Source organism: Artemia sp. Qi Xiang Cuo, chromosome 4, assembly GCF_049724085.1.
Source record: "Artemia sp. Qi Xiang Cuo chromosome 4, ASM4972408v1, whole genome shotgun sequence".
NCBI classification, from domain to species: Eukaryota; Metazoa; Arthropoda; class Branchiopoda; order Anostraca; family Artemiidae; genus Artemia; species Artemia sp. Qi Xiang Cuo.
Genome location: NC_142797.1, coordinates 87770700 through 87842788, shown reverse-complemented (window position 1 = coordinate 87842788; position 72089 = coordinate 87770700). Strand labels below are relative to the sequence as shown.

The following is a 72089-nucleotide window of genomic DNA, read 5'->3' as shown; positions in this document are numbered from 1 at the left end:
GTGTAGAAAGAAGCCTAGTGCCGAGAGCACAAATGCAATTCGCTCCCTACAGTATAAAAATTATACTGTAAGAGTGGAAAAAAATGCAATGTCCTGTATATCCGACAAAGTCAATGTGCTCGAGAATGGTGTAAGTGTGCTACCTCATGGCCACTACCGTATTTCAGACCGGGTTGTATGCATAGACTATCGCAATCAACTTGGTCTGGATAAATTAGCCTATCCCTAACCTAACCACTAACCAAACCACCAGCATTTCATAAATTAACTAACCTAACCCAACCTAACCACCTTAACCACTGACCCAACCTAAGCTGCAGCAGTGACGACGACTAGTGTACTGTTTCGCCCCCTGCGGCTCCAGGGGGTGGGGGGTCCCGCCCGCGGCTCCCGGGAGGTAGGGGGCCCCGCCCGCGGACGGCCTTCGGCCCCCGTGACCCTTGGGGGGGCCCCTTTTAAATTCATAATGTTCAACTGTGCTATTTTTTTTAAGTGTTTTTTTTCATGTGTTGTACAAAAAGTGTGTGTGTGCTAATGTACATAAAGTAATGCTGGACAAAAAGTTTTTTTAAAGACAATAAGTGTTGTTGTTGTTCTTGCTGTTCATGTTCAAAAGTGTTTTTTTATGTTGTACATAAAGTACAACATTTTTATGTTGTTGTTCATGTTGAACAAATAGAGTTTTCATGTTGAATAAATGACCATGAAATATTGTTTTTGTCAGGTTCAAGGTTGAACAAGTGTTATTCTTATGTTGCTGTTGTTCATGTTGAACAAATAGAGTTTTCATGTTGAATAAATGACCATGAAAATATGTTTTTGTTGTTGCTCTTGTACTGGATAGATCAATGGGAAAATTATTACTACTTATTCACTGGACACGTATGATTTACAGTTAGTTGTAGTCCGACTGTTATCTACAACAGCAGCAGCAGCATTTATCAATTTAAGACACCCTTCAGATCGTATCTGTGTGGTCCCTCAATGTCAGGGAAAACAACACTTTTAGCTAAAATAATTCAAAATTGTCAGAAAATGTTTTTGGAAAAACCTAAGAAAACTTATTATTGCTATAGTATTTGGCAGTAGTCCTACGATCAAATAAAAGCTATTGCCACAACCATACCAATACAATTCATACGGGAACTTGATGTTTTCAATAGTATTGAACCGAAATCATGGCTGATTATTGATGATTTGGCTGAATCCATTGAACAGTTCGCACAGGAAATGCTACAACTATTTACCGTTCGCTCTCACCATGAACACATTTCCATAACCCTTGTTCTACACAATCTGTTTCATCAGAGCAAATGTATGCGAACCCTTGCATTGAATTGCACTATCTATATTATCTATCGATTTGTTCGTGATTCTAGCCCGCTAATAACTCTCAATAAACAGATATACCCCGGTACCCCTAAATTGCTGTTGTCAGCGTACACTCAGGTGACTAATAAGCCCTACGGTTACAATTTTGCTGGATCTTAATCAGAGCACGCCCGAGGATCTACGTGAAGTCACCGAAATTTTCGACAATGAAATTACAGTATATCACCCAGTGAACAGTAGAAAAGTCTATAAGTTGACATAATAACACTGAAGAAACTACACGAACAACGGCATTTATTTTCAGTTTTAAGCACTTCAAAACCTCCACTCAGGAAAGCTATACTCAAACATGGTGTTGACAATGATTTCATTAATCTAATATCTGACTTTTGTTTAAATTTAACCGAGGGCAACGTTCAACTGCCAGAAGGTGTTAGACAACAGACAAAGCAACATCGTTCCACTGTACGTGCCTTGGCTTGTAAAAACAAGGGAAAAAATATTAATAGGAAACGCCTCCCTAAAGCGGGTGGTAGCTTTTTCACACTTTTACTACCAATAATTGCAGGACTTGTAAACAGTTTTCTCTAGAGAATGGCTAAGCCCTATAAATTGATAACATTTGAACTTGTCCTCTGGCCCATCGAACATTTTGAAGACAATATAAAGAAATTCTTTAATGATGAGAATATTTCAAATGACAAAAACTGCATTTGCTTCAAAATTTATTGCGACGTGTGGATGAACGCAGGCCTTATCGTGAGAGACCCACCGCCGTCACCATCAAAGATCCCACCCACCAGGAAATATTTCCTTATGATTCTGCAGCAGCAGTGCAATCAAAGGAGAAGGACTTGAATTCAATTGTATTGAAAATTGAAAACCTATTGCCACTGACCTATCGAGAACAGAGTAAAAGAGTTTTATCATATCTCATGTTGGAAACTGGTGATGAACATCAAGTTCAAGTCGACAGCGAATTATAATTCAGGGAAAAATTTATAATCTAGTTGATTTAATTAATGATAGGGTGACGAATCGTGAAGGACTTTTATCATTTGACAATAATCTATATACCTTTCTAAATGCATCAAACTTCCCCAAAAGTCTTATTGGCAATAAGCAAATTCTAAAGAAACTAAGAGAATATAGTCCTCCAACAACACCAACAGCATTTAAAAAAGAAGAAGATTCAATATTTGAAAATGCTAGCAGCAGCAGCAGCAATGATTTTATAACACCTGTGGCTACTAGTCAAGAGCGAAGACGAATTGATTCACCCTCCAGTGTGCAAAAGGGAAGTGGACATTACACTACATGTCTGCATTCAAAATGGTTGAAGTTTTGAAACGTGTCTATGAAAATATTGGTGAAGCGGGATGTTTAAGTTCTCCCAAAACGCTTTCTTAAGTTGCCTCTGACAGCGAATTAAAAAAAGCAAAGGATTATCTAGAGAATGAACCGAGTTACACACTGCACCGGAATCACAGGCTTCGTGGCAAACAATATCGACAAACTAAAGCCTTATTCCCTCTGCATATAATGCAAACGGATCTTTTAACTTTAGACACAATTCAACGACTTCAAAATACACCCTAAAAATATCTTCTTGTGGCAGTCAGTGTCTTTTGTCGCTATGCCTATGCCATTCCATAAAGGTCAAGGAGAGTAGTTGAAGTTGCTCAGGTCTTTGAGAGTATTCTTGAACAGAATTGCTATAGAAAAATTGAATCGGATCGTGGTAGTGAATTTGTTAATCCCCATGTGCAAAAGATTTTATTGAAATATAATAAAACACTTTATCATATGCACAGCCCAATTCAGGCTACATTGGGCGAAGAATTGAAGCGAACAACGTAAAAATTAATTAAAAGATACTGCGCCTTGAAAAAAACGCCTGATTATTGTCAGAAGGGAGCAAAAATCATGTGAATTCATCGTCAACGACCTCATCGATCTCTTTCCAAAAAGAGCTTCCAAGATTTTAACTGCAGTGTCCATGTAGTAGAAGCTTTTATATTGCTATATTCCAATGGTGACAAAGAAAAAAAAATGTTAAGAAGAAACTCAATGTTGGTGATACTGTTCGAATTAATAGAACCACCAATATATTTGAAAAGGTGAATTATCTTTGGAGCACCGAACTTTTTAAAGTGTCCAAAATCCTGGACACTGAACCCACAACATATTGACTGCGAGACCATAAAGATGAGGAAATTCTCCGTGGTTTTTATGAATACGAGCTGCAAAAAGTTAGAAAAACTTGCAAAAAGTATAGAATAAAAAATATACGAAATATTCGTACTCGCAATGGCAAGAAATAGTTGCTTGTTCTCTGGCTAGGATACAACTCAGATTTTGATTCTTGAGTCAGTGCTGAAGATATTAACAATGCTTAATGACTTCTATGTTACTTTCATGTCAAGTGATTCCGATCCTCTCTACAATGAATTGAATAGAACAAGTGATTTTTGGACAAAACTCTCTCCCGCCATCAAATTCGACAATGAAAAGTATGAAGTAGCTCTTGTCAACTGCATTCTCAAATATACCTACGACATCCTGAGAAAGGATCGCAAATATGAAATAAAAATAGACCCTATGATTGGCCACCGGCACCTTCAGGGGATCAAGAACAAATTCAAAAAATCAATTAGTTGAATTATACAAATATTTAAATAAATTACTAGAACATCAACTTTTTTATCGAGTTAGTTAGTAACATCCCAAGTAGAATATCATACATATAGAAGGTTTCATTTCTTTTCTGATCTACGATGGTTGAGTTTTATTTATAAAGTATTTAAAACCTAGAAAACGAAAAGGTTATTATCAACGATAATCTAAGGTATGTTCTTGGTTTTAAGCTCAATATAATCAATGGTATAAGTGCCGGAAACACTAATTTCATTTTTGCTGACTACCCGCCTGCCTTCTCCACGGACACTTGTATATTTCTCTACGCTTCATTTGTGGAAACTTCTTGGGTTGGTAATTCAAATGTTCCCCTCCTACGAGTTCTTGAATGAAAAACCAATCAAGAACATATTCACCACTAAAATATAAGTCATAGTCAGTATATTTCCGTAAACACTTCCTATTTGGAACTGTCAGTAAACAATACGAACTGAAATGGGGGATCCCACAGCAATTTTAAAAGGTTTGGCTGTGATTACATGGTATTTTCATCCCGTCCTTCAACAACAACAACAAGATGTCTAATAGAAAAGTGATATTTATATGCCCTGATATTGACTGCTGTGTTAATACTCTTGGCCCAAGACCATAAGGCAATGGAATTGACTATTACAAAAGTCGCTCGTCATTGTCTGGCAATGGTCTTGGCAGTTGGTTTGCTAAGCTGTTTCGCTCTTCACTAACACTGGCTAGAAAATATCTTGTACAGGCTGCGACAGATTTTGCATCCTCTACACTATACGATTGGGGCTCTGGCAATGATTTTAAAAAAAGTGGTACGGAAAATCTTAGGTCCAGTGCGGGAACCCCTGGCGAGAGATTAAAACAAAATGGTGAAGGTTTAAAAAGGTCGAGAAGCAATAAATCATTCATCAGTCTCCACTCAGGTCAGAAACAAAAGACATCACCCCTATCGAAAACAGAAGAAAAAAGTCGAAGCATAGTGTAAGTAGAAGAAGAATCCTCGGGAAGAGAATTGTTCGACCAAAACCCGATTTGTTCTTTAAATATGTCCTATCTACCGCATAAGGATTTTCAACCTTCAATCACTACCTCATTGAATCTATTTAATGCAGAAACTGTTGATATGAGTGTCAAGCATGAATGCTATGAACAATTTTATCCGCAACAACTCCTCTCCGATATTATCCACTTTTAAATTTATTCCAATGAAGACTACTTTATGGACTTGTCTTCGATATTTAGCTATATGCAAACGAAAGTCTAGAAATCCGATAACACAATACCAATTTGGGGCGATGGAATATCCTATGAAAATTGTATATTACATAATTTATTTCGTCAAATTAGTGTCTACATCAATGGCACGCTGGTCAGCACAAGCAATAATCTCTCAAATTATACAAGCTATATGCAATTCATGCTTTTGACACCCAAGTCATACAAGGAATTGAGAGGCACCTCCAATGGATATGAATATATCACTAATACTGATAGTACAGATGCACTTAAAAATGCTACAACTAGTGAATTACATCTAGTTGGAAAAATATATATTATGAAATATTTAATATACCCCAATGGCTGCCGCCCAATGTTAAAGTGGATATAAAACTGACGCTTGCACCATCCAATTTCATATTGAGAAAAGAACTTGCTGCCAATCCTGATGTAAGTCTCTCCCTCACCTCGGCAATACTTCATGTACGCAAACAACAGGTCATGAGCTCTCTTGCTTTGGCAGTGGAAAAACTGAGAGCCAATTTAAATAATATTAAACTACTTGTTCCTCATAAAATCACCAATCAACGTCATATTGCCATGGGGTCACGCATCTTCACCGACTCATCTTTTATCAATAGCGAAATTCCGTCAAAACTCGCTTTAGCATTTGTAAAAAGCGCTAGTGCAATAGGTTCGTGGACTGGATTCCCAAATAAATTCGAGATGTTTGGACTTTTATCTCTTGTGTGCAAAGTAAACGGCATCCCACTCTACAATCTATCTTTTGATAAATCCTATAGAACATTATATGAGTTGACCATGCAAACCCTAGATCATGATTCTCAACTATTTGAAAATGGTATAACCGAAGATATGTTTGCTTAAACCCATGGTATCATTGTACTGGATTTGTCTGGCACACAGGATATGAGTTTAGTACGTACGGGGAGAGTGCGTTTAGAGTGTACATTTGCCGATCCATTGGCTGAGAGTATTGCACTATTCTCACTAAATCAATATGAAACCTATTGGGAAATCATTCCCGAAGGCAGGGTTCTACTAGACATGGCGCCATGAACACCAGTCAAATAATCAATGTATTTAATATGGATCCATAAATATCACAGTACAAATTTTATTGTCTACCTTCGGACTTTCATGGAAAAATTAATACTGCGTACAAAACAATGTTTACTGTTATTAGAAGTCCATCGACTGTGTTGACTGTTCATTGGCTGTGAATATTTCAAACAGTGAAGACGATTGAATTTTTTGATCCTCTTGGTCTAACCCATACATTTTAAACACCCCATATCAGCAACTATATTGAGAGCGGTGGGAAAACTATTATTCAAAATCGGAAGAGGGCGCAGGATCTAACGACTAAAAGCTGCGGCTTCCATGCACTACTATATTTTGTGTTCCGATGTCGCGGCTATACTTACAAGCAGTTTCTCCACATTTATGGTGACAATCCACGTCTGAACGACTTTCTAGTGAAAAATATCCTCTCAGACCTATACAATATTGATTTCAGTGCCGTAAGAGTGAAGTGCTTAAAAAATGATTGTGAATTTGTTTATTAATAAAATGCATATATATTCAACAATGTCTTTAAATCTTCACTTTAGATTTCTTCATCGGTGCATAGGCAACTGTAGTGAACCGCTAATGCTGATAAATCATTTGGATTCACTCTATATTGATGTTGATTGACTGCAAAGTCAGGGTCACATTTTCTACAGTAAAATGTAACTTCACTCTAGTCATATATCTTTGTATAGTCAATGATACAATTTTCACTCATATTATGAAGTTCACGAGTTTCAATCTGTCTATTTGAAGCAATATCACATAAGTGTTTTCAAATGGTGAATCACATTCGGTAACTGCCAAATAAAAATCACTTGGTTTATAGTCATAATAGGCAGTGTTGTCACAACGATGACGTAGAAACCAAATTGTCTTGTTACCCCAACAGTTGAGACGTAGACCAGATTCCTCTTTCCCAGAATAATTTAAATCCACGACGATACCAATCTTGTAGAAATAAACTAAAATCACGTTTGGGATTCATTCTAATCATAGCAGGGTAAGTATTCTCCCACTGATCACATTTATCATAGTGACAATTGGAGCACCGATGTCCTCTAGGGTGAGAGTCACAAATCTCTTCAAGACATGAATTACATCCTTTAATTTGTACTGCATAACCTCTATGTAATTTACAAGGATTACATAATTTACACTTTTCACTATAGTCATCAATAATTGTACAATTTTCACATTGAGTCCAACTGCCAAGAGTGTACATTCACAGTGGACATGTATAGAACATTTTTTGGTTTCCGATGTCAATTCTCTCACAGCTAAAACGAAACTGATCCTCGTTCGATAAATTCAGTGAGGGGAATGGGGAGAGGAGTAACTCTGTGACGTTACCTCTTTCGAAGGAGGAGCCATCTACATCGAATCTATGGTAATGTTTTCAAAAGTATATCCACGATATTATTCTGCTTTGTTCCAATTAATATATCAATAATTTGACTATAAGCATTTGAGTCACATCTTAAAAGTTTCATACAATAGTCCAATGGGGGAGAATCAGTTTTCATTATATTGTCAAGTGCTCCCCGAGAGAATATCCTTTGTTGAAGAGATAACTCGAGAAATTCGTCATCCAAAATCAAATGTTTTTCCATAAACATTAGATTTGATCTAGTTCTCTCTTTCTCAAATTTATTCATTTTTCAATCCTTTCACTCTGACTGCTGACTCTAGACTGACCATGATTCGTTAGCCCTAACATTCTAACCTGACCAGAAAAGAAAGGGAACATTTTTGATTTCAAAACAATTTTATTGAAGAATTACAACAACAATAATACTAAGCATGTACAATTAGCGATACAGTTTATTGGCTTCAATATGTTTCACTAATGCACTTAAAGCACATTGAAGTCTATTCACATGCGCTATATCAACTTTTACAGCGAAACATAATTCATCCTCCATTTTAAATTTGCTCAAGGATATCACATATCTTGCATATACTTCATCCCATTCCAGACAAAGTCGTGATCCTCTCGTGATTTCCACCGCAATGTTTGGTGCTCTTTTATTATTACCATCAACTCCACTATCAACTTCTAATAGGGTAAACATTCCACTCATCATCAACACACAAATATATATCCAAATGAGTAAAGTCAAACTGTTCTTCTTCTCACTCCTTTGAATTCTATTCACAGATTAATAAAAACTATAGCAAAAATCCTTTCCTTAAATTCCCTGCAATCCTCTCCCGCTAATATGTAACCATCCCTCTGATTGGCTTAGAAGGAGACACGTGATTTGTTTCTCGTTATCGGATCAATACAATTCCCAATCGATTACGCAATCAAGTTCTCAGAAATCCATTTCCCCTAGGGAGGCTAGATCAATATATCTCTTCCCACCATTAATGCACATGTGCAAACTTCGCCCCAGAGACAACACACTTGAAAACAACAAATAAATCGACCTTGAAAATACTTCAAAGTGATAAAAATCCTGTTTTTTCATTCTCAGTGACAAAAACCATAAAACAGAAATAAATTGTTGTTGACATCCATGAAAAACAACAAATAAATTGACTAACACACATAACCGTCCAAGAAAACATCCATCAAAGTGAGAAAATTCCTGTTTTTTCAAGTGAGAAAAATTCTGTTTTTTAATTCTCAGTGAGAAAAACCATCTCCCTAGGGACTCTATGCCCATATATGGACTCCCGTTCGGAGTCGGACCCCCCTATCTACTTCCGTACAAGGGTTGTAAGTTATGCCCTTGAAGCATATAAGGTTTTTATAGAAAGTATTGTCATAGAAACTTCAAAAAGTGCTCATTCGATTGGAAATTGAGAGGTCTAGTTCCCTTTTTATTAGTCGAAAGTGATCAGAGGGAAAATGACCCGCCCCCACCCCCATCATTTTTCCAAACACTTCCAATAAAAATTTTTAGATAGCCATTTTGTTCAACGTGTTTGAAAGGTCTGGAAATTATGTCTTTGAGGATAAAAAATCCCCCTGCCCTTAGGGCAAGGGTTGTATGTTATGCCCGGGGGAATACAAGGTTTTTATAGAAAGCGTGGTCATATAAACTTCAGAGGGGGCTCATTGGACTGGTAATCAGAACCTCTACTGCTCTTTTTAAGAGTCAAAGTGATGTAAGGGAAGTACCCCCCCCCGTACACCCACGCACACGTATTTTTATCCCGAAATGAATCCAAAAGAAATTTTGAGATTTTATTAAAAATATTCTAAATATCATATAAAAAAACTTTTGGGGTTGAAACAAACCCCACAGCAAAGGGGGATAGAATTGTAAGTTATGCCCAGGGAGGTACTTAAGGTTTCTATGGAAGGGATGGCTGTATACGCTTTATAGGAGGCTCATTTGGTTAAAAATTGGAAGTTCTAGTTCCCTTTTAATAGTCAAAAGTGATGGAGAGGAGCTAGTACCCCCCCTAGACTACCCCTCTTCCCCAAACAAATCTAGGGTTGAGACAACCCCAAGTGCCCTGGTGATAGGGCTGTAAGTCATGCCCTGGTGTTATATAAGGTTTTATGGAATGGGTGGTCGCATAAACCACAGATGGGGCCCATTTGATTTGAAATTGAAAGTTATAGTGACCTTTTCCAGAGTCAGAAGTGATTTGAGAGTACCCCCTCCCCACGCTCATCATTTCCCCAAAGACATCCGATCAAAATTTGGAATAGCAATTTTATTCATTGTAGTTGAAGGGTGCGGAAATTATGTCTTTGAGAACATTAACCCCCCCCCCCCCGCCTCCACAGCTCTCAGGGAAGGGTTGTAAATTCTCTCCCGGGTGAATAGAAGGTTTTTATAGATAGGGTGGTGATATATACTTCGGAGGGGACTCACTGGATTGGTAATCTGAATTTCTAGTGCCCTTTTTAAAGAGAAGTGACCAGAAGGCCGCTTACCCCGCCCCCCTCCGGCACGTGTTTTCCCGAAATACATCGACAAGAATCTTGAAACAGTCATTTCATTCAAAATTAATTAAAAAAAAACTTTCCAAAAAATAAGTTTTTTAAAGAAAAGTAAAGGCCATTTTAAACTTAAACTCAGCAGATACAAATACCTTTTAAAATTAAAACTCAAAACGACAAGAAATTACTATTAGAAAATAAATAAAACGAACAAAAATTAAATAAACAATCATAGCCAAAACAAACAACAAGTTATAATATAAATGAACAAATAGATCTTAATGCGAGTAATGCTTAGATTGAATATGAAAATCAAGCTTAAAACGAAAAAAAAAATTCCTATTGAAGTATAAATGAAACTTAAAACGAACTGAAATTAATTAAACAATCAATGGAAACAAACATACAATAGATATTAATCTAAATTAATAAATAAATGTATGACCTCCTTCTCTCACTTTAAAAGAAAAAAAACCTACTGCGTCATTAGAAATTATGTTTAATACTTAAAACTACGCTGAACAAAATGGCTATCTCAAAATTTTGATTGGATGTGTTTCGGGAAATGGTGGGCGTGGAAGGGGTGTTAGTTACCTTTCAATCACTTTTGACTATTAAAAAGGGCACAAGCCACTCAAATTTCCAATTGAATGAGCCCTTTTTTAAGTTTCTATGACAACTTCTTCGATACGAAGTGCCCTGCTCTAAAGGAAAAAATAAATAAATAAATAATACATTGTGCCAACATCGTTCTTATATGTCCCCCGGGCAAAACTTAAAAACCTTGCCCTGAGGGTTGTGGGGGAGTTTCCTCCTCAGAAACATATTTTCTATCTGGAAATCAGCTACGCTGAACAAAATGGCTATCTGAAAATTTTGAATAGATGTGTTTGGGGGAATGATGGGCGTGTGAGGGGGGGCTAGTTGCCCTCCAATTATTTTTTACCCTTAAAAAAGGCACTAGAACTCTCGATTTCAATTCGAATGAGCCCCCTTTGAATTTTCTACGACAACCCCTTCCATATGAAGTGCCTCTGGGAAAAAAAATAAATAGAAATAACAATAATAAAACACTAGAGCCGTATAGCCTTTACTATAAGCAACGCTATAGCGTTGCTTCTGATAGTCCAAAGATAATATAAAAATGCTTGGGGTTGATACAAACCCCATGAGCTTAAGGACGAGGGTTGTAAGTTATGCGGCGGGGTATTGAAGGTTTTTATAGAAGGGATGATTGTTTAACTTTAGAAGAGGCTCATTCGGTTGAAAATTTAAAGTTTTAGTTGCTTTTTAAGTGTCAAAAGCGATGGAAGGCATTTAGCCCCCATCCCCCTACCAGACAACCCCTCTTTTCACCAAACGCATGGGATTGAAATTATGAGATAGCGATTTTGTTAAAAATATTCCAAAGAACATAAAATAATGCCTCTAGGCTTGACACAAACCCCCAATGCCCTGGGGATAGGGTTCTAGGTTATGCCATGAAGGCAAATAAGGTTTTTATGGAATGAGCGGTCGTATAAATTTCATATGGAGCTTAGTTGACCTGAAATTGAAAGTTATAGTGCCCTTTTTAATAGTCAAAGTGAGTTATAGTACCCTTCACGCTCATCATTTCCCTTAACATCCCCAATCAAAATTTGAAGATAAAAATTTTGTTCCTCGTAGTTAAAGGTTTCTGAAATTATGTCTGTGAGGAAGACACCCCCCCCTACAGCCTTCAGGGCAAGGGATGTAAGTTATGCCCTTGGGGAATATAAGGTTCTTATAGAAAAGTTGGTTGTACATGCTTTGGAGGGGACCCATTGGATTGGTAATCAGAAGTTCTAGTGCCCTTTTTATGAATCAAAGTGATCAGAGCTCAGCTATCCCCCCCCCCCACACAACAATAGGTCGTGTTTTCCCGAGATGCATCCAATGGATATTTTGAGACGGTCCTTTTATTCAAAATAGTCGAACGTTCATATAAAAAGGTTTCTGAGGTTGATACAAACCACCAGAGCTTGAAGGTGAGGGCTGTAAGTTATTTTCCTGGGGCATTTAAGGCTGTTATGGAAGGGGTAGTTGTATAAACTTTAAAGATGGCTCATTTTGTTAAAATTGGAAGTTCTAGTTCCCTTTTAAGAGTCAATCGTGATTGAGGTCAACTAGGGCCCCCTGCCCGACTATCCCTCCTTTCACCATTTGTTTCTCATTGAAGTTGTGTGATTATAATTTTGTTTAGAATAGTCCAAAAAACATATAACAATGCCTCCAGAGTTGGCTCAACCCCCCATAGCCCTGGGGCAAGGGCTTTAAGTTATGCTCTGATGGCATATTAAGTTTTTATGGAATGGGTGGTCGGTATTAAATTCAGATGGGTCTCATTTGATTTTAAACTGAAAGTTATAGTGCCCTTTTTAAGAGTCAAAGTGATTTGAGAGACCCCCCCCCCCCACACACACGTCATTTCTCATAACACGTATAAAAAAAACTATTGAGGCGTGCATTGTTGAAAGGTTCAGTAATTATGCATTTGTGGATGACACAACCCCCCCCCCTCCTCTCCTAGGCATCTTGGCAAGGGCCGCAAGCTACACAAGGGCCGCATACAATTTCTTCATTGTTTACATATAGTATATGCTATTGAGAAAAGGAATGCATGTTTGATTAATTTTAAACCCCATTTGTGATCTATAAAGAATCGAATCCTTTTTTCAGGGTGTATCTTAGTGGAGATTAAATAAAAAACAATTTTTTTTAAATAGAAAGTAAGGAGCTACATTAAAACTTAAAACGAACAGAAATTATTCCGTATATGAAAGGGGCTGTCCCCTCCTCAATGCCTCGCTCTTTACGCTAAAGTTTTTCATTTAAAAAAAAATAGAGTTTGTGAGAAAGTCAAACTTTAGCGTAAAGAGCGAGGCGTTGAAGAGGGGACAGCCCCTTACAAATACGGAATAATTTCTGTTCATTTTAAGTTTTAATGTCGCTCCTTACTTTCAGTTAAAAAAACTTGTTTTTTGTATTTAATTTTTGAACGTTTTTGAATAAATGCAGGTTTTGATCTTGGCTCACCGTACATGAATAATTAAAACAAAAAATTTTCATATCAATTTACTTTTATTCGGTTAAATGGCTTTCTCAAAACTTGTTTAATTTTATTTACGAACGTTTTTATTAGTAATAAATATTTGTAACTTACGTATTAACTTACGTAACGAACTTCTATATTCATATATTTTTAATACATATATTAGGGGGTTCGCCCCCTAGTCAATACCTTGCTCTTTAAGCGAAAGTTCGAATTTTGTTCCAAATTCTTTAAAAATGATCGCTTAATCACAAAGGCCGTTAATTAGAATAAATAGCTCTTATGAAAATACTAAAAAATCTTTGGCGTAAAGAGCGAGGTATTGACTAGGAGCTGGACCCAATCATATATGTAATATTTTCTGTTCGTTTAAAGTTTTGATATTGCTGCTGTTGCAGTTGAAAAACTTGTTTTTTATATTTAATTTCTGATTTTTTCTAAAATAATGCTGGGAAGTCTGGCGTCCCTTTCATAGCAATGTCCCTTCCCCCGTGAAAACTTCCTTCATGGAAAGATCCTCCAATATAACCCCCGACCCACCAAACCCACTACCAGGAAAAATCTCCTCTGAAAACGTCTGTATACTTCCCAATAACCAATACTATATGTTAACATTAGGTAAACTTCATAACTTTCAGCCCTCCCCCTGGGAAATTCGGGGGATTAAGTCATCAAAAAAGACATACTTATAATATTTTCGAACATGCTGAACAAAATGGCTATCTCGACATTTTTGATCAGGTGACTTTGGGAAAAAATGAGCGTGGGAGGGGGCCTAGTTGTCCTCCATTTTTTTCGTCACTTGAAAAGCGAACTAGAACTTTTAGTTTCCATTCCAATGAGCCCTCCCTAGATATTCTAGGACCACTGGGTCGATACGATCACCCCTGAAAAAAAAAAAAAAAAAAAAAAAAAAAAAAAAAAAAAAAACAGCAAAAAAACACGCACCAGTGATCTTTCTTCTGGCAAAAAATGCGAAATTCCACATTTTTGTAGATAGAAGCTTGAAACCTCTAAAGTGGGGTTCGCTGATACGCGGAATATGATGGTGTGATTTTCATTAAGGTTCTATACTTTTTAGGGGGTCTTTTCTCCTTTTTTCGAAAATCAGCCAAATTTACTCAGGCGCGTAACTTTTTATGTGTAGAATTAACCTTGATGAAACTTATATATTTGAAATCAGAATTAAAATCTGATTCTTTTGATGTATCTATTGGTATTAAAATACCGTTTTCTAGAGTTTCGGTTACCATTGAGCCGGGTCGCTCCTTACTTACAGTTCGTTACCACGAACTGTTTTATAATTTCAAAGCCAGGTCGCTCCATTTTTTAAAAAATGATGGGAAGTCAGGCGCCCCCTTCATAGCAATTTACCTTTCCCCATGAAAACTTCCTTCATGAAAAGATCCTCCGATATAACCCCCCACCCACCCCACCCCCCACTACCAGAAAAAATTCCCCCTGAAAACCTCTGTATACTTCCCAGTAACCAATACTATATGTTAACATTGGGTAAAGTTCATAACTTGCAGCCCCCCCTGGGGGCTTTGAGGGATTAAGTCATCCTAAAAGACATAGTTATAATATTTTCGACCATGCTGAACGAAATGGCTATCTCAAAATTTTGATCGGCTGAGTTTGGGGAAAAAATTAGAGTGGGAGGGGGCCTAGTTGCACTCCATTTTTTGGTCACTTAAAAAGAGCACTAGAACTTTTAATTTCCGTCCCAATGAGCCCTCCCACGATATTCTAGGACCACTGGGTCGATGCGATAATCCCTGAAAAAAAAAATAAAATAAAATAAACACGCATCCGTGATCTTTCTTCTGGCAAAAAATGCAAAGTTCCACATTTTTGTAGACAGGAGCTTGAAACCTCTACAGTAGGGTTCTCTGATACGCTGAATATGATAATGTGATTTTCATTAAGGTTCTATAACTTTTAGGGGGTCTTTCCCCTTTTTTTGAAAATCAGCCAAATTTACTCAGGCGCGTAACTTTTTATGTGTAGAATTAACCTTGATGAAACTTATATATTTGAAATCAGAATTAAAATCTGATTCTTTTGATGTATCTATTGGTATTAAAATATCGTTTTCTAGAGTTTCGGTTACCATTGAGCCGGGTCGCTCCTTACTTACAGTTCGTTACCACGAACTGTTTTATAATTTCAAAACTTTTCTAAAATAAATAAAAAGGATAAAAATTTATTTTTAGATCTTTCTTCGTTTTTTATAATATAGCCAAAAAAGTATCACAATTAAAGCTCCGTTCCTTCAGTATGTGCAAAAGACTTCATAGTTTTTTTTGAAGAGTAGAATTCTGGGTAAATATCTTTTAATTGACATTCTTATTTAATTGTTAAACTGTCAAACAGCTCTTGGTAACGAACTTTAAGTAAGGAGCGACCCGGCTCAATAGTAACCGAAACTCTAAAAAACGGAATTTTGATATCAATAGATACATGAAACGAATCCGATTTTTATTCTGATTTCAAAAATGTAAGTTTCATCAAATTTAGTCTAACCCATCAAAAGTTACGAGCCTAAGAATATATTGCCTTATTTTCGAAAAAAGAGAGAAACACCCTCTGAAAGTGATAGAATCTTAAAGAAAATCACACCAAAAGATTCAGCGTACCAGAAAACCCTACTATATAAGTTTCAAGCTCCTATTTGCAAAAATGTGGAATTTTGCATTTTTTGCCAGAAGAAAGATCACGGATGCGTTTTTGTTTTTTATTTAGTTTTTTTCTTTTCCCGAGGGGTGATCGTATTGACCCAGTGGTCATAAAATATCGTGAAAGGGTTCATTCGAACGGAAATTGAAAGTTCTAGTGCCCTTTTTAAGTGACCAAAAAAATTTGTGGGCAGCTAGGCCCCCTCCCACGCTCATTTTTTCCAAAGTCACGATCAAAATTTTGAGATAGCTATTTTGTTCAGCATAGTCAAAAAATTTAAAAACTATGTCTCTAGGGATGACTTAATCCCTCACAGTCCCCAGGGAAAGGGCTGCAAGTTTCGATCTTTGCCCATTTTTTACATATAGTATAGGTTATTGCGAAGTACACAGACATTTTCAGGGGGTATTTTTTCTGGTGGGAGGGGGCTGGGGGAGGGGTTTACATGGGAGGATCTTTTCATGGAGGAATTTTTCATGGCGTAAAGGAATTTTCAAACAGTTCTTCGTAGCGAACAATAAGTAAGGAGCGACTCGGCACAATACTAGCCGAAACTCTAAAAAACGGAATTTTGATACCAATAGATACATCAAAATACTCAGATTTTAATGTTAATTTCAAATATACAAATTTCATCAAGTTTAGTCTTATCCATCAAATGTTACGCCCATGAGAATATTTGCCCGATTTTCGAAAAAAGGGGAAAACACCCCCTAAAAGTTAGGGAACCTTAATGAAAATCATACCATCAGATTCAGCGTATTAGAGCACCCTATTGTTGAGGTTTTAATCTCCTACCTGAAAAAATGTGGAATTTTGTATTTTTTGCCAGAAGAAAGTTCACGGATGCGTGTTCATTTGTTGTTGTTATTTCCAGGGGTGATCGTATCGACCCAGTGGTCCTAAAATATCGTAAAAGGGCTCATTGGAACGGAAATTACAAGTTCTAGTGCCCTTTTGAAGTGATCAAAAAATGAAGGGCAACTAGGCCCTCTCCCACGCTCATTTTTGTCCCAAAGTCACCCGAACAAAATTTTAAGATATCAATTTTGTTCAGCATGATCAAAAATATAATAAATATCTCTTTTAGGATGACCCAATCTCTCAAAATCCCCAGGAGAAGGGCGGAAAGTTATCAACTTTACCCAATTTTGCCATATGATATTGGTTATTGGAAAGTATACAGACGTGTTCAGGAGGAATTTTTCTGGTTGTGGGGGCAGGGGGAATGAGTTGGGGGTTATGTGGTAGGCTCTTTCCACGGAGGAAGTTTTCATGGGGAAAGGGACATTGTTATGAAGGGGGAGCCGGATTTCCCACCATTATTTAAAAGAACGATTAGAAATTAAATTAAATAAAAAGTTTTTCAGCTGAAAGTAAGAAGCAATATCAGAACTTAAAATGAACAGAATTATTACGTATATGATTGGGTCTGCCCTCTAGTCAATACCTCTTTCTTTAAGCCAAAGATTTTTTAGTACTTTCATAAGAGCTATTTATTCTAATTAACGGCCTTTGTGATTAAGGAGCCAAAATAAAAACCTGCATTAATTCACAAACGTTCAAAAATTAACCAAAAAAAACCCTCCTCAACGCCTCGTTCTTTACGCTAAGGTTAGACTCTTTCTCACAACTTTTTATTAAAACAATAAAAAACTTTAGCGTAAAGAGCGAGGCGTTGAGGATGGGACAGCCCCTTTCATATACGGAATAAATTCTGTTCGTTTTAAGTTTTAATGTCGCTCCTTACTTTCAGTTAAAAAAACTTGTTTTTTTTTGCTTAATGTTATTAAGGGATCTGATGTGCATTTAGAGCCTGCTATTCTAGGATTTAGAATTCTTGACGAAGAGCTATTGACATATTAAATATATACTAATATAGTGTATATATACTCCTTTCTTAAAGTCTCGAACAGTATTAAAACATGTCACTGTTTTCTTAAAGTTTATTTTCACCAACTGTGTAATATAAACACAAAAAATAAAAACAAAACCGAACATTTCCAATTAAACGTCTAAAAGAAACTAAATTCCTGGTATCATATATCTCCCTCTTTTAGTGAATTTCTAAACGGTGCTGAAGAATTGTTCCCCCTCCAATTCTCCACCTCGTGTACCAGTACAGATATAAATGGATTTTTTTTGTTGCAAAAGAAAACACTTTGTTAAGGAAGAAAGCTATTATTCCACATCACTTATTCAGGCTTAGTTCTAATGAATGGATACAATGAATAAATTACTACTTACTTCCAGGGTGAAGTTAGACCATTTGGGCATTAAAATGCACTTTTCGATGCATCAGGCCAAACCTAAACCTAAAGAATGACTTACCATCAGAATGACTTACCATAGCTGATGCGCAAATATACATCAAGCTGCACAATTTTATGAAACATTATATGAACCAACTTGGTTAAATAAAGCTTTAAAATTAATGTTAGCATTATACGTTATCATTCAATTGTTAATATTATCATTATTTAAGTTTTTTTATGAATATTTTTTTTCCGAAATAATATGTTTTTTATGGCTTTAGTCACTATTCACAGATGTTAGTGTACACTTGTAGCTTTCAATGTAGCATTCAATGGTTAATATTATCATTATTTAAGTTTTTTATGAATATTGTTTTTTCCGAAATATTATGTTTTTTAGGGCTTTAGTCACTATTCACAGATGTTAGTGTAAACTTGTAGCTTTCAATGTAGCATTCAATGGTTAATATTATCATTATTTAAGTTTTTTTTATGAATATTTTTTTTTCGAAATAATGTTTTTTAGGGCTTTAGTCACTATTCACAGATGTTAGTGTACACTTATAGCTTTCAATGTAGCATTCAATGGTTAATATTATCATTATTTAAGTTTTTCATAAATATTGTTTTTTCCAAAAAAATATATTTTTTTGGGCTTTAGTCACTGTTCACAGATGTTAGTGTAAACTTGTAGCTTTCAATGTAGCATTCAATGGTTAATATTGTCATTATTTAAGTTTTTTTATGAATATTCTTTTCCGAAATAATATGTTTTTTAGGACTTTAGTCACTATTCACAGATGTTAGCGTACACTTGTAGCTTTCAATGTAGCATTCAATGGTTAATATTATCCTTATTTAAGTTTTTTTTATGAATATTGTTTTTTCCGAAATAATAAGTTTTTTAAGGCTTTAGTCACTATTCACAGATGTTAGTGTAAACTTGTAGCTTTCAATGTAGCATTCAATCAATCAATCAATCAATCAATCAACTTATTAATACTAAAAAAAAAAAACAATACAATTACAAACTTAAAATTTAAACACGCCCAAGAAGCTAAGCTTGTACAGGGCCAACAAAACAAATAAGACACTATTATAAAGCACTAGAAAAAAAAAAAAAAAAAAAAAAAAAATTAGATAAGAGACATTTATGAAAATAGGAGAAATAATAGGAGAAAAAAGGAGAATTATTTGAAATATATTGAATTAAAAAAAAAAAAAAAGAAAAAAAAGACATAAATGTGGATAGAATGCAAAATATGAAGAAAAAAGGGGGAAAATACTATACTGGAAATACCCAGCGAGAAAGTGCCTTTGCAGAAAGAGATAGAGGGACATGAGGAGGGATGGAGTTCCATAGTAAAATAGATTGATAAACAGGAGACCTCTGACCTGCTGTCGATGATCGCTTAGGTAAAATGAACCTGCGATAAGAGCTACGTAAAAAAGAAGAGTACCTGCCTGAGCCTGACAGAAAGAAAAACTGCTGCAGAGATGGTGGGAGTCTACCTAGAAATGCAGAATGTGCTAAATAAAGGTAACTTTTACCCACAATACGATCCAGCGGAGCTATTCCAGTATCATTATAAAGATCAGAGGAAGGGTAAAAACGAGTAAGAAGAAAAGTAGCCTTCACTGCCCTATTTTGGGCTCTTTGAAGTGAGCAGAGAAGAGATTTATTAGTACTACCCCAGACAGAACAGCAATAAGAAAGGTAAGGAAAAATAAAAGCATAATAAAGAGAAAGCATAACATCAGGGGGAAGAAATGAGTTAACCCTGTATAACATTGAAGATTGGCAGAGGACAAGGGAACGGGTATGAGTTATATGGGGTTTCAAAGAAAGAAAACAGTCAAGATACACACCAAGAAATTTCACTATAGTAGCTTGCGGTATAATATCATTCCCATAAGTCAGGATGGTTGGTTTCCCTGCGTCTCTCATACGATAACTGGTTCTAAAGTGTACAATGGCACTTTTTTGGCTGTTGAGAGTCATACCATTTGACCAGCACCAATCTTTTACTTTATCAAGAAGACCTTGAGCTAGGGAAATGGCAGATGGCAGGTCCACTGCAGCAATGAAGAAGTTACTGTCATCAGCCAAAAGTATAGGGTGCACAAGGGGATGAAGACCATCAACAAGATCATTAATATAAATTAAAAACAAAAGTGGTCCAAGCACAGAGCCCTGTGGGACACCTTTCACAAAAGGCAAGGAAGAGGAAGAAGTACCATTAACCGAAACATACTGAGATCTCCCTGAGAGGTAAGACCTAAACCATTCAAGTGGGACTCCATGCACTCCAAATGAAGATAATTTAGACAAAAGAACAGAGTGAACGACCATATCAAATGCCTTTGAAAAGTCAAGAAATAGACCCAAAACACACAAGCCCTTGTCAAGATTAACACGCATAAACTCTGTTGCATCTGAAAGTGCATGCAAGGTAGAGAAACTGGGACGAAAGCCATACTGATGGTTAGTTATGAGAGAATTACCTGCAGTCGTATTAGTACTAAATACAAATGAAGAGAGTCTACAATACAATACTTTTTCAACAACCTTAGAGATTACAGGAAGGAGAGAAATAGGTCTATAGTTTGCAATTAAAGATGAATCACCTTTTTTAAACAAAGGTACAACATTAGCAACCTTAAATAAGTGAGGAAAAACACCAGAAGAAAGAGAGAGGTTAGTTATGTGTGAGATGGGGTTAGAAACAAACTGACCAATTTTTTTAAGAACATTACAGCTCAAACCAAAACCATCAACTGTACGGCTACTTGAAAGCTGAGAAATAATGTTAGAAATTTAGGGCTTTAGTCACTATTCACAGATGTTAGTGTAAACTTGTAGCATTATTTAAGTTTTTTTATGAATATTTTTTTTCCGAAATAATATGTTTTTTAGGGCTTTAGTCACTATTCACAGATGTTAGTGTAAACTTGTAGCTTTCAATGTAGCATTCAATGGTTAATATTATCATTATTTAAGTTTTTTTATGAATATTTTTTTTCCGAAATAATATGTTTTTTAGGGCTTTAGTCACTATTCACAGATGTTAGTGTACACTTGTAGCTTTCAATCTAGCATTCAATGGTTAATATTATCATTATTTAAGTTTTTTTATTAATATTGTTTTTTCCAAAATAATATGTTTTTTAGGGCTTTAGTCACTTTTCATAGATGTTAGTGTACACTTGTAGCTTTCAATGTAGCATTCAATGGTTAATATTATCATTATTTAAGTTTTTTTTATGAATATTGTTTTTTCCGAAATAATATGTTTTTTAGGGCTTTAGTCACTATTCACAGATGTTAGTGTAAACTTGTAGCTTTCAATGTAGCATTCAATGGTTAATATTATCATTATTTAAGTTTTCTTATGAATATTTTTTTTCCTAAATAATATATTTTCTAGGGCTTTAGTCACTATTCACAGATGTTAGTGTACACTGGTAACTTGTTTTTGTGATTTTCTTTTTATTTTGCAATATGAATTACATATACTAGTCATTGCCTAACATATATTAAGCTATTTTTTCCAATAAACCTGGCAACTCGAAAGAACATAAACAGATAAATAGGGATGTTATGTCTATATTTATGTAATAAATATATATTATAAAATAGTTTCCTTTCTATTACTGAGATATGCAGCAATTTGAGGTATCTCTTTGACTTTCTTAAACAATGTCTGCATGTTGGTATACTTAGAAAATGATTCCTTGCCAAATATTGTGACATAATATTCTGTTGCTGAATAAAATAGAAGATCAATCCATGTAATCTGTAAATAGAATAAAAAACATATCTTTAGAACTGTATTTACAGATCAACATAAGAACAACCTAGTCTACATTTTGCAATTTGAATTGAAAACAGACTAAATAGAAGCTAACACACCTCTACACGGTGTTGAGTTTAGAGCTGTGACTCGTTTCACAAAAAAACTGCTTAAACAAACAAACAAACTGGATTTGAGTTAAAACAACGAAAAATAAAGACCCACTGAATCGGAGCATTCATTTCACTTTTAAGCTATACCTCTTTTTCGGTATTAAATAAAAAAATATTAAGTGAAAGTAAGGAGCGACATTAAAACTTAAAACGAACAGAAATTTTTCGGTATAGGAAAAGAGGTGTCCCCTCTTCAACGCCTCACTCTTTACGCTAAAGTTTTTTATTGTTAAAAAAGTAGAGATATGAGAAAGAGTTAAACTTTAGCGTAAAGAGCAGGACGTTGAGGAGGGGACAGCCCCTTTCATATACGGAATAATTTTTTTTCGTTTTAAATTTTAATCACTCCTTACTTTTAGTTAAAACAACTTTTTTTTATCTAATTTATTATCGTTTTTTAAATAATGCTGGGGAATCTAGCACCCCCTTCATCAAAAATTTCCTTCACCCAAGAAAAATTACTCCTTTGAAAGATCCTCCCATATAATGTTCCCCCCCCCCGACCCCCACCAGAAAAATCCCCCTGAAAACATCTGTCTTCATCCTAATAACCAATAGTATGTGTATACAACGGGCAAAGTTCACAACCTGCAGCCCTTCCTCCGGGGACTGTGGGGATTAAGTCATCCTCAAAGACATAGTTATAGATTTTTGGACTATGCTGAAAAAATGGCTATGTTAAAATTTTGATCAGTTGACTTTGGGATAAGAATGAGCGTGGGGGGGGGGCCTAGTTGTCCTCCAATTTTTTTTCGTCACTTAATACGGGCACAAGAACACAAGAAATAGTAAGGGCACAAGGCACATGAAATAGACTGATATTAGTGGATTTTATAGATTATTTCGGATTTATATTATGGAATCTTTGGAACATTATTTCAACTAAATTTTTCATTAAGGTTCTTAACTTACATAAAGATAAGTTGCTTTTACTTTTGTCCTCTCCTAAATAGGAAATGCCTGCATTTAAAGAGTTTGATATCGCGTTAGCTAACTTCAAAAATTATCCTCATTGGCCAGTAAAGATACTAAAAGTGTCCAAGGATAGCAAAGGAAAGCCATCATATTTAGTATTTTGCTATGGGACACATGATGAATACAGACTTGTTGAAGCCAACTTGGCAGAATATAATCCAAGCGTTAGCCGAACTTCAACAAAACAGACTGCAGGTGTAAAGGCTGCATTTGAGGAATTGAAAAATTCGCCCGATATTTATAAATCCCTTTCCAAGACATATAATGCATTAACAATTAAGGAATCTAATACAGGAGAATGTGCTTCGTTGATGGATAAAATAACTTCTACAGAACTTGACCTGGAAAAAACTAAGCGAGAGTTAATGCAAAATATAACTAAAAAGGTTAATAAAAGGTTTTCGGATGCTGATTCCTTCCGCCAGTCATCCCACGACATTATTTGTCAAATATATGACGCGATTACTCTTGATTATCAACCAAAATTTAAAAAATTAAACAATCGCTGGAAACTCTTCGCAACCAAATTATAAATCAGGAAGAGAAAATCATGAAAATTGAGATGAAACTAGATTCATTTGAACAAGAAGTGCTGCTTGATTCGCTAATTTTGCATGGTTTTAAGCAGCAGTCCGGATCTTACCTCCAACCAACAATCCTGCAAGTTTTTGTAACCAAAATGAACCGGACTGAAATTAATGTTGTCCAAATTAGGAATATCTACAGATTCAAAATATCTGCTGCTTTAACCGATGCTTCCCTAAACGACAAAGTCACTCCTGTTTTAGTTAAATTTGTGAATAGCGATATAGCGAAGAAAGCCTTCAAAGCAAAAGCCATGTTAGCTTCAAGTGGAATTTTCCTATCGGAAGCATGGACAAAGAGGCGACGTGAGATCCTATATGCTGCTTAAGACACATTTGGACATAGAAATGTTTGGACTGATCGTGGGCAAATTTTGGCAAGGCCTAACGGTGAAAGTGTCACTAGAAAAATTCTTACTCTAGCCGACTGTGTTTAAGAATAAGTTTTTTTTTGTGTGTTTTTTTTTAAGATAAGTTTAGTATCTTACCATTCATATATTCAGCGTATTTTATTTATCTTTTGCTTATTTTTTTTCTTTGTGCGTATCTGTCTAATGATTTACTTTCGTTCCAATTAACCTTAATGAAATTTATGGATTTCAATAATTATTCTTTTTTGTTACATGCCTGTTCTCACAAGTCATTGCGTCAGTTTGGGATTTTAATCCTTTGTTATCTTGAAAATGATTTTACTTGTATTAGTCTCATGGGTACATTAATGCAGTGGATCTTTAGCGTTATATTTTTTTTTTATTTTTTTTTATTTCAGGAACTGAGTAGTATGATTAATGATTTAAGAAAGTCACTAAATTTATCTGAAATTATTATTATTAATTTGTTCAGTAATTCAAATGTATATGTATCTTACTTATTGGTATAATTATTGTGATTTTATTGATTTATTTATATTTATTTTTGTTGTTATTTATAGCCTCTTGGTTAATTTTATTATTTATTCTATTTTGTGTGTGTTGTGGCGCAGGTTTGATACACAGTCTCCTTAAGTTTTAGTAATTTTTCTAACTCAGGCTCTGGGGATTTTTACTCCCTTGATGGGCGTTTAATTCAATTACAAAGAAACCCCTTAGATGTTTTGAGTATCATTAATAATTCTATTGGTCAAATTAAAAGAAATTCCCTAAATACTTCCCAATCAATTAATAGTAAGTATGTTTCTGATTTAAAGTGGGCTACTAGACGAGATGATCATTTTTGGTCCTTTAACTCAATACTCAGGGTCTATGCTCATCGATTGATCAGTTGAGGCAGATAGTTATTGATGGGCGACCCGATGTTATCGGATTGTGTGAGACTTTTCTTAATTCTAGCAATGAAATGCTTTTAAATATACCCGGTTACAAAATGGAGATACTAAATCGCAGAAGGATGGCAAAGGGTGGACTAGTAATATATATTTCTGATCTTCTTCCCTATACTGTTAGGAGTGATCTGTCAAGGAATGACGAAGGGGTTTTTGAATCCCAGTTTATTGAAATCAAATTAAAAATAAGGTTTTGATAATTTGTGATGTTTATAAATCACCCAGTGGATCCGTCCCTTCTTTTCTTCAGGTCCTTGCTGAAGTCTTGGATTTAATAGACAGACGTCCATGTGAACCTGTAATAATGGGAGACTTTAACTTAAATCTAATTGACATGACTTCCTCTACTACGGTGGATTTTCTCTCAGATATGCTCACTGCTGGGGTTCTACCAACAACATGTATTCCAACACGTGTAACTGATACGTCAGCCTCTTTAATTGATAACATTTTTTCGTCTCTTAATTTGGTTCGGAATTCTGTTGTAGTAAGTGATACTTCAGACCGTTATCATGTATTTTCCAGTTTTAACCTTGATAAAACATTGAATAAGGACATTAAAGCATCTGCTTCAGCTTCTTTTAGGTTTGGTTTGAATGAATTGATCCGCATTAGATCCCATTTAGCTAAGAGGACATGGAATATTTTTGGTGAGGATAATGATTTTTGTTCGAAGTTTGATTCCTTTTATGAGTCAGTACAGGAGTCTATTTTTGACGTATGTGCTATGTCCTCCTCTACTTCACGGTCAAAAATATCTATCCATCTTAACCCATGGATGACCCCTGGTCTTCTAAAGAGTTGGAGAAGAAAACATAATCTCTGGAAAGCTTTTAAGTCAGCAAAGCCATCTTTGAATGCTGCACGTCTTCAGCAATTCAAACTCAACAGGAATGTTTTAAATTCTTTATGCCGGAAGGCTAAATTCCTTTATTATTCCAAAAAATTCGCGGATTATGGGAAAGATATTCTAAAAACTTGGCAAGTGATCAATTCCGTCCTCAGACGTTCTTCTCCGGCTACTTCGATCCCTCCAAGTCTTGTAGTTGTTGAGGGTATTCTATCTGTTCAAGAAGCATTTACATCATATTTTCCCAATATTGGGAAAATCATTGCTTTTTCAATCAGGTCTTCACAATCACAGCCAGATTACAAATCATATCTTGGTCCGCCTTATCTCAAATCAATTGTGTTATATCCAGCTTCTGATATGTTGAAGTAACCAGGATTGTAAATAGCTTGAAGGGTTCTTCGTCGTCTGGCCCTGACTGTATTCCAACTATGGTAGTTAAGTTCATTCTTCTTTCAATTATTTCTCCATTGACAAAGCTTATAAATCTTTCTTTTGAAAATGGGATTTTCCCCAGTTCTCTTAAGCGAGCTAGAGTTATTGTTTCATATAAAGGTGGACCAAGAAGTGACCCAGCCAAATATCGCTCTATATCTTTGCTGTCTGTTTTTAGCAAAATTTGTGAAAAGGCCAAGCTTTCCTGTCTACTTGCTTTTTTAGAGGCTAAAAGATTTTTTCATGATTTTCAGTTTGGCTTCCGAGCTAAACTTTCTACGGAGCATGCGTGTGCAGCTCTTTTAAAATTTCTCCACACCGTGCTTGACTCTGGTCTGATTCCTGCAGCTATATTCCTAGATGTCCGTAAGGCTTTTGATTCTTTAACTCATGAGATTCTGCTGTATAAGCTATCACACAATGGTGTAAGAGGACAGGCTCATGCTTGGCTTGATTCCTATTTGTCAGGTAGAACTATCTCCGTAGATTCCCTTTCCCACTTTTCGTCTGAAGTTGAGTTTGGTGTTCCTCAAGGTTCTGTTCTTGGACCGTTTTTGTTTTTATCTATGTTAATGACCTTATAGCTGCGGTTATGAATCAAAAAACTACAGTTTGCTGTCGCCTATTTCATCCTGAACCTTTCAATACTAAACAAAAATCCATTCTTTTCGTAGGATGTAGACACTCTCGTTGCTTTCACTGATGACAGTACCATTGGTACTGTAGTAGGAACTGAGTCTGAGATGTTTCCAAATTAGTTGACCTTTTTGAGAGAGTCGTTCTTTGGTTTGATACAAATTGCCTTGCCCTAAGTGTTCCTAAGTCAAGTTTTTTATTTTTTTTTCCCGCATTTTTCTGGCGTGCTCTGAGTTATCTAATATACAGCTTTCAAGTGGCTCTCTTAGTAGACCTAAGGAACGATATGTCCGATTTCTCGGTACTCTTCCCGATGAAAACCTTTCATTCAAGCATCATATTGGACTAATTAATATGAAGATCTCAAGGAGTCTTGGAATTTTGCGGAAGCTAAAACACATGTTTCCTGGATCAGTTTTAACAATTCTGTTCCATTGCTTAGTTCAGTCCTACGTCTCTTATTGCCCTACAATATGGATGTCAACTTTCTCTTCTTTTTTGAAACCACTTTCTAAGTTATGTGATAAGGCAAAAAGGCTTGTACAGGAAACAAATTGTTCTACAACTAACCCAACTAGCCTATTACATGATTTGCAGTCTCTCTACACTCTTTCGTGTGCATCTTTCACTTTTCATCAAATTCATTGTGATGTTCCCACAGCCCTTCAAACTACTCCTTCTTTCGTCACTGATAGGTCTTCGCTTCATCTTCGTAATTCTAGGAATATTAATATTTTATTTAATCCATCGGTGAGGTCTGACTTTTATCCATTAACTGCTTGTCATATCGTTTGGAATAGCCTACCTGAGTCAGCTCAAGAATGTCACTCGTTTGCTACTTTCAAAAGAATCTTAAGAAATTTTTAATGTCTTGATTTTTCATGTTTTATTATATTTTTGTTAATTTTTATTATTATTATTTTGGGGGGGGGGACACTAGCCTGGGTTGGAAACATTTGTTGTGAGGGGTTTTGAGTTTGTATAATATTTTTTTTTTTTTGTGGTTTGGTTTCAAATATATATCTGGAATTTGTTTTATTTTATTGGATTGTCCAACATCCTCTTTTTTTTTCTTTTTTTTTTGGGGTGGGGTCTCATAAAATTGCTTTTGTTTGGGTCTTTTAATTATTGTTTTTTTTTCTCTTCTTTGTTTTGTTTTGTGTGTGTGTGTGTGTTGAGTCTTTGAAAGGTAGAAATGCAATGCATTATATTCAAAATACTTGTATTTGTTTCATTTTTGTTTCTCCCCTGTTTTTTTCCTGGCCATAGAGCCTTACGGGGGAGTTTATATTGAAGTGTATTTTGTTGAGTTTATTAATTGAATAAATTGATTGATTTATTGAACTTTTAATTTCTGTTCAAATGAGCCCTCTCGCGATATTCTATGAACACTGGGTTAATACGATCAACCCTGGAAAATAAAACAATAAATAAACGCGTATCCGTGATCTTTCTTCTGGCAAAAAATAGAAAATTCCAAATTTTTTCAGATAGGAGCTCGAAACCTCTATATTAGGGTTTTCTGATACGTTGTTAAATCTGATGGTGTGATTTTGATTATGGTTCAATGATTTTTAGATGTTTCCTCCTTTTTTTCAAAAATAAGGCAAATTTTCTCAGACACGTAACTTTTGATGCGTAGCAACAAACTTAATAAAACTTATATATTTGAAATCAGCATAAAAATTCATTCTTTGGATGTATCTATTTGTATTAAAATTCTGTTTTTTAGAGTTTCGGTTACTATTCAGCCGGGTCGATCATTAATTTCAGTTTGTTACCACGAACTGTTGGACCAAGAAAAGTTTTAAGCACTAGCAATCAAACAGTTCGCCCTAATAAACTGTAAATAAGGAGCTACTCGGCTCAATAGTTACCGAAACTCTAAAACGCGGAATTTTGATATCAATAAATACTTCAAAGGAATTAGCTTAAGATGCTGATTCCAAATGTGTACAATTCACCATGTTTAATGTTACCCTTCAGAAGTTACGAGTCTGAAAAAATTTGCCTGATTTCAAAAAAGGGGGAAACACCCCCTATAACTTAAGGAATTTTAAAGAAAATTACATTATCAGATTCAGCGCATCAGAAAACCCTATTGTAGAAGTTTCAAGCTTCTGTATTCAAAAATGGGGATTATTGCATTTTTGCCATAAGAAAGATCACGATACATGTTTTTTCGTTGTTTTTTTCCAGAGGTTATCGTATCCTAGAAGATCAGGAGATGGTGCATTCGAACGGAAATTAAAAGTTCTAATGCCCTTTTTTAAGTGATTAATTTAAAAAAAACTTAACGAAAAAGAAGTTTTCTAATGAAAAGTAAAGGCCATATTAAACTTAAGATTAGAAGAAATACAAACCTACAATAACTCAAACTCAAAGCAACCAGAAATTACAATTAAAGAATAAATGAAACCCAAAACGAACAGAAATTAAATAAACAATCATAGCAAACAAACAAACAATAGTTACTAATATAAATGAGTAAAAACGAGTGAAACTTAAATTGGATATACAAATCCAGCTTGAACCAAACAAAAATCTCTGCAAAGATGAATTTGGGTTTTGCCTCCTTTCACTGTAAAAGTCTAAAACGTACTGCGTCATTGGCACTTTAAGCCTACTCTTTAACCAAACGGGCTGTAACCATACTTTTGTTTGTAGTGAAGACACCATTCAGTAGAAGTACATAGCCCCTACCCTCTGAAAACGACAAACAAACCTTATTCCAATTCTCACTTGTGTTTGAATTATGTTCTCCCAATTATAAAAAAGGTAAACTACTTTTCAGAACTTTGTAGCCACTTAAGTAAGAGAATGATAATTCTAAGTAACAGAATTGGCTATTTAAGTTAGATAATGATACTTTTACCGTTAGGGAAACGGGCAGTAGCCATAATCTTGTTTGTAGTGAAGACACCATTCATTTGAAGTACATAGCCCATACTCCCTGATGACGACCTCGGTCTAACAACCAATCCTTAATCCAGTTCTCACTTGGCTTTGAATTCTGTTGTCTCAATTATTGTAATAAAAAAAGGTAAACTAATTTTGCAGAACTCTGTAGCCACTTAAGAAAGAGAATAATAATTCTAAGTAAGAGAATTGATTATTTAAGTAAGAGAATGATACTTTTACCGTTTGGAAAACAGGCAGTACACCCTGATTTCTTTGGAATGAATTGGGGAAAAAAACGTTCAAAGTTTTTTTAATTAATTTTTATTCGTTTTTTGATTGCAAAAATTTCTAAGTTTAAAAAAACTCCTTATTTGAAAAGTACCAAAGTAAAGAAGGATCAAAGTTAACAAGGTATCAAAGTAAATAAAGTATCAAAGCAACAATAAGCGACTTGAACAACTTACAGTCCTTGCACCGTCAATCAAAGATACCACGTAAATTACTAAATCAAAGTTTCAAACTAAACAAAGTATCAAAGTTACAATAATTAAGTTCCGTAACTCAGAACCATTTCCCCGGGACGGAGGGGGTGGATTAACCCCTGAAGTATACTTATTTTGCTCTTGAACTATTTTGAACAAAATGGCTATCTCCAAATTTTGATTGGATGCATTTGGGGATAAAGGGCCCTGGGGGGGCTAGTTGCCCTCCAATCACTTTTAACTCTTGAGAAGGGCATTATAAATTTTGATTTAAAATGGAATAAGCCCCCTCCGAAGATTATACGACCATCCCTCCCATAAGAACCATGGACCCCAGGACAAATTTTACTACACTTGCCCCCGGATTCTGTGGGGGGGGGGCTGTTTTATCCCTGGAGTTTCAATTCGACGCATTTAGAGAAAAGAAGGTTGGGAGGGAGGGGATAGGAGGGAAGGGGCTAGTCACCATCAGATCGCTGCTGACTCTTAAAAGGTGAATTACAACTTTCAATTTCTAATCATTTGACTTTCCTTCAAAGTTTATACGGCCATCTTTTCCATAAAAACCTTATATGCCCCCGCGGCATAAGTTACAACCCTTCTTTTGTCTCTGGGGGGGGGGGTATGCTGACAACGAAGTTTTTGTAATCTCATCGTTGGACTAATTCAAACAAATTGGCTATCTCAAAATTTGCATTTGATGCATTTGAGGAAAAGAGGGTATTTGTGTCAGGGAGGGATAGATGCCCTCCATAAACTTTTGACAGATAATAAGGTAACTACAACTTTCAATTTCCAATCAAATGATCCCCCTTCAAAGTTTATCTTACGACCAACCCCTTACATAAATACCTTATACGCCTCTGGGGCATAAATTAAAACACTTGCTCCCTAGCTCTGGGGGGCTGTGTCAATTCCCAGAGTTTTTCCTAACTGATGTGAGGACTATTAAAAAAAAATGGCTATATCAAAATTTGTATCGGATGGGTTTAGGGGAAAAGGACTAGGGGTAGGGCTAGTTGCCCTCGTTTCTCTTTTCTCTTTTAAAAGTTAGCTAGAACTTTCAATTTCCAATCAAATGAGCCCTCTCCATAGTTTATACGAGCATCCCTTCCATAAGAACCATATACGCCTCCACCGCATAACTTATAACGCCTACCCCCTGGCCTTGGGGGGTTACGTCAAAACTTGACTTTTTCTAGTTTGAACTTTGGACTATTTTTAACAAAATGGCTATCTCAAAATTGTTATCGGATGGGTTTGAGAAAAAAAAGGCGTAGAGAGACTTGTTGCCCTTGGAGCTCTTTCAACTCTTGAAAAGTGAACTAGAACTTTCAGTTTCCAATCAAATGAGCTCTCTCTGAACTTTATGCGAGCATACCTTTCATAAGAACCATATATGCCCCATGGACATACAATGCCTACCCCCGGTCCCTGGGGGATTGTGTCGACAACGGAGTTTTTGTTATCTGACCTTTGAACTATTTAAAAAAATGGCTCAAAATTCGTTTTGGATTGATTTGGGAAAAAAAGGCGTGGGGGGGGGGGGTAGTTGCCTTCTGATCACTTTTGACTCTTAAAATTTGAACTAGAACTTTCAATTTCCATTCAAATGAGCCCTCTCTGAAGTTTATACGAGCATCCCTTCCATAAGAACCATATTTGCCCCCAGGGAATAGCTTACATCGCCTGCCCCCCGGCCCGGGGGGGGGGTTGTATTAACACCGGTGTCTTTCTTATCTGACCTTTGAATTACTTATAAAAAAATGGCTATCTCAGAATGGTTATCGGATGGATCTAGGGAATAAGGCTTGGGAGAGGGGGGGGCTAGTTGCCCTCAAATATCTTTTGACTCTTATAAAGTGAACTTGAACATTCTATTTCCAATAAAGGGTGCCCTCCCTGAAGTTTATACGATCATCCCTTTCATAAGTACCCTAAATAAATAATTTCTTAGATCACACTGCTTTTCCATTTAGGAAAAATTAAGAAGGAAAAACGGGTTTTAATTTTGATTCACTGCTTTATCAAAATTAAAACCCGTTTTTCTTGCTTAATGTTTCGTAAGTACCATATATGCCCCGAGGGCATAACTTACAATACCTGCCCCCAGGTCCAGGGGGTTTTGTTGACATTTGAATTTTTGTTATCTGTTTTCAACAAAATGGCTATCTCAAAGTTTTTTTCGGATGCATTTGGGAAAAAGGGGCGTTGGGGGTCTAGTTCCCCTCCAATCTCTTTTGACTCTCAAAAAATGAACTAGAACTTTCAATTTCCAATAAAATGAGCCCTCTTTGAAGTTTTTACGAGGCCTTCCATAAGAAACATGTAAACCCCCAGGGAATAACTTACAAGGCCTGCCTCCCGGGCCCTGGAGTGTTGTGTTGACTCTAGAGTTTTCATTATACGATCTTTGAACTATTTTGAAAAAGGGCTATCTCGAAATTTATATCGCCCTCTGACCTCTTGTGAGTCTTAAAAAGTGAACTAGAACTTTCAATTTCTAATCAAATGAGCCCTTTCTGAAGCTTATGCGAACGTCTCTTCCATAAGAACCATTTATGCCCTCAGGGCATAACTTATAATGCCTGCCCCCGGGCCCTGGGGGGGGCTGTCGATACAAGAGTTTTTGTTATATGATCTTTGAAGTATTTCTATCATAATGGATATCTCAAAATTTTTATCAGATGTATTTGGGAAAAACGGCTTGGGGGGAGCTTGTTGCCCTCCGATTTCTTTTGACTCTTAAAAATTGAACTAGAACTTTCAATTTCCTATCAAACGAGCCCTCACTGAAGTTTGTAAGAGCACTCCTTCCACAAGAACCATATTTACTCGCAGGACATAATTTACAACGCCTGCCTCCAGGCCCTGGGGGATTGTGTCTACATCGTAGTTTTTTTATATGATCTTTGAACTATTTTTGACAAAATGGCTATCTCAAAATTTTATCGGATGCATTTGGGAAAAAATGGTGTGGGGGGGGGGGAGGCTAGTTGCCCTCTCATCACTTTTATTTCTTAAAAGGGCACCAGAACTTCCAAATTCAAATCGAATGAGCCCCCTCCGAAGTTTATGCAATGACCCCTTCTGTGTGAAGTGCCTCTGAAAAATAAATAAATAAATAAATAAATAATTAAAAGACATCGGGGCCGTATAGCCTTCACTATAGGCAACGCTACAGCGTTGCCTCTGACAAAAACGTTCAAGGACAACTAGCCCACCTTCCATACGCCTTTCTTTCTCAAAGTTGTCCGATCAAAATTTTGAGATAGTCATTTTTTATAGCATAGTTAAAAGACCCAATTACTATGTCTTTAGGGATAACATGACCCCCCAGAGTCCGTGGGGAGAAGCCTGTATGATATCAAAATTGCCCATTGTTTAGGCTACGTATAGTATTTGCTATTGGAAATATATAGACATTTTTTTTTTGGGGGGGGGGGGGTTTCTGCTTGGTCTGGGTTTCCATAAGCGGAGTTTTCCACGGGGAGGGAATTTTCGGGGGGGGGGGGAGGACTTTTCAGGGGAAATTGAACACTGGGTAGATTTGACAGAATATCTAGACGAAATTCTTTTTATTAGTCTTAGTTTCTCTTTGCCAACTCAATTTTACATGTGGAAATGTTCTGGGGAATTATCCGGGGGTTTTATTCAGCGTGTTTAGATTACCGGGAAAAAATTTCCATGGAAGGGGGATATCTGAAGCTATCGAGAAAATAATTAAAAATTAAAGTCTTCTTCAAATGAAAGTATGCTAAGGAGAATTTTTCGACTGAATCGTCTGCAGGAAATTTTACTAGGAAGTTTTGAGGGGGGTTTAGGGAGGATGGATCAGTAAAGAGGAAATTTTACAGGGAAAGGGTTTGTTTCATGTTGGAGGGAATTTCTACGATGACATTTATCGTGAAGGGGAGTGGGGGGGGGGTCAAGCAAGGTTAGCCAAATTAACCGGTATTATTTCAAAAATGATCATAAATTAAAAAAAAATTAACTGTAGGTAAGGAGCAACATTAAAATAAAAATCGATCAGAAATTATTCCATTTATGAAAGGGTAGCCTCCCTCCTTAATTTATTCAAATTTTGCTCGAATCACAAACCCCTGAATCACAAAGGTCGTTTAATTAGAATAGATAGATCTTTTGAAAGTAATAAAAAAAACTTTAGTGTTAAGAGTAAAGTACTGACTAGGGGAGGACCCCCCTCATATACGTAATAATTTCTGTTCGTTTTAAGTTTTAATTTTGCTCCTTAGTTTCAGTTGAAAAAACTTGTTTTTTATTCAATTTGTGATCTTTTTTAAATAATAATGGGAAATCTGGTGCCCCCTTCATAGAAATATCACTTCCCTGATAAAAAATCCTCCATGAATTGATCCTCCCACTTAGCCCCCTTTTCAGATCCCCCCACCTGAAAAAATCCCTCCTGAAAATGTCACTATACTTCTCAATAGCCAATACTATATGAAAACAATGGGAAAAGCTCATAATTTGGAGCCCTACCCCTGGGAACTGTGGGAAATGAAGTCATCCTGGAAAACATATCTATTAGATTTTTGACTATGCTGAACAAAATGGCTATCTCAAAATTTTGATCAGGTGACTTCGGGAAAAAATGAGCGTGGGAAGGGGCCTAGTGGCTCTCCAATTTTTTGGTCACTTAAAAGAGCTCTAGTACTTTTCATTTTCGTTTGGACGAGCCCTTTCACGATATTCTAGGACCACTGAATTGGTACGATCACCCCTAGGGAAAAAAACAAACAAAAAACAAACAACCACGCATCCGCGATCTTTCTTCTGGCAAAAATTCTGCATTTTTGCAGATAGGAACTTGAAACCTCTACAGTAAAGTTTTTGATACGCTAAATCTGATGGTTTGATTTTCATTAAGATTCTTTCATTTTTAAGGGGCCCTTTTTCGAAAATAAGGCAAATTCTTTCTTTTTTTTCTCGTAACTCTTGATGGGTAAAATTAAACTTGATGAAACTTATATATTTGAAATCAGCATAAAAATCCGACCCTTTTGATGTATCTACTGGTATCAAAATAACGTTTTGTAGAGTTTCAATTACTATTGAGCCGGGTCGCTCCTTACTTAGACGTCGTCACCACGAACTGTTTGATTTCTAGTACAAAAACTGTGAGCAGAACAATCAGCTTCCACAGAAGCACAATTTTTTTCATAATTGAAATAGATCATGTGGCGCTATGGCCAAGACCAGAAAATTCAGTTCAAAGTCTCTTGGGTGCTGGGGGGGGGGGAGCAATGTTGTAAAGATAGTGTAAAACCACACAGCCACACAATCCTAACTTATTAGTAGGTGGTAGGTTTGGTAGGTGGTTTTCCTCGCTCAGGGTAGCAACAAGCCCTGATCTTCCCCCAAAATGGCTTTCCTTAACAAGTCGTGTACAAGCTACAAGAATGACAAGGTATTTTTAGATAACTTTTCAAAGCAGAGAAACATTACTCCTTGACCATAAAACCAAAGGGGTAGGATTGTACAAATAATGGCATTAAATGATGTTAAGAAAACTACCTTGTTTCCAACCAGCCATCCACTGGGATTCGCAGCCAGACGTGCTTCTACTTTTTCTAATAGTGGTGATACTGAAGCCAACACATCAGGGATAAGTAATTTTCTTTTGATCTCGTCTTTCTCTCGTAGGGGATTGATTGCTCTTGTTGCTGAAAAGTGAAGGAGAAGTTAACAAACATGTTTTAAATTTAGGCCGTAACAAGAGAAAAAACAAATAAAAAAACGAAAACCGAACCTCTTGCAAACAAAATCGAACAAATAAAAGACAACAAAGGCGAAGACAAAGACAAAATAAAAGATAAAAAGAAAAAGAAAACAAAAAGAATCATAACAAGTTTTGAGCTCATGTCTGAAGTCTCAGCTTTGTAATGATATTTGATTTCAAAGATCGTTCCAAAAGATCTTATGCTTGGGTGGGAAATATTACTGATGACTGAAGATGAGTCATAAGGAATTAATATATTTTGAAATGCTGATATGTTGTAAATATTTTTGATGTGGTGAAAATTCTGATATTACTATGCTATTATTCTGAAGAAAATATTAGCTTGTTGACATAACATAAAAAATTAATATGATTAAATAACATAGCAAGTAGTTTTCATGTAGGCTATGCCCTTTTAAGACTGGTTGAATTAGCTTGAACTTGGACTTTTTGCTGTCAAAATCCATTTTGTTGTGTTTTCAATGTCTAAAATATGTTATTTGCACGAACAATCACCCGTAGAATCAGTAAAAAAAAACATTATTTTCTGTTATTTTATAAATATATCCGTATAAAATAACTTCTTGTAAATTACTTTAAAAAATGAATTAGTTTTCTTATGCAAAGATTGACTGAGTCCAACCGTAATCAGAGACAATGCTCTAGCGTCGTCTGCAGTAAAGAGCAACTTGTACCAGTCACTGTTTTGCTTGACATTAAAAAGTGTTCGGCAGTATGGATTATGGGATTTTATTACGTAGACTAGAGCACATTGGAGTTAGACGAGTGATACTGCAATGGTTCCAGTCTTATCTTAGCAATCAATGTGTTTACAAGGGAGAAGATTCACTTAGCAATCAATGTATTCACAAGGGAGAAGATTCACTGAGTGAAACCGTCTTTAACTTCGGTGTGCTGCAAGGCTCAGTCCTCGGTCCACTGTTATTCCTAGTTCACGTGAATGACCTATGTTATTTTCTGAATCCTTATTCAACACTACACGGTGCTACAAATTATGCAGTGATCTAGAAAATTTGAGCAATGAGGGTATATCTGATGACCAAGTGGTTTCTGCGGATGACACTGCAATAATCTTTGTTGACTCTCACATGACAGCACTCCAAAGTAGACATGGGGCTATCTTAGAAATAAAACTTACGTCTGGGTAGATCCCAATTGTTGGATGGATGCGATTTGTAATAAATGTTGACAATTCGTTTGTTCTTTTTTTCTCGAGGATTGTAGATTTTCAACCAGAAATATTTGAACTAACCACTTATTGAGGAACAATTAAGTGAACCAAAACGGGCTATGCGAGGCAGCTAGGTGTACTCTTTGACATAAACCTTTTCTACCTATATCAGATCCATGCTGTTGAGCATGGATTTGATTCTCAATAGGATGTACTCATGGCACTGTCAGGAAATTCAAGAATACATTCCCTCAAAAACTCTTCGTCTAGTTTACAATATACTTATCAATAAAATGATAGATCAATTTGAAAGACAACATTCACATCCCACCTGAAAAAGCTTGATTCAATCCACAACCGTGCCCTGAAAGTAATTGGAAATGTGAGAAAGGTTCTTTCACTTGCATCACAATCTAGTTTTATCAATTTATTGTTTTAATTTTTTTCTGGATGACTTCTATTACCATTTCAAAATTTGCTTTATCAGGTATCTGAACAATATCAAACAATTCGTGGTAACGAACTGTAAGGAGCGACCCGGCTCAATAGTAACCGAAACTCTAAAAAACAGAATTTTGATATCAATAGATACATCAAAATAATCATATTTTTATTCTGATTTCAAATATGTAAGTTTCAACAAATTTAGTCTAACCCATAGAAACTTACGAGCCTAGAAATATATTGCCTTATTTTCGAAAAAAGAGAGACACATCCCCTAATTTTGATATCGATAGATACATCAAAAGAATTGGATTTTTATGCTTATTATAAAAATATAAGTTTCATCATGTTTAGTTTTATCTATTATAATCCTAAAAAATTTGCCTTATTTTCGTTAAAAGGGGGAATCATCCCCTAAAAGTCATAGAATCTTAATGAAAACCCCACCATCACAATCAGCGTATCCAAGAACCCTAGTGTAGAGGTTTCAAGCTCACATCTGCAAAAATTTGGAATTTTGTATATTTTCCCAGAAGAAAGATCATGGATGCGTGTTTTTTTTCCACAGGGGGGATCGCATTGTCCCAGTGGTCCAAGATTATTGTGTGAGTAATCATTCAAACGGAAATTATAGTTCTAGTGCCCTTTTTAAGTGACCAAAAAATTGGAGGGTAACCAGTCCCCTCCCACGCTCATTTTTTCTCAAAATTATCTGATCAAAATTTTGATATAGCCATCTTATTAAACATAGTCGATAACTCTAATAGCTATGTCTTTGAGGATGACTTAATCCCCCACAGTCCCCAAGGGAAGGGCTGAAAGTTACGAACTTTGCCTGTTGTTTACATATAGTATTGGTTATTGGAAAGTATACAGACATTTTCAGGGGGAATTTTTTATGGTGGGGGAGGGGTTACGTGAGAGGATCTTTCCTTGGAGGAATTTTTCATTGGGGAAGGGAATTTTCCGTGAAGGGGGCATATATATATATATATATATATATATATATATATATATATATATATATATATATATATATATATATATATATATATATATATATATATATATATATATATATATATATATAAAAAAAAATATATATATATATATATATATATATATATATATATATATATATATATATATATATATATATATATATATATATATATATATATATATATATATATATATATATATATATATATATATATATATTATATATATATATATACATATATATAGTATCAGGAGCCCGCTGGCCAAAGCTAGGCCCCGGCACTCGGCACGCTTCTATATTTAGATCCTCATTGTAGCTTGTCTTCTAACCGCAGACAATTTCAGCCTTTTCTTGATGTTATGACATCCCCAAAGTTATTATACAGCCACCCTGTGAAAAATGCGAATTCTTTCTTAAAGTCCTGACTTATTTAGATCGTATTTTTGGCCAGTCATCGCTGTTCCTTGTTTTCCAACCGTAGATTTCATTGTCCATTTTTGTTCATCTTTACCTCAGAAAGTTTTTTGTGGGGCTTTTGTTTTAGCAGTTTAGATTCATACATCATCTCATTTAATTACATAAGGCATTATGGATAACAAATAAATATTTTCCAGTTTCCAACCACAGATCACTGTTCAAATTTTGTTTACAATTCAATAAAATTCTCACTGTCGTTTTTTCGATGCCTTTTTCTTTGTCTGTTGTTATACTCACTTTCACTGGTTTTATAACCACATATATCTGTGCTTCATTTTTATCATTCAACGCCTTAAACGTTTTAAATGACCTTAAATTAGAATTAGCGCTTTTGCAAAATAAATTTTTTTTTTTGTTATTGGAGTTTTAACTTTTGCCTTGGCTTGTCTTTTGTCATTATGAAATATAATAACGCCGAACCTTTGTCTTTTCAACTGAGGCCAATGCAGTATCAGGTTCTTGGCTAAAATTCTTATAAACTCTAATGTCGTTATTTATAGATATTTCATCGCTTGGAGCTTTTATAAAATGTTGAACTTCGACTTTTGCCCCGGCTTTTCTTTTGTCATTATGAAATACATATTTCTGAATCTATGTGTTTTTAAACAAAGGCATGGTTAGTATCAATGACCTTATCCATATCAAAATCCCAAACCCAATTATCATTACTATAATTTCCAATTTTTGTTAGTTTTGACTCCACTGTCGCTTATCTTCTAACCCCATTTTTCTTTCTTCTTCATTTTGGATTTTTATTACTTCAGACAATTTTCCAATACCATTTGCTTTAACTGCCCTTTATGGTCTAAATTTAAATGACCGTCCAGGTTGTAGATTTGCAAATTGTTCAGGTGGTGCAAAAGAAACTTCTTTTTCTTCCAACGAATGATCATTTATAGCACTTACAAATTTTCGTTTCTGGGGTCTACGTCTATATAAGTTTTTCATACTGATATGTCTTTTCATACTGTTGTCTTTTCAAAGATATTTGATTATTCAAGCAAGTCCGATTTCCAACACCAATTGTCTACCAAGCTACAATCTTTTGGTTTTCTTTTTTAAGGTTCAAAAACAGTATGTTAAGTAAGGAGATACAATTACGTAATCTGCTTTCATCTTTCTTCTTTTTGAAAGGGCTTCCTATTTTTCCTTAGTTTGGATGTATTTTGGTCAAGAAATAGGGGTATTCCGGCAACTTCCTTATTTATTGTTTATTTCTTGGGTACCAGGATTAGAAAGCTACTGTGGGCTCCAAAATTAGCAATAATCTGAACACTTTATTCTATGCAAGATAAAACGTTTTAGCTTTGCACTTTACTATCTTATTTTCTAAAGGCTCTAGAATTAACAGAACTAAACTACTGGAATCCCAACTATAGACATCTTCGGTTTATGAAATAATAAAAAAAAAAAACAAATTGCTACATCACACGATGGGAGTTCTTCCCACAATCTTTTTTTTTTTTTTTTAAGATTTTTGAATTGTTATAGTCCCTTGTTAAAGTATATAAAAAGTTTTTGCAGTTAACAGTTTTTTGCTGTTTAAGCAATTTAATGTATTTTCATACTGAAGCTTTTGAAAGGTATTTGATTATTGAAGCAAGTCCAATTTCTCACATCGAATGTCAACTAAGCTTCAAACTTTTGGTTTTCTTTTTAAGGTTTTTGAGTTGTTGTAATCCCTTGTTAAAATATATAGAAGTATTTTTGCATTTACCAGTTTTTTCCATAAAAGTGTGACAACGTCATTGCAATACTGATGTACATAAAAATTACGTCAATCACATAATTTTTTTTTCCAAACTTGACACTTTTAGTGAATTTTCTCAAAATTTTGGCCTATCTAGATCGTTTTTTAGGTCAGAATATCCTATATATATATATATATATATATATATATATATATATATATATATATATATATATATATATATATATATATATATATATATATATATATATATATATATATATATATATATATATATATATATATATATATATATATATATATATATATATATATATATATATATATATATATATATATATATATATATATATATATATATAATATATATCACCTGGCAAAAAAAAAAAAAAAAAAAAAAAAAAAAAAAAAAAAAAAAACAAAAAAAAAACTGCCTTTTTACTTTAGTAGCTAAAACAAATGAGCACTTGAACAAGGTGTAAACCCAACTCATCCATCCAGTTCCCCAGGACAAAACAGTATAACCAATCCGACAGTCCGAAAATGAACTCCAAAATAGAGCAAAATCAGCATCAATAAGCATACGTCTATGTTCCAAAACCAAGCTATAGCACCTGAAATCTACAAAAACATTATATTCCCAAGGTGATCACCATATATCGGGGCTCGTCAGATGAAAACTCATTGCCTAAATGGGTTTCGGCGCTTAAATTTCATTACCCAGGCAATTGAGCGCACCATGCCATAATCTGGCATACCCCTATATAGTACCACCAATGGAATAAACATAAACAAAATCCAAAACATCCAAAAAATAAAAATATATACCTCAGAAAAAATTTTTCCAACATTCTTAACCAACCGTCAAATAACACTGAGAGCCGAACTTCAACCGATTTAAATACAAACAAAGAAATACCACTAGTCCTCCACCCGGAATAATTTCACTTTCACTCAAATTCTAAGAATTAAATTCCAAGTATTCCACCATAATCTTTACCACAAGTGTCGCAATCCAACCCTCAACAACCGGGAAGATAAACCATTTCCGTCAACAAGTCACCGTAAAATATCATTCAAGATATCTTGATAACTTTTATTATACTTATGTAAAAGCTGATTATACTTAAAAAAAAGCTTTTTAAATTGCCAAGCAAGTTTATTGGCGGAAAAACCTCTTATGATTAGCTTCTTGCTAAGTAACATACATCTATTTCTAAAATCGATGTAATTAGTACAAATTCTTGCATATCTAAATAGTTGGGAAAAATACGATGAATATGTTATATTTGAATGAATATTACTTTTTGGAAATGGAAAATTAACTATTTTAAAATTAAAATCGTCTGTTTTATTATATATTTTAAAATTTATTGTATTATTAGGTACCACATTAATCTCTAAATCTAGAAAATGGTCATATTTGCCATTTCTATTACTGGATTCCAGCTTTAACTCTGGTGAATATATTTGAATTGCAATCTCTAAAAAATTTGAACAATTTATCACCAGAAGGTCATCTAAATATCTTTTATTATTTGAGAGCAAATACTTTATATTACTTGGATTCTTTTTATCCGTCATATAATCGTATTCTAAATAATTTAGAAATAGGTCCGCTATAACTGGACTGGCATTACCCCCCATAGGAATTCCATTACATTGATATGGAATATATATATATATATATATATATATATATATATATATATATATATATATATATATATATATATATATATATATATATATATATATATATATATATATATATATATATATATATGCTTGTATATAGATTCTCGACATAGTTAGCAACCTCCAAATGAGTCAGCTTTGATTTTTACTCTTTCCTCGGGAAAATGGAAGGCTCCCCAGGAAACACACAAAACTTTGAATGTTTTTATCTTCTGGCAGCTTGTTTGTTTGTTTTTTCACTCCATTTTTGATCCGTTCTGATACTCGCTTTCTCCTGATTGCGGGTAATTCTCACTGCCGCTTATCTTGTAACCGAAAGTTTCATTGTTCTTCTTGTGGCATATCTTTTAGCCGCATTTTTATTTGTTCTTAACCTTTGTTTTTGAGTATTTTTAATTCTTGCTGTCGCTTATCTTCGAACCGTATGTTTGATTATTCTTCACTTTCGTTTTTGAATTGTTGTAATTGTTGCTGATGGAAGTATTCTGACTGTATATATTTGTTCTTCATTTTCGTTTACCCTTACCTTAGATGCTTTTCCAATGCCTTTTACCTTAGCTGCTCGGATTAGTCTTGTCACGTTGATTGTCTAGGTTGTTCATTTGTCCTCTAGGCATTATGAAACTACTTCAAATGCTTTTTATAAATAGACTAATTGGACTTTGTATTTTATACTTAGTATTGTTTCTTCTGTAGTATCGCATGTTTCATTGATATAAAAACTAAACTTTCACTCCTGGGGGAGGGGGGTGGAATTTCTTTCTCTTGAAATGTACTAATAAATATGAAGTTAGTCATGATTTCTCTTTTCTATCATGTTTCTTGTGTAATTTTGCCTTCATCATAGCCATCATAAAAACGATACAACTACTTTTAAGGCCAACATGTCGTATGTATGCTCTTTGAATATATTTATAAAAATGACGTCACTGAGATGAATCTTTTTTCAAAATTAAGGCTCCTAACGAATTTTCTCTAATTTCTAACCTATATAGATCATTTTTTTAGACCAGAAAATCCCAGGGAGCCACAGCAAAAAACAAATAAATACATACAAGCATACGCAAATATTGTTCTATTAAAAAGATATATATATATATATATATATATATATATATATATATATATATATATATATATATATATATATATATATATATATATATATATATATATATATATATATATATATATATATATATATATATATATATATATATATATATTGACAAAAATATTGATGGGGATTAAAATAAATAATAATAAATTAATATATAATTATTAAAGATAATTTAACGTCAATAATGAAGAAGATTATTCTCAAAATAATTTCTGAGACCACACTGACTAATCATAATAAAACGAAAAAACAGCGCACGATAATGAAAAAAAATTACTAATAAAAATCCAAGGATACCTTAAAAAAAAAATTTCAAACCTTAAAACAAAGCACAACTAAAATTTGACGACCCTTTCCATGTAACGGTGAAAGGGTAACTGAATAAAAAAAATACAGTACGGAACGGGAATTCAATATTTTTATTTATAAAGAACGTTTTTAAAAGCTAAACGCTTTCCAGGGAAAACATCATCAGAGATTAGAATAGGTTGCAAAATGTGATTTTTTTATTTATGTAAAAACGATCACATTTAATTAGTTCATTCAAATGGAGTTTTACCTGGAAAGCGTTTAGCTTTTAAGATTGCTCTTAAATTAAAACATTGAATTGCCATTCAATAATGTATTTTTTTTTATTCAGTTACCCTTTCACCGTTACACGGAAAGGTCGTCAAATTTTAGCTGTGCTTTGTTTTAAGGTTTGAATTATTTGTTATAGTTTCCTTGGATTTTTATTAGTAATTTTTATTTTATTATCTTGCACTGCGGTCGGTCAAGCGAAGGTCTTGACCGAAATATTTGCATTTTAGTACACATTTTTTTACTGGCTTTTCTCGTTTTTCTCTATTTTAATATTTATTCGTTAATCTCAAAATCAATAAAAAAGCAAAACCCATTTGCTTACGCTCCGTTATGTCATTTAAAAGGTCAGCCAATTCTTCAGCTTGTGCTTGCTCCCAGTCTGAGTCAGGCATTAAATCGCATTGTTTCGCCAAATACTTGGCAATTGCATTTGATTGTGCCAATATTTTACCATCTACTTCAAGATACGGAAGCTGACCAAACGGCGTCTCTAAAATAGGAAATTGGAAACTTTTTAAGTCTAATCTTAGTTGAAGGTGTGCAGTCATGAATAGGCATTGAAGCACTGAGTCCTTTCTAAAAATAAATAAGTAAAAAATAAATAGACTTAAAAATAAAATTACTTCCATTCTGGAATTTTTTTTTAGGTCTGTGGTAGCAATGAATATGATGAACTGCCTAATGATAAGTGAAGTCTGAAGTATATGTTCTTTTCCCATGAGAAAACTTGAGTGAGAACAGTAGTATGGGCTCTCATGCTATCAAGAGAATGGGTTGTTCTCTTCCCAATGGGAGCAGTAGGAGTGACACGAGAGGTGAAACCAAAGACATATTGCCTAATATTTTCCTTTTTGGCCAACCGTCTAGGGCTAAATGGAAAATAGGTCGTCCGCGGTGGGGTGGGAGGATGTTGTAAAGAAAGATTTAAGGGAAACGGGAAACTCCTGGGAGAGAGTAAAGAGGAAGGTTTTCAAAAGATTAGGGCGGAGGAGGAGCGTGCGTAGCTGTGCTGGCCTCAGGCGGCTAAGTGCTTCGGTGAGTTGTTAGTAGTAATAGTAGTAGTTCTTAGCTGGAATATAGAAATTCGTATAGCTGTTTCAAGATGCGATTCATATAATAGTCAGTAATCACAGGACCATTATCTTTCAAGGGGTGGCTCATATTCGCCAAAATTGGTTTGAGGGTGGATTCTAGGGTATTTGGGGGCGCTGATAACGAATATTGGGGTTCCCCATTCTGCACGCATGTAGAACATGATCATTTTAGTCTATAAAGTCATATTCGGCATATAAAGACGTCATACCGCTCTTAATTTTTTTAGACGGTAAAATAAACTGAAAACATTATAAAAGGACATTTTCTGAATTCTAAGAACAATTTTTTTCACCTGTTATTTTTAGTGTTTCCCCACTATTTTTAGTGTTACCGGTTTAGTTAACCGGTAGTTAATATTGAAAACAAGGATTTTAATATTCTTTTTCTTAGGTTTTTTCGTTTTTTCCGAAATTTTTGCCTACATGAGTGTATTTCATATGCTTTATATGTATTTTACTCGTCATTACGAGTCAAACCATGTGCCTCTTTTTCAAAAAATCTTTATTCTTGAGCAACTATTAATTTTTATTGTAATAGTAGGCACCATCTGGCTCTAGTATGCTCATATACGATCCTCAAGGTAGCGAAGCTATGTGAAAGTCTGGTGCACAGGTGACAAAGGCTGATTTAATATACTATTTTCTTTAAATCCCAGCTTAGCAGGGGCCAATGATCTAATCGGTTAGATCGGGTCAACGGCCACTGATATAGTAGACGGTAACTGTCATGATCAGCTGAAAGTAAGGTTTGGACGACTGCATTAGTAGTTTAATATCAAAACAAATAACAAATCAAGTAGTAAAACTGAACATGAAACGGTGGCTCAAATCTCTTTTTATTCTTCGTCTTCAGAATCATTCTGATTCTCACCAGGAAGTAGACATTTTTGGGGGTCAGCTCCACACTTGCATGCGCTGCCGCAAAAACCTATTTTGCATTTGCGGCTGCGAGCCACTCCTCGTCTTGTCACAGTTGAAAAAGAAAGCGATGCTAGCCCATGTAGCATCGCAGAAACTAGGTCTGGCTTCAGTGAATGATCTTCAATTCTTCAGCCCATATTGGTAGCCTGAGGTAGATTAATACGGGGCTTGTGGCTTTGGATCCAAATCAGTGACTCGAACATGCACCTTTTCAACGGAAGAAGAGAAGAGATATAATTTGGTGGTAAACGCCACAAATCCTCCAATCTTGGGTACAAATATGCTCGAAGGTTATTCAGACTTTTGAAGTTATTCACACTTCTGCCATTCACTGTAACCAGAAGCTCCTTATAGACGATGACTAAACCATCACTTTGCACAGATGAAGGCTTTTCTGCAAGGGGTCGAACTTCATGACCTAAAGCTCCCAACAAAGTTTCCGAAGACTTGGCAGCTCGAAAAAAGCAAACCTTTCCAATCCTATACAGAAAGCTTGTGGTGTCAGATCCACTCAAGCTGTGGACAAGCGGCAAAGCGTTGCAAACTGTTACTCCTAGTTTTTTTGCTGCCGTATGAATAGACATGCAGTAGGACTAAAATTTAACCGAGAGCTGCTTGAGGCTTAGACTAGCAAAATACTGTAAGTAGTATGCAGCTAGTAAGACAATATCAGTATCGTTGGCTTGTATTATCACAAGTGTGCTCTTTCGTCTTGTGGAAACTGTTGTATGGTATAACACCCGAGTTTCTGCTTTCTCATGGCCAGACGAGACATCTTCATGAGCGGAACTTCCACGGGGCGTAACGGTAAAAGATCTGTTTCAACTCTCGAAACCTCCATCGAGATGAACTATCAGACAATTCAAAATTTTGTAATCACCGACCTCGAAAAGAACTTTCAAGAATCAACCTTTGGCTGAGCGACTACTGAGAATCCCGTCCCAGAGATTTGCAGCTTTGCCGGAGGAAGTGAACGGGCTAGAAATATTTCCTCTAGGATCTCCTCTTCATTCTTGACAGTCAGATTCTTCTTTGAGATTGAACAAGTAGTCATCACGGGTTCTATCGTGACTCAGACCGCCATAACTGTCACCCAACAAATGGATAGACTGACAAGGTTATGTTCCTAAGAATCCTATCGTAACTTCTTATTCCAAAATCTGCTAGTGTCTCATTTTGTTCTGGTCGATAACACCTTACGACACTCATGGCATCAACTATATAGTCAGATCGAGGAGAGTCTTCAAAAAGCGTATGTGGAATCATTTTTGGCTATGATTGCAAGCCACACAGTTGCAGAATTTAGTTCAAGGCTGTTGACTTTGTACCAGTACGTTGATGAAGCTTCTTACGACTTGATGTTAATACTACATGTGAGGCCAGATATGTAGCACGTAATTCAGCAGCTGACATAGGGACGAAGTTTGTGTTAAATTCGCAAGACGCAGAGCTCGTTTAAGCAGCTCAGTTTCTTGAAAGTCTTTTTTTTTTTTTTTGCCTTCTTTGGCAACAGAGGCGAAAAATTGCACTATGCCAACTTTTACTTTAGTAGATGTCCTTTCGAAATACGAGCTCATGGCTTCGAAGCCAATTTCTTGGAAGTTCAGCTGACTATTTGCCACGGCTTCTGGGGCTGTATCCCCTTTCATAAAGTTGTGCAACTCTGTTCTCGTCGTCTTGAATGGGTTTCCGAGCAACTCTACCAAGTCCATATCTCGATTTCTGCCTTTTATTGTCAGATTCATAAAGGCAGTGGTATCTTTATGATGCTTCATTACCTCGTCATCCATATTCAGGTTTGGTTTCAGTGTTATGGTGACTGCTGCAAGAAAGGGGAGAGTATTCAGATTCAGAGAAGAAACCGGTCTGGACATTCAGACCGTGAATGTCCAGATTCACGGTCGAATCTAAAGCCGGATCGCATGCAATGCTACAAAACGGCTTGGTTGTTATCCTAACAACAAAATTGTCACTTACAAACTCTCTGTGATCTTCTGGCGCTTTTTCAGGCAGGTGTACCATTTCTTCTAAGTAGTTAAGCACAGTTGCGGCGTATTTATGGTTTCTAGATGCGAAGATAATCGGAATCATCTTTTTTTGTGGCATTTAAGTGTGATCCCTATTCCACAGCTCTTTCCGCATAAAGCTAGTGGTTTTTGGTATGGATAAAATATAAATAGTTGATCCAGAGGCTGTGAATCCTTATGGTGGATCTGGACTCGTTGTACTTTTAGAAAAGCAGAGCAATGCTCTCCAACCCATGCGTTCAATTGCATCACTCAGGGTTCGAAGTGTCTCGACTGTAGAAGGCACTAAAATGAAGCAGGATGTTTCAGGCTAATTTTCAAATGCCTCCACCAGAGTGCGTTCATTCCTTCGTACACCTGGAAGTGAGCATGGAGTGCTTGGTACATGTCCTTACCTGAAAGGACCTTATTCGCATTACATTCCCTGAGAATCTCTGCCGAAACAATAACTTCGCTTTCAAATTGATTTAAAAGTTTCTGCTCGAGCCTATAACTCCTGATGGGATTTGCCTGTGGAAATGACCATAGCAATATCTTATTGTACTCTTCGCAAAGTTCATTAAGTTAATAGATTTTGCCGCTGCGAAACTTCAATTCGAATATCTGGCTAAACGATTCAAATGTTGAAACAGCCCTTTGAGACCCATCGAATTCTTTCGACAAACTTGTTCATGCACCTGTCATGGTATCTGATGTCCTTTGCTGGTATATCGATAGACACTTTTCTATCTCCTTCAATTCTGAGTAGAACATGAGGATATTGGTCACAAACTGCCTTAGCTTGCTTGTATATATTTTGTTGCCGGTTGTAAGTCTCTACAAGGCACAACTGTTCTCTTATCGTACCAGACTTAATTCATATCAAAAATAGACTATAGTTTCGCCAGTGCTTCCTCTCGTGGTTGGACGTACAACCTTTGTGATTGGAGCTGAACTGGCAAGACAGGAAACCCTTTTATCGCACTGAATTTAGTTTGTGCTTGTGAACTTTTTTTGTGTGAATCATGCCACTTAGAGTATAGCTCATCACTGGCGGGATCTATTACTTTCATTACACTTTCAGAAAGTTCGTCTTTTCTTTTAGGAGCAGATCGTTTGAACGAATGTAGGTTCATTCTTGTCACCTTTCCAGATGGGTCCTGACACGTCACGCATCTCGAGAACTCAAAAGATTCTGTAATACCCATGGTCATGCTGGTCTTCACTGGACTCGGGAAGAGCGCTATTTGACCGCAGTCAACCCAGTTGAGAAGAAACGCACAAATAAACTCGAAAGCAATTAATGACCTTTAAGTTTTTGACGTTTAAGTTGACCTTTAAGATTGATTCTTAGGAAATTTGACTCATAGGCCTAAGTGAATTTTTTAATCGAGAAAACCCCAGGGTTTCATCCAGGCTTTGGATGAAAAAAAACCTCGTTAAAAATCAGAATTCATCCCAAAAATTTACAGTAAAAGTAAAAATCCGAGATTAAAACTGGATTAATTTGGACTTGGAATGTACACCAGTCCCAAGTTGTTGAACCCTCGGTCGGACGGAAACGGGAAACGGATCAATCCGAATTTCAGAAGAAAACACAGCAATGGTAACACAACAAAGAAAACACGACAATGAAAACACAACAATGAAACACCAATACTAGGCTAGAAAACATGGTATATCTCACGCAAGACAACTGACACCCTCTAAAATTGTTGTTGCTGGAATCCTTACCTTTAGCTGGAGCAGATAAATATCCTAAACCATTTCATTTTATGTCGTAACTTCCGTGTGCGTTATGCAACTAAAACTCGATATATAATGATGCTCGGCTTTTTTTTTGCAGCGGAAACCAAATTCGCGCTTGCGATCGCAGAACGAGGCATCTGTTTTTTGTTTTTTTCCTGGTTAAAAATATCAGGTGTATAGAATGAAAGTACATGATTTGATTTAAAAAAAAATAAAATTGATCTATTGTTTGGTGAAATTATAGGTTGTGTTGAAAATATTTCGTGTAAATCGTCACTATTTAGAAAATTTTCTTTCTTTGGAGAAATTTTCTTGTTCAAACACATATATATTCTTGCAGATTCAAGTCTTGACCCTATCAAACAGTTCGGGGTAACGAACTGTAAGTAAGGAGCGACCCGGCTAAATGGTAACCGAAACTCTAGCTAAAGGAATTTTGATACCATTAGATACATCAAAAGAATAAGATTTTAATGCTGATTTCAAATATATAAGTTTCATCAAGTTTAGTTCTACCCATCAAAAGTTACGCACCTGAGAAAATTTGCCTTATATTTGAAAAAAGGGGGAAGGACCCCCTATAAAATCATAGAACCTTAATAAAAATCACACCATCATATTCAGCGTATCAGAGAACCCTACTGCAGAGGTTTAAAGCTCCTATCTACAAAAATGTGGAATTTTGCATTTTTTGCCAGAAGAAAGATCACGGATGCGTGTTTGTTTTTTTATTTAATTTTTTCCCCAGGGGTGATCGTATTGACCCAGCGGTCCTAGAATATCGTGGGAGGCCTTATTGGAACGGAAATTAAAAGTTCTAGTGTCCTTTTTAAGTGACCAAAAAAATGGAGGGCAACTAGGCCCCCTCCCACGCTCATTCTTTTCTCAAAGTCACCCGATTAAAATTTTAAGATAGCCATTTTGTTCATCATGTTTGAAAATATAATATCTATGTCTTTTAGGATGACTTAATCCCCCAAAGTCCCCTAGGGAAGGGCTGCAAATTATGACTTTTACCCAATGTTAACATATAGTTTGGGTTATTGGGAAGTATACGGACGTTTTCAGGGGGGATTTTTTATGGTAGTGAGGGGGCGGGGGGTGTTGGTCGGGGGTTATGTGAGATGATCTTTCCATGAAGGAAGTTTTCATGGGGGAAGGGACATTGCTATGAAGGGGGCGCCGGATTTCCCAACATTATTTAAAAAAAGATCAGAAATTATATAAAAAAAACAAGTTTTTCAACTGAAATTCAGGAGCAACATCAAAACTTAAAACGAACAGAAAATATGACGGATATGACTGGGTTCACCCCTTAGTCAATACCTCACTCTTTAAGCCAAAGATTTTTTAGTACTTTCATAAGAGCCATTTATTCTAATTAACGGCCTCTGTGATTAGGGGGTCATTTTTACAGAATTGGAACAAAATTCGAACTTTAGCTTAAAGAGCAAGGTATTGACTAGGGGGCTAACCCTCTAATATACGTATTAAAAATATATGAATATAGAAGTTCGTTACGTAAGTTAATTCGTAAGTTATGTATAATTATTACTAATAAAAACGTTCGTTTTTATTAGTAATAAAAAAAACAAGTTTTTTTTTAACTGAAAGTAAGGAACGACGTTAAAACTTAAAACGAACAGAATTTATCCCGTATATGAAAGGGGCTGTCCCCTCCTCAACGCCTCGCTCTTTAAGCTAAAGTTTTACTTTCTCACAACTCTATTTTTCTGAAACAATAAAAAAGTTTATACATTATAAATATTATACATTTTTAACGAAGGAACTTACTCGGTTTCAGCGCTGGCCACTCGGAAAATTCAATTCTTACATCTTCATATTGGATATTCCCAAAAGCAAAAATAAGGCGAATAGGCTCTGCTTTTCCTCTCAAATTAAAATAAACCAGCTTATAGTTACTAGACATTTTGCTCTGTTCCTTACCAGAAGATGACTAACTTTATTGATGGTAGTTTTAGAATTTAAACTTTGTTCTTCTGTGGATTATCAAATTACGTAAAGTCATTACGAAACAGTAAGATAATCAAGTAATATTAAACTTGACTGATCATGCTCTTATCAGCATGAGTGGGCATGTTTCTAGAAGTGACTATTCAAAATCTGGCCAGGACACTTGAAGACAAATCTGTAATTAGTTTAACATGAGAACTGCTTGAAGACCCAATCATGATCTTTCGGAAGACAAGAATAAATAAAAATGAAACTCATGACACCTGTTGCGTATTAAATATAATGAGGCTGGTTTATGTGCATGTTGATTAAGAATTTTTTGAATCTTGGATTCATTTAGTGGGCATATCTCTTCAACCTTTGGCATTTTTTAGTCTATAAGACTAGAACAAAATAACTTTATTGCTTTAGTTACCATAAAAACTCGACCTTGATCCTGTCTTCAAGCTGGAGGCCCCCAGAATTACTCATAGTTTATTATAAGTTTCACCTGATATTCATATTTTGGCCGATAAATAGTCAGAGCTGTATCCATATTATTTTTCGAGGGAGAGTGTGGGGTACCGAAATAATTTTGCATTTATACGGGGGGGGGCTATCAAAGAATGAAAAAGAAGGGGTTTATCGTCCTGATACTTTATGTAAGGGTGTTGAGTAACGGATTTATTACTTTTTTTTATTTTTTAAAGACCAATTTACAGGTCTTTAAAATAATTTTTAGTTTTTAACAGAAATAGTCCTTTTACCTTTATTTATGATTACTTTTTTTTGGGGGGGGGGAATAATAACTGTAATAACTTCCTTGAACATGACCCTGTTTATAACATACGATGCGTGTTTTAGCAGTTGTTCGGAGACATCACCTTCCCATTTCGTTTAAAAATCTCCACTTGGCTTTGAGTATTGATGGCTCAAAGCCACTGTGATTGCTTGGAACTAACTGCTTTTTTTTTTAATTTTTACTAGAAATTCCACCTCCTCTCCTCTTGGTGGCATAATAATCTTTTTCTCTCAATTTAAAACTTGAACGTCCCATTAACCAATTTAAAAGCCTTTTTTATTTTTTAATTTGAGTAGCCAAACATAATTGATGAAGACAAGGTATACTACTATAAATTTAAAAAACACAAAAAATACCATTCCCGTTTTGCAGGGTGGCCTTCCGCCATAGGACACCCCTTTCACCGTGGAAATACATTAATAACACACAAATGTTTTTCTTAAAACCTTGTTCTCAATCTGCTATACATCATCCTCCATCCTCCCAACCTTCCCTCAACCCCATAACAAACCTAGGAGGAGTAGAATGCTGTGACCTTACAATATCCTTAGGCATGCCATTCTAATCCTTCTTTAAAAACACACAAATAAACTACTAAATTCTTTTTAATACCCTTTTGGCATCTCAAAATTCAAACATTAATCAATAAAATAAGATTTAAAATCTTTTATCTTAATACTAACTTCATTTCCTCATTTTTTTTTAAATCCACAATTTAAAAACATTTTTACTCTATAATAACTAAATCCAAATTTTCAAATTTAAAACTCAATTTTACTCATCTATTCTACGTCTATTCTCTCCCTCCATACTCAACTCCGTCTCAAGTCATCAACATAACTTTCAAGCCAAACATTCGACAAAGGAATTTTGACTTGTTTTTGACAATTCCTCATTTTCCCGACATGCATGCTAACACTTCTCACTAAAAAACACAGCGCATAATTCTTTGGCTTACCTTTAACACAAAAGGACAGCTTTAGAGCTTTCTTCTTTTCTTCTACAGACGTTGTTTTTATTCCTTCATTTTCTAATGTTTCCAATAATCTTTAGGGTAATCCACTGTTCAGGGGGCATTGAATCAATTCGTGCATCATTCCGTCAGGCACTTCGTCTCCACACATTGAACAAGTAGGCGTTTTTTTTTTTTTTTTTTTTTTTTTTTTTTTTTTTTTGTTACACTAATCTACTTGTCTAAATACATATTTTTACAAAAATTAAAACAAAAATAAAGTAAATTCTCAGTAAAGCCAATAGCATCATTACTTTCTTCCAGATCTATGCATTGTGCACAGATGATTCAGATCTGTCCATTGTCGACCGCACGACCAACCCTCACCGCCTCTTCCCAAAGAGTTTGCACCCTTGATCTCTCAATGTCAACAGCATCACAAAGATTGTACTGCCTAAAAATACTGTCAATTCTTTCTATCAAGATCAAACTATCATAATCCAGACGAGACTGACGTGGTAACTGTTGTTGTGGAAGTAGGTGTAGTATACCTGGCTCCACATTCCTATTATACTCGCCAAAGGGGTGTGGGGAAAATTTTTCTGCCTCAGCCTCAAGGCGTATATACTCGGTGATGGACACTTCGAAATGCCAGTCTTCTAGTTCACTTGCCAAACGCCAACAAGTAGGCGTTTGGGGTTTCAATATGCGAGTAACTCTGTCACTAAAGGGTGTGATTCCATTAATCATTCAGTACAAAAACTCTTTCTGTTCATAACTAAACGGCAATTCCCTTAGATTTTTAAAAGATAACTGAAAATCAATGAATGGCTCCTTTTCTCTAGCTCTATAATTTGGTTCTTTCTCACTTCTAAGAACATCCCGCGATACCTTCTTTAGTTCCTCCTTTCCGAAGTCACATCCCAGTGCTCCCAATTCCTTTCCTTTCTTCAGGGGGCTGACAATCCACCGCAGAGGGGTCAGATTTTTTTGCTTAATTTTTCACCTTCTCTTATGCATCCTCATTCACTATAGGGAGAAACCACTGCCTCATAATTGCAGTTGATTATTCCTTTTTAATCACAAGTTCACAAATGTATCTGAGGCAGAGCGTCTTGCATATTACCCTGAAATCTACCACACCAGTTCCGCCCGATTCCTTAGAAAGGTATAGAATTTTCATCTGAAACTTTTCAGTTTCCCAGTCCAAACAAATCAAGGTTTTCAGGTAATGTGAAAAGAGGAGCAGTGTCAAATAATAGCGTGAGGCAATATGTATTGAAATACAGAACTCTTTCAAACATCGTTTTGAAAAGGCTCTTTCTCTGTTGACTCAATATCCCGACTATTTTATTTACTTTTTTCATCTAAATTTTATATAAATCAAAAATCAATAATAAAACAGATGGTAGGGGATAAACATAAAACAAAATTTATATCAATTATTAAAATGGGAAACAAAATAGGGGACAAAAGAGTTTTTGTACCTCATGGTCAACATTTGGAGATGCAGGTCCAGTTGGGTATTTGGAGCTCTACGAGCATTGAGTCCTGTATTAGGAAGGGTTGGGGTATTTCCTTTAAAGGGAGGGAGAAAACGTCGATGATAGTCATAACTAAGGTACTTGTGACCAAAGTTCATGGTAAGAATGTGACGTCATGATTCCAATGTAGTAAGTTCAAGTCTAGTCAATCCTTAATCGTATGTAGTATAGGTCGTCCCATAATAATTTTTATTGCTCTTTTTTGAATACTTTCAATTTTAGAACATTGGTCTTTGGTCAACCCAGGGTGCCAGACAGGACAAGTATATTTGAGAACCGGGTCTTATATAAGAACAATAAATTATTTTAAGGTTTGGAATTGATATGGAGAACCGTTTGAGAAGGGAGAAAGATATAAGGAGAAAACAACCTAACTTAAATAGATGGGAAATGTGGGAGTTCCATTTAAGGTCATTGTCCAACTGCACACCAATCAATTTAACCGTATTTAGATTTGGAATGCAAAGGTAATTATTGATAGGGGGTATATTTTTAAAAAAAGATAATAATATAAAACTGCTTTTGGGTATGCTTAAGTTGAGTTTAACATTGTCAAGATCATTCTTTAAATTGTTAATTAGTTAATCGAGTGTAACATTCAAAGTATTAGATGTTTGACAAAGGTTCAGTAATGTCAAATCATCCGCAAATTTAAAAGAGTTGTCAAAAAACTATTTTACCAACAAAGAGTTGGTAAAACATTATTAAAAGCTATTAAAAATGCTAAAGGACCTAACTTAGCCCCTTGAGGTGCTCCACAGGAAATTGAGGAAAAACCTGAGGAATCCCCGTTAGAGAGGACTATACATTGCTCACGGCCAGACAAAAAGCTAGCTATCATACGTAAAACCAAATCTCTTGCACCTAAAGCCCTTGCATTATCTATAACTGTCTGATGATCCAAATTGTCGAAGGCTTTGCTAATATCAGCAAAAACAGCCTCAACGTAAGAACTATTCAACTCAAGATGTTTGAAAATAGTGTCAAGTGTATAAATTAAGCAATGTGTGGTGCTATGATTCGGCCTAAAGCCAAACTGATTTGGGTTGATTTTATCATGAATATCGTCAAAAAGGAAATGGTAAATAAAACTGTCAAAGATTTTAGAGAAAATGGAGTTTTTTTATATTGGTCTTAAGTCAGAGGGAACTTTTGGGGTCTTAGTTTTTGCTACAGGAGATATAATAGCTCGTTTAAAACACACTGGAAAAATACCATCTACAAAACATTGTTTAAAATAATTGTTAGATGTACACTTAAATACTGGGCACATTCCAAAATCAATTTGGTAGGGATACCACCTGGGTATATTGACTTATTTGTGTCAAGAGTTTTGAGTTTAACTTGAATCTAATGAATTTCAATCACAGGAATGTCACTCACTGCACTGTTGGCCCTTATATGCTGGAGTGGCGGGTGAATTTTACAAATTGAAGCAAAATGATCATTTATGACATCCGCACCCACTGAGTCGCCATTACTGTCCAGTAAGAAAAATTTTGAAGACACCTTTCCCATGAGATCTTGGACACTTTTGGGGAATTTCTTAGTGTCCGAATACAATAACTTATTGAGCACGTGCTCACCATGCTCCTTTCTTGCTTTACGGATTTCGCTAACAACGATGTTTCTAAGTTTTCAAGATTCTTGGAGAAATCCTTCCTTAAAGAATTTATCACGTTTATTTATTAGGCACAACATTTTTTTTATCTATCCACGGTTTGCTGTTGGATTTGCGAGTAACATTTTTCACTGGAAAGGTGTCACAATATAACTGGAAAAGTTCCGCTGAAAACTTATAAGCCATTTCATTACCATTGGTAAGACATAGGATATTGGCCCAAGATTTAGAACTAAGTTTTAATAGGAAATGGGTGACCTTTTCGTCAGTATTGGGTCTATAAGAATAACTGATCAATTGCTTAGGAGGAAAGGAAGAAAAAGGGGTCCAAAAGATGCATAGATGGTCACTTTCCCCTAATGGAAGGGCTATTTTGGGGACACAGTAGTAATCTTCAATGTTGGTAAAAATTAAGTCACATTATCACAGCGTGTAGGCGACTTGACCTCTTGATCAAGGCTAAGAGTAGAGCTAAGCCACTTTCGGTCTAGCTCATTAAAATCACCACATAATATAATTGCAGCATAACTCAAATAGCGTTCCAGAACAAAGGCTCCCCTTGCAGCATACTTCTTTCTAGGTTTATTATTGTCTTCAGTCTTCCATTCACTTTTATAACCACTTTCTGCGCAGAATATATTCTTTCCAATTTATCTATGACTTCCTTTCCTAAATTCATCTTTAGTCGCATTAATAACCACAAAATCTCTCGTATTACGGAATCATACGCCTTCACTATGTCAGCGCTAACTAGGGCTTATAGGTTCAAACCTAACACCTTTTCCATCGTTTTTTATCTCGCCGAAGGCAAAATCTCTGAAAAGTATCATGACATGTTGGGCTTTCCTGCTTTTTATTCCACCGTGCTGGTAATCTCCCACTATTTTTGCTGAACTTATCTCTAGTCGTTTAGACCATACTTTAGTACATATTCTATAGTCTCAGTTTGTTAAGGAGATTGATCGCCAGTTTCGGAGGTCTTCTCTAGGTCCGCCCTTGTGTAACAGTGATATAATTGACAGTACAATTTCAGGGCATCCTCTTGTCCAAATTAATTTAGCTCTTTCATTAAAAATCCCCCGATTTCGCTCCATGTTAACTTATAAAAATCATAGCTTAGCCCGTCCATTCCTTGCGATACTCCATTTTTTAATTCGGATATCATTTTTTCTACTTCATGTCTCGTAATTTCTTCCCCTATTTGTGCATTTTCTTCTTCTGTAACCTGGTATCTGGACTGGAATTTGGCGAAGCCGTTCTCAACATTTCCAACTGGAGGTTTTGTATACAACACCCTTTTAAAGGAGAAGGTATACAACACCCTTTTCATTTAATATTCTCGTTTGATCCGAGGTGGTTCCACCGTTTTCGGTTGTTACTTTCCCGATTTGGTTTTCGTCTCTCTTTGCTTGCACTTTAGCTTTTTCTGACAACGTTATCAGTCTTGTAATCTATTTTCATCTTGAAGGTTTCGAACTTTTTTCTCTTCAATATGTCTTATTTGCTGTTCTATTTCCTAGTACTATGACCAGATGCTTTGCCCTAAATCTATTTCCTCCTTTAGGTCTGTTAACGTCCTATACGGGTGGCGTTTGTGAGCTTCTTTCTCTCTTTTCTGTTGCTTTTCAAGACTTCTAATGAAATGACCTGTTTTTGCTTTGAAACTAATCCACAACTGGCATACGTCTGTTTCTTCAGCGTAAACTTATCGTAATTCTTTTACTTTACTTCGAATTATTGTCTCTTTTTCTCGTAATATATTCGGGTCCATTCGCCAAAATGCTTTTTTTTTACGTCGGTACTACGGTCTTGTCTGGATCAAAGTTGACAGTCATAACTAAAGCCGTGTGACCAGTGAAAGACACCACAACGTTTTCAATCTTCATCACATTTTTAATAAGGTCTGAAGTGCAGTAAATCCCGTCTATACGGCTCGCACCTCCTAATTCAATACGTGTGTAAGATAACTCTTTATTCTTCTCGATCCAGGTGAGTTTCAGCTCCCAAACACGTACAATTTCTTTTAATTCTTCACTTAGTTTCCTCTTGTTATTTTTCTTGGCTTTAGTTTTGATGTCTGTTTGCTGTAATACGCAATTGAAGTCACCTAAGACAATCATTGATTATGCATTGAGATGATTAATAATTTACCTTCTCAGGACTTCTTCGCGTTGCTCGAAATTATTTGTGCCAGACAGTAAGCGTACATTAACCAAAGTGGTATTTTGCCACTTGATGCTGCTGACCTTTCCTTCGGATTCATATTTCAGGCTCTCTTTATTTATATTTTCATCATTTTGGAAAATGAAACCTGTGTCAGGTACCAGCCCCGCAGATATAAACTTATAACCTTTCTCTCGAAGGTACCTTATATTCGTAGTTTCTACCTCCTGGACGCTCAAAATATCCAATTTGTTTGTTAAAATAAAATCTAGTAGCATTATTTGCCTATTCTCCTGTTTTAGACCATTTACGCTTATTGTTCCTATTCTGAAAGTCATATTTTTGTTAGGGTCTTTTTATTTTTTTCTCTGTTTTAATTCCTTTTTTTCTTTTCGCTTGGCTTAGCACCTTTTTCTTCTCACTCTTTGACTCCATCGAATCTTGCGAGACATTACTATACTGTCTTTTGGGAGTGTTTCCCGGCTTTCTTGTTTCTGGGTTTTTCTTGAAAGCTGTGCCCGGTGTTGGTATCTGTGACTGTTTGCTAATCGTTGCTCTTTCATTTACTTTGTGCTGAGTACTCCACTCTTCATTCTTTTCATTTTTAGCGCACTGAGTCTGATCCAGTTGGTTCGTGGCTTCTGTTTTTGGATTTTTTACGAGTGGAGATTTGGTATACTGTTCCGGATTCTCTGATTGATGAATTTCTGATGTGGCTGAGAAAACTAAGTTGCTGCTTTTGTGCTGCTAAGCGATACAATACCCTATAGTGCTGATTATGATTTATCTGGGATAGTTGGTTGTACCGGCGTGGCTAACCCAGCCGTTCCCCAAGGATTTTGGATTTTTCCTGTTCTACCCCTTCTCTGGTTCGGATTGTTTTGTCGGGCAGTTTGCAGCATCATGGTTGTCGTTGTGGCAGATGAAACAAAGCTTGGGTTGGCCATCGTAGGATACAAAATCTTCTTTTCTTGGTTTATCATAATGATCAGTGGAATGTAGGATTCGATATACGTAAGCGCTGAAGCTTCATCTGTGGCTACTACAATAAAATCTTCCCCTTCGAACATCTTTCGACGCATGTTCAGGACGTGTCAATAGCGTCGGAGCGCTGCTCTAACTTAATCGGCTGAAGATTCGCTGTATATTTTTTGGAGATAAACGACAACTGGGCGTTTGTCATGTTTTTCACAAATACTGCGTAAACAACTTGATCAAAATTTATCTTCAGCTCAGTTTTCTTCAATTCCTTGACAAAATCATCGGGGACAACTGCAGAACTAAGTGTAACCTGCAAGATTCCGAATTGCTGCAGATCATCTGTATCTATTGCTTGGACATTTGTTGCATTGAGATTCAGTCCTTTTAGGAAACGTTGGATGTCTATATCTCGAACAGTTTTCAGAATATCCTCTTGGATAGGTCTGAAGTTGAAGCTAACTGTACTCCTCATTTTTTTTCTTTACGCCGAAGTTTTTTATTGTTTTAAAAACTGAAGTTTCGAGGCAGAGTCAAACTTTAGCGTAAGGAGTGAGGCCTTGAGGAGGGAATAGTCCCTTTCATATACGGAACAATTTCTGTTCGTTTTAAATTTTGATGTTTCTCGTTACATTCAGATGAAATTTTTTTTTATTTAACTAATAGTAATAGCGATATTGCTAGTAGCAGCAATAGTATTAACGTATTGCCGTTAGGCCAGGTGAACATTCTTTTCATGAAGTCCTGGAAATTTCAACTTAATACGACTAGCCATTGCTAGGATATTAATGATATGTCCTTTTGATATCCTTTATATTCATTTATTTATTGAAATGTTCATCTCAATGTGTAGTTGCAATAGAAATAGTAGTTGAAGTAGTAATATTAAATGTAGTAGTTATAATAGCATTAGTAGTAGCGTCCACATATTACTTTTGGTCAGATGATCTTCCCGTTTATGCATTGCCTAAAAGTTCCATCTTACTACCCAGAACTATTCTTGAGATACACTGTTTACAAAATGTACAGACATATAGTTTCTATTGGTTTAGTTCAAATTTCCCCTCAATATTGTAAACAGAATAGTGTGGTAAAAGTAATGGTATTGGTAGAAGTAGTAGTTGTGGTGTTTGTAGTAGTAGTGGTTAGCACAAAAATATTGCCCTTTTCATTATCCCCCTTTTCATTTTCCGAAAGTTCCAAATTAATATACTTAGTCATTCCTGAAACACGCCCTTTTGACAATCCGTATACACATAAAATATTTTTATCTAGATCAACATTCCCATTAACAATCTTTGAAAGGTTAACCAGAATGCCCTTCGTTCTTTTTAGAAAGTAAAGATCAAATACGCATACTCAATAACATATACTATATGTAAACATTGAACATATTGCCAAAATTACAGCTTTTACCTTGAGAACAGTTGGGAGATTGACAACCCCAACGTAACAATTGCAGGACCTTTCAAAAACAATGAACAAATTAGCACAAATTTTTTTTTATCGGATGTGTTTTTGGTAATAATAGACTTGGGGGGGGGACTGGTTACTCCCTAGTCTTTTTTGGTTCTTAAAAAAGGGTACTAGAAAGGGATTACTAAAATCTTCTGACTTCTATTCAAATGAACGAGTAGGAACCCCTTATTGATTTCTACCGGGAGTGACGTCACAGCCACAAGCACATTGAATACTACCGGGTGTTACAGTGGACCAGACTTGTAGGAATTTACCTTGAATTTACGTAATATGCTTCTTGAAACTCCGCAATATCTGTTTTTGTTATGATTTCACCTTCGAACATTATATTAATGGACTTTAAGTGTTACATATAAGGCGAAATGAAATTTATTTAGTAGCCATATTGGAAGTAGAAACAAAAAAAGGTAAGGCATGTTCTAATATAATATTAAGAAGTCTGGCTTAGGGTTATTAAAAAGATCAAAGTATTTAAAGAGGTTTCAGAGCTAAAATCGTAGGTGTTAAAAAGGTTTAGAATCGCTTACCAACTAAATATATATCTGCCCAACACTTTGTATTTTACTTTATTTATTTTTACTACCAGTAACGCCGCTTGTGACCGAAACTTTTTCTTTTCCACAAAGGTGTAAGTAATATTTAAGATTGTATTTACTTTTGTTACAGGTAGACCTGTTATTTTGTTTTTTTTATTTGTTCAAACAGTTCGATGGAATAAAATATTAGTAAAGGGCAATCCGTATCCCCCAAGTTGTCTGAGAAATTGATCGATATAGAAATAGAAACGGGTCAATGATATTAAATGCTAGTAAAGGGCAATCCGTATCCCCCCAATTGACTGAGTAATTGATCGATATAGAAATAGAAACGGGTTTTTCTATTTATTTATTTATTTTTCATATGTTAAAACAGTTCGATGGAATAAAATGTTAGCTGTGAACAATCCTTATTCTTCGAATTGACTATTACATACGAGACCAATGTTCAAATCGTTTTAATAATAGATGAATTTTAGACATAAAAATTATAATGAAAAGGTGTATTTCATTGAAAAAATAGATTTCTTAATAATTTAATACCGATAAACAGTGGTTTTTTTCTTCAGTATTGTTTGAGAATGATTAAAGATGGTATGTAAGAAATTGATCGAAATAGAAATAGAAATGGGTTTTTTTTATGTTCAAACAGTTCGATGGAATAAAATACTATTAAAGGGCAATCCATATTCCACGAATTGTCTGAGAAATTGATTGATATACAAATAGAAACGGATTCTTATTTATTTATTTTCCTTATTTTCAAACATTTCGGTGGAATGAAATGTTAGCAATGAACAATCATTGTCCTTCAAATTGACTATTACATACGAGACCAATGTTCAAATCATTTTAATAATAGATGAATTTTAGACATAAAAAATATAATGAAAAGGTGCATTTCGTTAAAATAAAATTGCATACTTATTAATTTAATACTGATAAACAGTGGGTTTTTTCTTCAGTATTGCTTAAGAATGATTAAAGATGGTATCTGAGAAATTGATCAATACAGAAATAGAAATGGTCTTTCTTTTTTTATGTTCAAACAGTTAATTGGAATAAAATGTTAGTAAAGGGCAATCCTTGTCCTTCAAATTGACTATTACATTTGAAGGACGAGATCAGTGTTCAAATCATTTTAATAAAGGATAAATTTTAGACATAAAAATTATATTAAACCACTGTATATCATTGAAAAAATAAACTTCTTAATAATTTAATACCGATAAACAGTGTTTTTTTTTCTTCAGCATTGTTTAAGAATGATTAAAGATGGTATGTGAGAAATTGATCGAAATAGCAATAGAAATGGGTTTTCTCTTTTTTTATGTTCAAACAGTTCGATGGAATAAAATGCTATTAAAGGGCAATCCATATTCCACGAATTGTCTGAGAAATTGATTGATATACAAATAGAAACGGGTTTTTTATCTATTTATTTTCCTTATTTTCAAACATTTCGGTGGAATGAAATGTTAGCAATGAACAATCATTGTCCTTCAAATTGACTATTACATACGAGACCAATGTTCAAATCATTTTAATAATAGATGAATTTTAGACATGAAAAATATAATGAAAAGGTTTATTTCCTTGAAAAAATATAGCCTATTTAATAATTTAATTCTGATAAACAGTGGGTTTTTTTTCTTCAGTATTATTTAAGAATGATTAAAGATGGTATCTAAGGATGTGATCAATACAGAAATAGAAATGGTTTTTTTTTCTTCTTATGTTCAAACAGTTCATTGGAATAAAATTTTAGCAAAGAGCAATCCGTATCCTCAAATTGACTCAAAGAGAATGCAAACATACAATTGCACTCGATGCTTGCTCATAGACACTATGCACCTGTCCCAATGGTGTATCTGAGAAATTCATCAATACAGAAATAGAAATGGATTTTCTTTTTTTTTATGTTCAAACAGTTCATTGGAATAAATTGTTAGTAAAGAGCAATCCGTATCCTCAAACTGACTCAAAGAGAATGCAAACATAGAATTGCACTCGATGCTTGCTCATAGACACTATGCAGCTGTCCCAATGGTAATCTATAGCTAGTTGTCGACATTATCTGGTTTATTTTATTCATTAAATCACTAATTTTCACACATTGGAGGGATAAACACCTGCAAGTTTTTTTAACTGAAAAAGAATTATTCTAAGAAAGTGCGCTGTATTTGTTAGAGTGTCAGAAACGTTACATATTTATTTAATTTAAGCCCTTTTTTCAGCTATAATAATATTTTGTGTGATTTGCGCAGAATATATTGGTCTGAAATATTCCTCAACTGCCATTATTTTTTAAGCAGCTTTCTTACTGCTAGACGACCATCGGCCTGAAGCTATAAATTAAACGTCAGAAACAATATGTATAAGTACGAGAAAAAAAAGATGGAGTCCAACATTAATTTTATAAATCGGCTTTTACGTTAATTAATTAAAAAAAACTTTCCGAAAAATAAGTTTTTAAAAGAAAAGTAAAGGCAATTTTAAAGTTAAGTTCAGTAGATACAAATACCTGTTAAAATTAAAACTAAAAACGACCAGAAATTACTATTGAAGAATAAATGAAACCCCAAACGAAAAGAAATTAAATAAATGATCATAGTAAAAAGCATACAACAATTGATAATATAAATGAATAAACAGATCTTAAAGCAAATAATTCTTAGATTGAATATGAAAATCAACCTTTAGATGATAAGAAATAGTTTGCTATTAAAGCATAAATGAAACTTAAAACGAACAGAAATTAAATAAATAATAAATGCGAACAAACATACAATATATATTAATGTAAATGAATAAAAAAATCTTAAAACAAGTGAAACTTAAATTGAATATGCAAATTAAGTTTGAATCGAATAAAAATAACTACAACCAAGAGTTTGGGTATCGCCTCACTGCAGAATCCAAAAACCTATTGCGTCAATGGCGCCTTAAACAAGTGTAAATTTTTCACTTTTTTTCACTGTAAATTTTATTTTCATTTTCAATGCTGTAAGAACTGGAAAAGAATAAATTTGTAATATACGATTAATTAGTTTTCAACGAAGCGCCAATGATGCAGAAGGCTTTAGGTTTTTACAGTTAAAGAAGGGGGCAGTATCCAATTTTTTTTTGTAGTGAAACTATACTCGTCTTGACTAATCTTTGAAAGAACTAATAAATTAAACTGAATATTTGCTGTATAATGATAATAGTTGCTGAAAGCGCATCAGTTCAAAATTTTACTGTATTTTTGATATTTATTTTCAATATTAAGTACAAAAGAAAACATTTGTAATATTATTCGTTTTTAGTAAAGCGCCGATGACGCAGTAGGTTTTAGGCTTTTGCAGTGAGGCGATACCCAAACTCTTGTTTATAGTTATTTTTATTCGATTCAAACTTGATTTGCATATTCAATTTAAGTTTCACTTGTTTTAAGATTTATTTATTCATTTACATTAATATATATTGTATGTTTGTTCGCATTTATTATTTATTTAATTTCTGTTCGTTTTAAGTTTTATTTATACTTTAATAGCAAACTATTTTTTATCATCTAAAGCTTGATTTTCATATTCAATCTAAGCATTACTCGCTTTAAGATATATTTATTCATTTATATTATTACTTGTTGTATGTTTTTTGCTATGATTGTCTATTTAATTTCTGTTCGTTTTGGGTTTCATTATTCTTTAATAGTAATTTCTAGTGGTTTTTAGTTTGACTTTTAAAAAGTATTTGTATATACTGACATTAAGGTTAAAATTAACTTTAATTTTAATTGAAAAACTTATTTTTCGGAAAGTTTTTTTAATTAAATTTTGTTCGTTTTTGATTGCAAAAAGTTTCAAGTTTTTATGGCAAGGGGAGGGGAGGTTGCTTACTGTCCGATTATTCTTGAATTTAAACAACGGATCTAGAATTTTCAATTTAAATCGAATGAGGCTTTTTTCAAAGTTTATACGATTACTTCTTTGATAAAAACCTTATATATGAACAAAAGACAGCTTGCATAACTTGTGGACAACGATTGAAAACAATGAATGGATGTAAAAAATAGCTCCAATAAGGGTGTTTTGACAATTTCCCTTGCTGACACAAAGGGATCGCGACTGTTTGGAGCCTCAACTCACAATATGCAACTTTGATTCATTGTTCCGTGTTATCGTGCATATATTATTTTATATAAGTTAATTTGAGTTATACTTTTATCGCATTGCGTTTATTTTTAAGCCTTGAGATAAAACTGACACCTTAGCGTAGACAGTGGTGGGGGAAGTCTCCCCCGTTGCATGCATAATTGAGCAACTACAGAGAAATCAATACAAATGAAAATAATTTGTCTTTTGAAAATGTCTTTTTTTCAAAAGACACGAACAAAATCGTCTAAAAACCTGAAGCGCTATCTCTGACATTTTCGTTGATTCTTTATTCCCGTTACTTTCAGATGTAAAATTTAGAATATTATCAAATTGGTTTAGTCGTCCCCTACCTGAATAATTCACATTTGGAAAACCCACTCCTGGGAAATTCCTCCCCCCTGAAAGAACATTTTGTTTTCATGCTGATAATTCCCCCGCGTTAAATTCCACCCAGCAGAAATTTGTTTATTAATTAAAATTAATATCAGCACTAAATTTATTTATTAATTTACATTAATATCTATTGTATGTTTGTTTGCATTGATTGTTTATTTAATGATTGTTTGATTGTTTATATTCCCCAAGGGCTTAACTTACAACGCCCACCCCTGGGCCCTGGTGGGCTGTGTCGACACCGGAGCTTCTGTTATCAGAACTTTGAACTATTTTAACAAAATGTCTGTCTCAAAATTTTTATCTGATGCATTTAGGGCGCGGAGGAGGCGGTGGGCTAGTTGACCTTCAATCTCTTTTTACTATTAAGTAGTGAACATAAGTCTTCAATGTTTCATTAAATGAGCCTTCTCCATAGTTTATACAAGCATCCCTTCCGTAAGAAAGAATGGACAGGATTCGGAGAATACTGTAGTTACAACTCTCGTCCTTAAGATACTTGAGTAGTTGTCATCCTCAAAGACCTAATTTTCAGAACTTAAAACTAAGTTTAATAAAATGGATTTCTCAAAATTTTGATTGGATGTGTTTGGGGAAAAGGTGAGCGTAAGGGGGGGTTAGTTGCCCTCCAATCACTTTCGACTATTTAAAAGGGCACTATATCTTTGAATTTCCAATCGATTGAGCCTTTTTTGCAGTTTCTACGACAACGCCTTCTATAAAAATTTTATATGCTCCCAGGGCATAACTTAAAACGCTTGCCCTAAGGGTTGTGGGGGAGTGTCCTCCTCAAAAACATATTTTCTATCTGAAAATCAACTACGCTGAACCAAATGGCTATCTCAAAATTTTGATTGGATGTGTTTGGAGGAATAATGGGCGTGGAAGGGGGGGGGGGGGGCTAGTTGTCCTCCAACCACTTTTGACTATTAAAAAGGGTACTAGCCCTTTGAATTTCCAATTGAATGAGCCTTTATCGAAGTTTCTACGACAACGCCTTCTATATAAACCTTATATGCTCCCAGGGCATAACTTAAAACCCTTGCCCTGAGGGTTGTGGGGGAGTGTCCTCCTCAAAAACATATTTTTCATCTGGAAATCAACTACGCTGAACAAAATAGCTATCTCAAAACTTATATTGGATGTGTTTGGGGGAATGATGAGCGTGGGGGGAGGGGGGGGGAGGGGCTAGCTGCCTTCCAATCACTTTCGACAATTAAAAAGGGCATTAGCCCTTTGAATTTCTAATCGAATGAGCCTTGCTTGAAGTTTGTACCAAAAGGCCTTCTATAAGAACCTTAATTGCCCCAAGGGCATAATTTAAAACCCTTGCCCTGAGAGTTATGGGGGATTGCCTCAAAAAAATATTCTCTATCTGGAAATCAACTACACCGAACAAAATGGCTATCTCAAAATTTTGATTGGATGTGTTTGGGGGAATTATGGTTGTAGGGGGGGGGGGGCTAGTTGCTCTCCAATCACTTTCGACTATTAGAAAGGGCATTAGCGCTTTGAATTTCCAATCGAATGAGCCTTTTTTGAAGTTTCTACGAAAACACCTTCTATAATAACCTTATATGCCCCCAGGGCATAACTTATAACCCTTTTCCTGAGGGTTGTGGGGGAGTGTCCTCCTTAAAAATATATTTTCTATCTGGAAATCAATTTCCAGATAGCTGCCCTCCAATCACTTTCGGCTATTAAAAAGGGCACTAGCCCTTTGAATTTCTAATCGAATGAGCCTTTTTTGAAGCTTATACCACAAAGCCTTCTATAAAAACATTAAATGCCCCCAGGGAATAATTTAAAACCCTTACCCTGAGGGTTGTGGAGGATTTTCCTCCTCAAAAACATATTTTCCGTCTGGAAATCAACTACGCTGAACAAAATGGCTAACTCAAAATTTTGATTGGATGTGTTTGGGGGAATGATGGGTGTGGGGGGCTAGTTGCCCTCCAACCATTTTTGAACTACCAAAAAGGGTACTAGAACTCTCGATTTGCAATCGATAAACCCCCTTTGAAGATTTTTCGACGACCCCTTCCATATGAAGTGCCTCTGGGAAAAAAATAATAAATAATATAACATTGAAGCCGTATGGCCTTTACTATAGGCAACGCTACAACGTTGCCTCTGATTGGTTTGTGTAGGGACATACATAAAGCCAAAAAGTAATGTTGGGAGGGGAAACAGATAAGTACTCCAAGTCGAAAAAAATGGATTTAGGAGGAAGATTAAGAAAAGAACTTGTATTGAATTGATAAAATAAAGCCTTTGAATAATATTGGTTTGTGTATGGAATATACATGAAGTCGAAAAGTAATGTTGGGAGGGGAAAAAAGATGTATACTAGTTGAAAAAAAAATTTAGGAGGAATTTTAAGAAAAGAACTTGCATTGAATTTATAAAATAAAGCCTTTGAATAATATTGGTTTGTGTTGGAGTGTACATAAAGTCGAAAAGTAATGTTGGGAGGGGAAAAAAATATGTACTCCAAGTTGAAAAACGGTTATACGAGGAATATTAAGAAAGGAACTCGAATTGAATTTATTAAATAAAGCCTTTGAGTAATATTGGTTTGTGTTGGGGGTATACATAAAGTCGAAAAGTAATGTTTGGGGGGGGGGAGAAGATACATACTTTAAGTTGAAAAAACGGATTTAGGAGGAATATTATGAAAAAAAGTTGTATCGAATTTATAAAATAAAGCATTTGAATTATATTGGCTTGTGTTGAGGTATAGATAAGGTCAAAAAGTAGTGTTGGGAGGGGAAAAAGATGTGCAATCCAAGTTAAAAACGGACTTAGGAGGAATATTAAGAAAATAACTTGTATTAAATTTATAAAATAAAGCCATTGAATAGTATTGATTGGTGTTGGGGCATACAAAAAGCCAAAAAAGTTGGGAATGATAAAAGATTTGTTCTCCAGCTCGAAACACGGATTTAGGAGGAATATTAACAAAAGAACTTGTATTGAATTTATAAAATAAAGCCTTTGAATTACGTGCTTGCACGCACGGAAACATCAAAACCAGAAATCTCCGACATTCTGAATCTGAAAGTGTAATTTTCATGGAGATTCTTTAACCTTTTAGAGTTAACTTAGCATTTTAGGGATGACTTTTTACGGTTCTCCGACTTGCTGAACCTGAGAGTGCGTTCTCCGACATGCTGAATCTGAAAGTGTAATTTTCATGAAGATTCTTTAACCTTTTAGGGTTAAAATACTCTTTTAGGGTAAGTTATCTCCATGAAAATTACAGTTTCAGACGTCGACTCCGAGTCAAAAGAGATTGGAGGGCAATTTGCCCCCCCTCCTCCACGCCCTAAATGCATCAAATACGAATGTTAAGATACACATTTTGTTAAAACAGTTCAAAATTCTGATAACAAAAACTCCAGAGTCGACACAGCCCACCAGGGCCCAGGGGTAGGCATTGTAAGTTATGCCCTGGGGGCATATAAACAATCAAACAATCATTAAATAAACAATCAATACAAACAAACATACAATAGATATTAATGTAAATTAATAAATAGATTTATTTTTTAAATTAATTTTCTTATGTTACTAATTTTTAGACAATAGAAAACTAAAGGTCATAAAGGCAATAAGGTTTCGATGTTTTATTGTTTTTTAATTGTGCATTAAGATTAGTGAAAACAGGGCCACCAACGGGAAGGTTTTGCACAACCAGCCCCGTCCACCCACCCTTTAGTATGAAACCCGACCCCCTAATAACCTCCCATTTGTAGCGCAAATGTGAGGATAGCCTTATATAGAACTTTTTCATTTATCTCTTTTGTAAAGATATTTTTTTCTGTTACTAAGTTTTAGACAATAGAAAACAAAAGATCAAAAAGACCATAAGGCTTTAATGTTTTGTTTGGTCTTTTTCTAAAAACTCCTCATTTTGTTATGTACTGCCAGTCCTGAGTAGTTACCTATTAAGCACTTTCAAAAATACATTCAAAAATACATTGAATTGCGCATAAGGTTTCAAAAATACATGAAAAAAATACATTGAATTGCGCAAGAAAAACCCATGCGTGGGACACTGTATTTACGCGTGAACATTTTAAAGGTTGGTCCACTAAAGTCGAGTTTTTTTTTTTGTAAAAACTTGACAAAGTATAATGTAGTCAAGCATGTTTTGCTCGTAATAATATAATTTAAAGCAAACAGGTTTTTTTTTCTAAACCAGTTTCGTCTATAGCTTAATATATTCAAAATATTTTTTTGATATCTCTAATAGCGTATGTGTCTTCCATGTCAGAAAACCAGTGGTAAATCCCGTATCAGAAAACCGGTACGTCTTGTTTAGCTGCCAATATATATCAATTATTTTTTGTATATATTCAGGTTTCAGATTATAATTTTCTACAGTTTGAATAGTTCATTTGTTCTAACAATACCTATAGTTTACAATCATTTACATTGATAGAGATATGGAATCTTCTAAGCGACTTCTGGTGAGTAAAATTTTCTTATATCGTACATGAAAAATTAAAATAGAATTTGCATATTAGTTTCGGTAGATTTAATCCGGATATGAAGGGTCACCCCCTCCTCGATATCATGCTCTTTACGCTAAAGCTGTTAGCACTTTCAAAAAGCTTCCTATTCTAATTAAAAAATATTCTAATTAAAAAAATTTCCTGATTTTTGAAAAAAAAAAATTTGTTTCTAGTCTATTCTATAATAATCCTATTTCATTTTCTTTCATTAACCAAATTAGCAGTATACAAAAGAATGTTTATAACACTGAAGTAGCTTATCATACATTTCTATAGAACCTTACCTGTAACTTCTCTTTAAGCAAGATGCTTTTCTTATGCAAAAATCAAATTATTCCTTTAAACAAACTAACTATATAAAAAAACAATTCACTATTTCACAGTTGGCAATCATTCTTAAACTGGTATTTTTTTTTGCACTAAGCTTTCGCACGCATCCAGGCTCTTATCAAAATGTCCCATCAGCACACCTGAATTTTTAATCCGCCCGACAGGTATAATTTGAATTTTAAGTGTTCCTTGCAAAGTGGGGTTTCTTATAACAGGATGTCCATCTTCAAAAAGCAATTAACACAGGAAAAAAGGTTTTTTAATAATTTCCAATTATGTCATCACAGTGATGTCAAAAAGCATTATTTGGGCGAACCCGTTTTTGATCATTTTATTTCGAGGAAACAGTTAGGGACATTTTAAAAGATGTTTTCGAGAAAGAATTTGAGGCTGTTCTATTTGAACAGTGTTGTGAAGTCCCTCTCATAAGAGGGGGCAGTGCCCTCTCATAAGCTAAATAGTTTGAAAACTGAAAATGATTTTTATTTTTTAGAATGTTCTTGATCAATCATCGCAGCAAAAACGCCCAAAAATGGATGAAACTCAGGATAGCACTGAGACGGGATTAATTGAA

The 72089-nt window shown here is 35.0% G+C and overlaps 1 protein-coding gene across 1 annotated transcript; it reads right to left on the bottom strand.

Moving 5' to 3' along the window:
- Positions 1 to 21805: 21805 nt before the first annotated feature.
- LOC148953592 (hematopoietic prostaglandin D synthase-like) lies at positions 21806 to 52059 on the bottom strand. The gene is made up of 4 exons (XM_089087751.1): positions 51900 to 52059; positions 44658 to 44825; positions 35904 to 36052; positions 21806 to 22011 (listed from the first exon to the last, which is right to left on the bottom strand). The coding sequence occupies exons 1-4, from the start codon at positions 52033 to 52035 to the stop codon at positions 21844 to 21846; spliced, it is 621 nt and encodes a 206-aa protein (XP_088943877.1). The 5' UTR covers positions 52036 to 52059; the 3' UTR covers positions 21806 to 21843.
- Between the last annotated feature and the right edge of the window lie 20030 nt (positions 52060 to 72089).

Bases quoted from the DNA above. Each gene is read 5' to 3' on its own strand.
- LOC148953592 (XM_089087751.1), bottom strand. From the start codon at position 52,035: ATGTCTAGTAACTATAAGCTGGTTTATTTTAATTTGAGAGGAAAAGCA. The intron at 44,826-51,899 runs GTAAGTTCCTTC...TTCCTATTTTAG, and splicing joins GTGGCCAGCGCTGAAACCGA to AGACGCCGTTTGGTCAGCTT. The intron at 22,012-35,903 runs GTAGTTTTCTTA...TTCTATTTACAG, and splicing joins GATGGCTGGTTGGAAACAAG to ATTACATGGATTGATCTTCT.